Source organism: Gordionus sp. m RMFG-2023, chromosome 3 (assembly GCF_954871325.1).
Source record: "Gordionus sp. m RMFG-2023 chromosome 3, tfGorSpeb1-WG-v2, whole genome shotgun sequence".
In the NCBI taxonomy this organism is placed as follows: domain Eukaryota; kingdom Metazoa; phylum Nematomorpha; class Gordioida; order Chordodea; family Parachordodidae; genus Gordionus; species Gordionus sp. m RMFG-2023.
Genome location: NC_088777.1, coordinates 5,378,237 through 5,450,325, shown reverse-complemented (window position 1 = coordinate 5,450,325; position 72,089 = coordinate 5,378,237). Strand labels below are relative to the sequence as shown.

The 72,089-nt window shown below is 27.6% G+C and overlaps 4 protein-coding genes and 1 long non-coding RNA gene across 6 annotated transcripts; 3 read left to right on the top strand and 2 right to left on the bottom strand.

Moving 5' to 3' along the window:
• Positions 1-2,060: 2,060 nt before the first annotated feature.
• On the top strand, positions 2,061-15,874 carry LOC135927259 (phenylalanine-4-hydroxylase-like). 2 transcript variants are annotated; one of them, XM_065463213.1, is made up of 14 exons: positions 2,061-2,220; positions 6,595-6,700; positions 7,140-7,256; positions 7,398-7,680; positions 9,954-10,048; positions 10,452-10,519; positions 10,742-10,792; positions 11,132-11,277; positions 11,721-11,856; positions 12,343-12,469; positions 12,914-13,009; positions 14,397-14,530; positions 15,290-15,405; positions 15,643-15,874. In XM_065463213.1, the coding sequence occupies exons 2-14, from the start codon at positions 6,638-6,640 to the stop codon at positions 15,684-15,686; spliced, it is 1,476 nt and encodes a 491-aa protein (XP_065319285.1). In that variant the 5' UTR covers positions 2,061-2,220; positions 6,595-6,637; the 3' UTR covers positions 15,687-15,874. The 2 variants fall into 2 exon arrangements, with proteins under 2 accessions (XP_065319285.1, XP_065319286.1); XM_065463214.1 differs by lacking the exon at positions 2,061-2,220 and adding an exon at positions 3,963-4,092.
• Positions 15,875-24,080: 8,206 nt separating this feature from the next.
• Positions 24,081-38,882, bottom strand: LOC135926377 (exostosin-2-like). The gene is made up of 11 exons (XM_065462234.1): positions 38,673-38,882; positions 38,348-38,623; positions 32,080-32,269; positions 31,358-31,500; positions 29,511-29,886; positions 29,007-29,294; positions 28,465-28,641; positions 27,384-27,479; positions 26,382-26,510; positions 24,976-25,108; positions 24,081-24,164 (listed from the first exon to the last, which is right to left on the bottom strand). The coding sequence occupies exons 1-11, from the start codon at positions 38,846-38,848 to the stop codon at positions 24,118-24,120; spliced, it is 2,031 nt and encodes a 676-aa protein (XP_065318306.1). The 5' UTR covers positions 38,849-38,882; the 3' UTR covers positions 24,081-24,117.
• Positions 38,883-49,493: 10,611 nt separating this feature from the next.
• On the top strand, positions 49,494-55,008 carry LOC135926528 (uncharacterized). Its single transcript, XM_065462435.1, has 3 exons — positions 49,494-49,779; positions 50,387-50,865; positions 54,453-55,008. The coding sequence occupies exons 1-3, from the start codon at positions 49,560-49,562 to the stop codon at positions 54,792-54,794; spliced, it is 1,041 nt and encodes a 346-aa protein (XP_065318507.1). The 5' UTR covers positions 49,494-49,559; the 3' UTR covers positions 54,795-55,008.
• Positions 55,009-58,347: 3,339 nt separating this feature from the next.
• Positions 58,348-63,329, bottom strand: LOC135927271 (uncharacterized). Its single transcript, XM_065463226.1, has 6 exons — positions 63,085-63,329; positions 62,672-62,766; positions 59,162-59,301; positions 58,890-59,052; positions 58,668-58,820; positions 58,348-58,514 (listed from the first exon to the last, which is right to left on the bottom strand). The coding sequence occupies exons 1-6, from the start codon at positions 63,270-63,272 to the stop codon at positions 58,381-58,383; spliced, it is 873 nt and encodes a 290-aa protein (XP_065319298.1). The 5' UTR covers positions 63,273-63,329; the 3' UTR covers positions 58,348-58,380.
• Positions 60,697-61,638, top strand: LOC135927202 (uncharacterized). The gene is made up of 3 exons (XR_010571987.1): positions 60,697-60,747; positions 60,796-60,991; positions 61,195-61,638. It is a non-coding gene; the product is annotated as an uncharacterized LOC135927202 (long non-coding RNA).
• Positions 63,330-72,089: the final 8,760 nt, after the last annotated feature.

Genomic DNA, 72,089 nt, shown 5'->3' with positions numbered 1-72,089 from the left:
TTTTAACGGCGCTTAAGGAAGATCAGAGGGAAAGGAAGGGTTGTCTATGAACCACTTCTGAACTCCGAGTCTTTGCTAATTTAGTTTTTCCTCTTTTTCTTTTAGATCACCAATTCCCTTATAGATTTGTTCTAATTTAGTTAGAAGTCTGAGATGGCTGATTCATCTTCCCAGGAGTTACCTTGCATTATTATGTATATTGGTTTTAGATTCCTTGATTTCCCCTTATTGTGTTTCCTCAATTTTCAACTTTTTCAATTTTACCGTATTCGGGTTTAGTCCTCTGTTTTGAGCGATTTTGATGACTTTTTCTTTAAAATATTCACAAATCCATTATCATCATTTGATTTGATTTTTTTTCCTATCCTTTTAAAAATATTTTTCACCTTTATAAATTGATTATGACAATAGTTGAAAACTTGGTTGCTACATCCATAATCCATTTTGGAATAATTTTCTTTTAACACGATTTTTATTATAATCAGCTTTATAAATACTTGTCATTGTTCCTCTATACTCCAACAAAGGTACAATGTAAGAATCTACGGAATCATTATCATATGACAAGGCATAAAATCTGCTAATTTTTTTTGAGTGGAGATCTTGATCCCTGACTTTTTCCTCGATTCTTTTATCAATTTTATTAATATCGTTTTCTGCATTCGTGATCTTCTTCGCTTTTTAAAAACTAATTATATATCACTGGGCTGTAAAGATGGAATACCCATAATACCCATTCGCCGCAAAATGAGCTTTCTAGTCTTAGAAAATATAGGTTTTTTTCGGAAACATTTCATCAGAATTAGATAGTTCTCAACCGTCAAAATAGTATTTATAATGAGAAGAAAAAAAAAATGAATAGTGAAATTATATATTCATATTTGATATTCATTCTTTTGTGATTATAATAATTTTACCGAAATAAAATTTAAAAAAAATAGAGGGGAAATAATATTGAAATTTTTTATCGCGTCGAAAAGCTATATTTTTAAGAAAAATAAAAGGGTGAAAAAATTATCATATAAGTAAATGGATTGGCAAGAGTAAGGGGGGGGGGGTGGATATTAGGTAAATATACCATTAGAATACGTAAGACTTTATAGAGTTTTCAAAAAAAAATATTATTAAAGAATTTTGCTCCAAGGATGGAGACCCAACTTTAATATTGAATCATTTTTGAAACCGAAAATAACAACTCTTTTGGCATATGCCAACGAGTTTAATAACATATTCTTTATAGAAATTTGGATTTTACAAAGGGTATATACAGAAGCAGTTGTTTCAAAATTAGAGGAACCCCCTTTTTACTAAAATTTTTTATTGTTTCTATCATATGATATAGGTTAGAGGTGTGCAATGAGCGGGTTTTTAATCCGCTCTCCCATGTCCGCTCATGCTTTGGTCTGATGTGGTCAGGCGGGCTAAAATATTCTCAATAGGCGGGTGGCGGGCGGATTAAAATTTTTTCTTTAACTGCTATTAGCTTAAAGGGTACTTAAACTTGATTCAAGAAAACCAAATAGTAGAAATTCAGAAGCAAGTTAGTGGGGGGCGGAGGAGACGGGTAAACAAATCAGATGTTGCCGCTTTTTTGGAATAGAGGGATATAATTTCAAGAAAGGTATTTTACTTCAGAGGCTTAGTGGGGTATATAGGAATCTCTGACTTAAGTGCAGAAGGATAGTAACACTCTATTGCTGTTCTTTCCCTTATACATGGCCTAATTTTCGCACATTGGTGGTAATGTATAATATAAAATATTAATATTCGTTATAAGAAAGTAAATCAACTAATACGAAATGTTGGCAAGTAAAAACAAACATAATTGATATATATATAAAAAAATTGATATATTTTTTGTTAATTAATATATTCGGTGGTTACCTTCATTTTACAAAAAACAATTATACTTAAAAAAATATATTTTTTGAAAGATAAAAATCATACCACATCATATACATTTACATTTGGCAATGCAAATTAAATATGATGATGTAATAATAATATAACCATAATAATTCTAAAAAAATATATAAAAGAAAATATCATTAGTTTATCATTTTTTACTAAGAAATTAGCATAATATACCATTAAAAATTTTTTTATAATTTTAAAAATAAAAACAAATACATAAATTAATAAAGAAAGATATATCGAGTTAATACTTGATAAATTTAAAATAAAGATTATATCAATAATCATTCCGTCATCAATTTTCAGGTATTTAAAAAAGAATTTGTATATATAAATTTGTGTTTTATATCATTAAAAGTGAGTAGTTTTGTTAAGCTATCTCAATATTTTAGCCAGAAAAATATTGACTAAATCTAAGATTTCGAACATATATATCTAGACCTTTGTTCCTTCCTATGAGCAAAATCTTCAGGTTTGCTTCTTATATTTCTGGATGAAATACTGAGTTAGCCGTTTTTAAAAATCGGCTCAAAAACGAGCCATTTTACAAACACTAAAAGTGAGATTAGAAAATCTCAATTTTTGTCGTCAATGGAGAAATAACTATTTTATTTCTTAATATACGAAATTGTAATAGGATATTATAATGATTTTTTTTTATAAGCAATGTGTTTATACTATTCATTAAAATAAAATGTGAGGTTAATTTTAATAAATATTTTTTTTTGTAATAATTAAATTTATAATCTGTTAATTTAAGTTGTTTTTTAATTGTTCGTCTTGCGAGATTTTCATTGAATATGCTATAGCGTTCAAAGGGTTTTTTTCGGGTCAATATGTTCTTAAATCGATCGATTTGAGCCGATTTTTAGGCCTAACTCCAAATTTTAGCCAGAAAAAAATATGGTCTGTTCCTTGAGATTTCGCTAAATGTCCAAACCTTTGTGCCATCTGCGAGCAAAATATTCAGGCTTGCGTAATATTTTGCTGAATAATAAGCCGTTTAACAACACTAGTTATTTATAAGATTGATCTACTTTTTTTTAAGCAAGGTATTTTTTTTTTAAAAAAAAAAAATTATAAGTCTGATACCGCAAATTTATTCTAGTTGTTTAGAAATACCACCTACCTCTATGAACTTTCAACCCGTTAATTTTTTGAGAAATTTATAATTTAAAATTATTAAAAAATAAATGATGAAAATTTTATCAGGTTCAAAAGTTCATGGCAAAATTTTCCAAAAGATCAAAGAATAGGTTTCCCTAAACATATGTCGGAATACATTCTTGATAGAATGATATTTTTAAAATTATATATATATATAAAAAACGCACTTAAAAAATAAAATACATTGACCCTTAAATAATATATTGTTTTTTTTATAATTCTTTTTCGATTAAATTTTTTTGATGATATCGTAAACAACTATAAATGATGATATTTTATAAGCTTAAAAAAATTATTGGCCTGATTGGAGTACTCCACTAGATATTTTTCAAAATTTTTGAGTCAGAAGTGGAAACAAAAACTAGATTTTAAAAAAAATATTAATTTTTGCCAATCTGTCAAAATTGATCAAATAAGCTTTTCTTTCCTATATTTGATTTTAAACTTTAATTTTGACTTTCTCATTTTTAAACATTTGCGCAAGTGGAGCACTCCGATTCTGGCCCGACGATATATCTATCCAAGAACTGCAGAGGTACCATTTTCAGGGCCCAGCCTAGATGCTTTTAAAAATATTTAATTTTTATAGCTAATAATAATGACTATTTAAATTAGGTTTTATAATATCCGGCCCGGCCCGTGTATTTAAAAAAAATTTTTTTAGGCCCAGACCGACCCGGGTATATTTAAAAAAATAAAAATACGGACCGGTCCGGGTAAACGAGACGGGCTTAGGGCCTGGTCTGCAGGTCTTTGATATATTTATATATATATACATACATATTATTTCCTATATAACATTATTTAAAAATTTATATTATATACATCATAATTTTTTTTTTAAATTTAAAATCTATTTTTTATTCAAAAAAAAATAATAATATAAACAAAAATTTAATCATCTCCTCAAAATAATATCTTAACAAAAAAATGTTTTATTCCGAAATATAAAAGGAAGAATTAAATATATGAATCGTAAAAATTTCTTTCGATTTACATCCTTAAAAAATAGTAAAAAAAAAATTTTTTTCGATATATATCCTGATTGTAAATTTAAACTTTTTTTTATTCATAGAAATTATTTTTCTTTTATTAACGTTGGCACTAGCAGGACGTTAAACATGAAATTATTTCCCCTTTGTTGTTGCTTTTTTTTTTATTAGCACTCAGATTTTTCTAACATTTTGGTAAGGCTGTGTCCAAAATGCTTTGATAAAAAATTTCTTAAAATTTATAAATTTTTGCAAATTAATTACAAAACATTTTGGACACAACCTGAGAATTAATAAATTTTAGAAAAGAGGGATTGGCCTTCTTTAAAGTTAGGATATCTAAAATTTTTGGAGAACCTCCGAAAGGGTGGTGTTGTTGTTAAACAATTTTTAAAAATAGCTAGACCGACATTTTAGCCAAAAAAATATTACGCAAGCCCGGAGATTTTGCTTCTATCGAGTAATTTTCTTTTGTATTGAATCAGCTGATTTTAAAAAATCGAGCCGGTTTAACAACACTATTCCGAAAAATCTGATTTTATTTTTTAAAAAATAAATTAATTTTTAGATAGAATTTTACATTTATCACGTGTCGCCAAAACATATTTTAATTTTTTAAAATTGTTAAAAAATAAAAATATTGATCGAAAAACATTTGTTTAAAAAACTTTTCGTAACTGTTAAAACATCAGTTTTCGTTTGAGCGATTAAAAAGTTTTGAAACAGTTTGGGCACAACGACCCCCCCTCGCCACCTATAAAGGCTATTAGCCTTACGCCATTGAAGGTTGATTTTCGCTAAATTTTTATAAAACTTTTGACAAATCATTTTTTTATCTCCCCTCCACAAAATCTCGATAATTGATATTAATTTTAAAAATTAAAATATATATTGATTTTATAAAATATTGTTCCCTAATTATTTGATAAATAAATAAAATTATTATTTTTTTGACATATTTTTATATGGATTGACCAATCGTGAAATTTAAGACGAAACAGTTAAAATTAAAAATTAAAAATTTTGTTTCGATAAATATATAACATATGTTTTTAATTATAATTTTAAAAAATGATTTGAAATAATAAATTTTTATATTTAAAAATAAAAATAAAATTTGCAACGTAATTTAAATATTAATAAGTGATAATTTATAAAAGAAAAACTAAAAATAATTTTATCAAAAAGATGAAAAGCCGAAATTTAAAAACCATAAATTATATTAATATAATAAAATTAAAAGAATTAGTGTTAAAAAAAATTATATGGATAAATGGTAAAATAAGTGTAGAAACTTATAGTTGCCCTCGATAGGAACGGAAATATAACGCTTAAGCTTCATCAGTCTTAAGCTTCATCAGTAGGATACTTTTCAAGGTAGAAAAGATCTCCAAATCACTTTATTTTAGGGGACCTTTGTTCCTTCTACAAACAAAATCTTCAGGCTTGAGTAATATTATTCTAGATGAAATTTTGAGTTAGCCGTTTTTTTAAATCGGCTCAAAACGAGCCGTTTAACAACACTAAGTGTATAAAGGTCTCTAAGCTAATTTGTAGTTTATATAATATTATAGGTTAATTATGCTTGGTACCTTAAGGTACCATCTATCAAATTTGAATTTTGTTCATTTTTCATTTGGATAGGCACTACCAAATATATTTATAATATATATTTGAAAAATCGTGATTTTTGGAAAGCCTCTATGGCCTAGTAAGCAAGAGCTTGGCTTACTTATCCTATGCTCCCGGGTTCGAATCCCAGGAATGTTCATGTTTTTTTTCTTATTCTAACTTGGTGGTTCCATCCTTGGGGGGATGATATATAGAAGGCCGGACTCGACCACGTGATTCCGTATTAATATATTAAATAATAAGGGTCTTATTACATTTTAAAAAATTTTGGTCGGTATTTAGCAAATTAGATTGGTATTTAAAATATTTCCATACATTCACTTGGTAGTAAGCATCATTAACCAATATTATATTGTTTTTAAAAAAAGGGAAGAAATGATAATAAAACACTACACTCTACTTTTTATGGAAAGGTATATCAGGAGCGCAATCTATCTTATAAAAAATGAAACAAATATATATTCATAACTATTTTATATATATGATGAATGCTAAAGATACGTAAAAGCTGCCAAAACAAATATCCATAAAGAAAGAATAAATTTTTAACGTTTTTTATTATAATTGACTGTCAACAATGACAATAGTTTTCCCTTACAATTTAAAATATTTCTATCGATGTATTAGTCCAATTTATATAAAATAAAATTGCTTTTATATGTAAAAAAAAAAAAAAAAATTGGCAATGCTAGTGAGTGACACTAGAAAAAATAAAAAATTTTTATATCCTGGAGGAGCAAAATGTTTTGTAAAAAAATACCTGGTTGGAAAATCTATTCTTTAAAATGCAATTATACTTTTAAATTTAACTTTCGCGTTTATAATGTGCAATAAATAAATAAAATATTTATTTTATTTTTTTTAACCGTATCGATTATTTTTTTTTAAGTTAACCACCCCTCTGCTTGATTGAAAAATCCGTGGGAAATATTATGTCAGTGTCAACTCAAAAAAATTCGGTTGTCGAGGAACACGCCACAGAAAATGGGGACCACGTGAGTCAACTTATTGTAATATAATGAATCATATGTAGCCAGGGAGTACGCTATGGAGATGGAGGGGAATCACTCTTAGGCAGTTTACCGAGTTGTATGGTTTTTTAAATTAGTTTGCCTTCTTTCTTCCGAATTTTTTTTTTTACTATTTTTTATAGTGACATTTGAATGAGTGAAGGAGGAGAGGGTATGGGTGTTTTTTTTAGCTTAAAATTATTTTTACACGAAAAACAAGGGGAATTTAGGGAAGAGGGCGTTCTCACGTCCCCCTCCCCTTTTGGCTATGCCCTAAGGAATGAACGTTATATTTGAATCGAATTATTAAATTTTCGTTTAAAAAAAACGAAAGAAGATATCCTGATATCTATTTAATGATGATTCAAGAACAGGATACGATATTTATTTAACTAAAATAAAAATAAATCATTTTGTTTATTAGTGGGACAAAAATATGATACGAGAAGCTTTGGAGGTTAAGAAACTTCCAAGAATGCGGATCACTTTTTCGCTGATTGAATCCATAGGAGCTTTGGCAAAAATTTTGAAAATTTTTGAAGTAATATTTAACAACAATTTTAGTATTTAAGAAAGAAAGAGGAAATAAGGAAGGAAGGAAGGAAGGAAGGAAGGAAGGAAGGAAGGAAGCAAGGAAAGAAGAAAGAAAATTAAAGTAATTCTCTTTATTAAAAATCTATAGAAACACCACGTCAGCTTAAACCATATCGAATCGCGGCCTAGCAAAACGCTAAAAACTTATTACGATTTTTTGGTCGAATTTAACACTGAAAATAAACCAACAAGCAATAAATCTGATCAAGACGAAGAACAAAATAAAAACGTTATAAATTTATTTGAGGATTTGAAGAAAAAAACTGGCTCTATCAAGATCTTAGCCTCGGATGGTATTCACCTATCAGAAGAAAGTATTTTAAATGGTCACGTGAATGGAAGCGATAGCGAAGGGATCCCTCATTATAAAGGTTTGACGGTTTTCAAGATGTGTTTATATAAAATAAATTTAAAAAATTGGATTAGAGGTAAGTCATATCGTTTAGTTTTATTATCAAAATTTGAGCTGACAATTATAAAACCTATTTCAAAAAGAAAGGGATACTTGGTAGGATAAGTCGTATCCTCACATCCTTAAAACTATGTGGGCAAAGCAATCCCGACATAAAATACGATCTCGCAAAAAAAATAATATAATTTCTAATGTTTGATAGTTGAGAGTTACATAACCACAACCTATAGCACAAATATTCAGAGGGGATGGTAGGCACTGGGCAGATTAGTTATAAACTTTGATATATAAAAATATATTTAACAAAAATATATACAGTTGCCCGAGAGTATAGTTACTCAATCACTCCTTAAACTGAGATGGGTTGAGGAGTTTAAAGCTTTTACGCCTAATATAAGAAAAGACTAAATCATTCAGCAAAATTTAATAAAATTTCGTTACAATCCCTCCTATTTTGAAAAATTTAGTCACTTGTGGTTAAATTTTGTCAATAGTTTCTTATCGAATTCTAATGAACGAGAAAGCTCATGTTGTTTAAAAGATCCATTGTGAATTTTTTTTTTCAACGTTTTTTCTAGATATACAGTTTAAATTTATGATATGCAATGCTAGTAGAGGGGAAAAAATATGATACGATCAAAACTGGCCCAAATTTATATTTATTTCCACCCAGTTAATGCCCATTTCGATTACCCTCAAGCTTAATCAAAGCTATTTGAGATCGGGACTTTGATGCTGGTCTACAGGTCTCCGATATAAATATTTTACGCATTAATAAAACCGACTAGAATAATTCTATATTTTTATTAGAAATTTAGGAGATAAATACAAGATTCATGCATAAATTTAACCCCCTTTCGTCGCACAAGTGGGGCTATGAAGACTCCGATCATTAGAAAATACGTTACCTAAAATTGTTTCCGATATTTTTGTCTGGATCATTTTAGTAAATTAATATTTTTAGGTAAAATATATATACGCGCACATCAATTTTTGATTTTGTTGGGTGGTTCATGACATAAGTTATAGCGGTGTTTTGTAGTTTGGGGTCACGTAGACTCCACCTTGTCATACATGTATTTTTTTTCCCCCTTTATTTTTGCATTAATATATTAAACATAAATAAATACTTTTTTTAATACATTATTTTTAGTTAAAAATTATATTATATTATTAAAAAAACCTCCTATGAACATTCTACATCATGTTATGGCAATTTTAAGCTGATTGGCCATTCTTTGACTCTCTTTGCAAAAAGCTGGCATAAAATTTTAAATTAATTATAAAATATTAAAATAACAGTTTAAAGTCACTAAACAAGAATCAATTTAATATATATTTTTATTAATTTGATTCTAAGAAATAGCATTTTTAAAACTAGGTGTTGTAGCTGTTGAAAAAAAGAAGAAATAAATTTAAAATAATACATCAAATATCAGTTATTTTCTGACAGGAGAATGAGGTTTTCCTGGTGGATGGTGGAAAAACGAGATCATCACGTGGGTTGGTGAGGAACAATGGAGCTTTCTTTAGTGGGGGTGAAGAATATATGGAAGCTGGATAGTTTATGATAATCATTATTATATTTGATAACTGTCTTATATTACTTAATAGTTTATAATCTTTAGATATTTTTATGAATAAATATGACGTCTTCTTTACTAGGGGTCCACAAAGCCCGACCTAGTCTTTAGCTCGATTTATATCGGTCTCGATCACAAGGAAAATGCTAGTGACAAGCATATGTCGGATCTTTATTGAATGTCAGATAAGTTCCACCACCCATTAAAGTCAAAAACGAGTCGGGAATCGTGCATTACCCTTTTTTTAAGGAACTTGGCTCTCAGTAAACTTACTCTTGAACTTCGCGAAGGCTTTTTCTTAAGACAAAGATTCGCCATAGGTATTCACAGGGCTAATGGGCAGCCTCGTCAGAAGATGATTAGTTTTAACATCAATATTTTTTGCTTCTTTTATAACGTATATATATATATATTATGTATATTTGAAATTTGCATTATAAATATTAGTTATATATTTTTTTAAAAAAAAAAGAAAAGAACACAAATAATTATTTATAAACAAAATAAGTATGATTTTAAGATTCCCTTTAAAATTCGATCAAAAATTTTGTGGCGGATATCTGATTCGTCAGCTGTGGTATAGTACCAAAAAAAGAGGTTAAGCGTTTTTTACCCCTACATCTAAAAATTTTGTTTGACATCGTTATAGATTCCGTTCCGTGGTTTCCTATAAAAATAAAAGATTTGGACAAAATATCGAATCGAATTCTGTCATATGGTTCAGAATTGGAATCCGATCATCCGGTATATTACGAATATATATCTTTTTTTTTTATATTACCAAATAAAAAAAATTTTGGTACGCAAATTAGTGTTCCACGTCGGACCTAATTTTTCATGCCCTGCCCGAAATTTTTTTTATTTATCCCGAAAAGCCCGACCCGAAAATAAAAATTATTTGTCCGCCCAGCCAGAATTTATTTAAAAATATTGGGCCCGACCCAACCAGCATATTTATTTTAAAAAAATTAAACCCGACTCGGCCCGGTCCAAAAACCGTTCAGGCTGGGCTCAAGCCGGGTACTGCTCGGGCAGTAATTTGCATATCTCTAACGCGAACATATCTTTTAATAATGTTATAAACTATATTCATTTAGAATAAGTCCGCATTTATTATCCATTTATTTAATGAATATAATATCATTAGGGATTCAAAGATCAGATCTACAGGGAACGTAGGAAAGAAATCGCCCAAATTGCCATGGATTATAAACAGTAATAAATCATATAAAATAATAGAGTAATGTGATGAATATTTCATAATTTTACTAAATAATCTTGTTAAATAAATCTTTTTAGTTATAACTCTTTATCTCTTTAAATTCGCCTAGCGTGCTGGACATTGGAACTTTTAAAAAAAAAATTTCCATGTTACATGTTTAATTGATTTATAAATTATATGTTAATAAATAAATTGTAATATGATTTTTATTATAGTGGTCAACCGATTCCTAAAGTCGAGTACACTCCACAGGAAATAAAAACTTGGTAATTTTCATTTGATTTTAAATTTAACAATAAATCCGAGTATGAATATAAGATTCCTATATTAGATAGATAGAAAAAGAAATTATAATATATACTTTCTCACTAACTTTTATATTACCTCATTTATTATGGTTTAGTGGCTTTTGAGGTTCATATTATAAAACCTCTGTGTCTGGCCTCTCTGTAGTATCGTATGGGCTAACGTTGTAACTGTTTATGTATCTAATTAGGCTTAGGAAACCATTTAGAAAACCGTCTTTTGTTAATTAGTTTTATTTTATTTAAAACAACGCTTTAATAAATATAGATGCGATAACTTAAATTTCTCTTTTACCCCAGGTCTACCATATACAAGGAGCTCACCAAATTGTATCCAACCCACGCATGCAGAGAATTTAATCACGTGTTCCCTCTATTGACCGACAATTGCGGTTACACCGAAAACAATATACCACAATTGGAAGACGTGTCAAATTTTTTGAAAGGTTGGTACAAATTGACGGACATAAACATCATTTTTTTTTTAAATTATCCCTTTTTATTGAAAAGATGCTTTTTTATAATATAATTTGAACAAGTCATAAAAGTAATGAATAATCATTCAATCAATGTTACTACTTATAATATCTTTGACGTATTTGTTATACATGTCATAAGCTCAACCATAATTTTTATAGGTAGGAAAGGGAGAGGTTAATCTTTATTAATTTTTTTTCCTCATAGATTTTATTGAAGAGAGGTTGAGTGTATAGGAAGATGAGATTAAACGATATCTAAGAAAATTTGTCTAGGGAAAAATCCATCTCCCTTCCCACCTCTGTCTAAGGCCTATGGTACATGTTAAAATATTATAGAGTTAGTTAGATAAACATATATAAACTAGTTTGTGGTATAATATTTATTTTTTAAAAATCTTTATACTATATAGATTGTACAGGTTTTACATTGAGACCAGTAGCGGGTTTGCTATCAAGTAGAGACTTTTTAGCTGGATTAGCCTTCAGAGTCTTTAATTGCACGCAATACATACGTCACCATTCTGTTCCCATGTACACACCCGAACCGTAAGCTTTGTAGTCTCATATTTTGAAAAACTATAACTCATTTTTGCCCAAGTTCGTAAAAATAAGGAAAGAAAATGATTGTTATTTTATCGGAATGGGCAAAAATGGGCTAAAGTTTGTTTACATATTTTATTGAGTGGTCGGATTTTGTATTGCAATATTAATGACCATGCCTTTCAAACCTCTAAACAAATTATTGGAATTATTTAGATAGACATCCTCCTCAGTAAATATACATAGTCAGTATCAATTCTATATTTTAGTAAACGGAAGAGGGGGCCCATCTCAATAGCTTTCTAGAGTGGTTTGCGCATGTGCACAACTCTCGCCTAATTAATTTAAAGATATATGTTTTATATTATTTCTGCTATATTTAATGACTTTCATTTATCACTTTTAGTGATTGTATTACAGTAAATTGATATCTAAAAATTGTTATTTAATATGTCGGATCACAAACTGTTTATAATTTATTAAAACTAATAGTGATGTATGCCATGAACTACTTGGCCACGCACCTCTGTTCGCCAATCCCAGCTTCGCGCAGTTCTCTCAAGAAATTGGTCTCGCAAGCCTTGGAATCGCGGATGAATACATAGAAAAATTGTCAACAGTAATATAATCTGCAAATTTTTAGGGAGCTATCATGATTAGTGTTGTTAAACAACTCGTTTTGAGCCTATTTTTAAAAATGGCTAACTCAATATTTCCCAGAAAAATATTTCCTAAGCCATGAGATTTCGCCAATAGATGTCAAAACCTTAGTTCCTTCTACAAGCAAAATCTTCAGTCTTGCGTAATATTATTCTGGATGAAATATTGAGTTAGCCGTTTTTAAAAATAGGCTCAAAACGAGCCGTTTAACAACACTAATCATGATAACGTTATTAGTTTAAAGTTTCCCACCAAGTCTAACAGAATCACAGCATACATATTTAACTCTTTATAACTTGTTTTGAAGCTAAATATGACCAAAAAAAAATGAAATATTATATAGGCAAATTAAACGTTTAATAATATTTTATAATAAAAATTTATCAATTTATTTAATTTTAAGTGTTATTGGTTTACGGTTGAGTTCGGACTCTGTAAGCAAAAAGGCGAAATGAAAGCTTATGGCGCTGGAGTTCTATCTTCCTTTGGAGAGTTGCAAGTATCAATTTATTTTTAATACATATATAAATTATATATTTATTTAATATATAAAATGAGAAGTCCTCCTATGAACTACATAGGAAATAAGGTTGAGAGTTTGGAAGTGATGGGCAAACGTAAAAGAGGAAGGCCAAAGCTTCAAAAGGGCCATAAAGTTAGAGCCAATATAAAGAAGTATAAATTAGATGCAATAGATTGTATGAATAACATAAAGTGGAGAGAGATGTTGAAGGAGCTTACCACCAGAAAAGGTGAAAGCTAAAGAGAAAATAAAAATAGAAAATTTACAATTAGGTGAGACGGGTGAGATTATCAGGAATTTAAATAATATAAAATGGTAGCGTATGACTCCCTATTTTATTTTTGCGTGACCAAGAGTTGTTTTAGAAGTCTTTCGAGACTGGTGAGCTTAATTAGGGAGTTACGCCTTTTTTTCGAATTAAGAAGGTTGTTGAAAAGAAAGAAAAAAAGTACAATGCATATGAAAAAGAATTAGTACTTGTTTTAGAAGCACGAGCTCTCCAAAAGTCTCCTATCGTACAGCTGATTCATGCAAACTAGTTGTAGTTTTTTCCACCACTTTTGTTAAACTTAATTTAGGTCCTTGTAAAGCTTCTTGGAAGCTTTGGATAAGTTATATTTTGACTTATTTAAACGCAAAAATATTTGCAAAAAAATATTATATTTTAATTGACTTTTCACGAAATAACTTCTATATATATAATATAATTTGAATATTAAAAAAACAAGAAAAGTTATATCGAAATAAAAATAATAAGTAAGAAATGTTATAAGTTAAATCAGAAAGGTTATAACAAGAATAAAACGTATATTATTATGAATAATAATCTGTTAATTGTCCTTTCGATCTGCATCTGTCTACACATTGCTTATGGCCTCCCAATTCAGTCGATGCTAGAGTATAAGGTCAAAATATGTATATCCATATTCTTCTGCAAAGTAATCAGCCCTAGTTTTTGGTCTTTCAGGCCATTTATCATCCACCTAATTTTTTTTCAGTTTGATATATTTTAGTTATGATAGCTACTTTTGTGGGACACTCAGCACCATATTATAATGGTGCCGCAGCAACAAATATTGTTTATAGAAAGCGGGTTATCATTATTGTTCATACATCTCTGGAGTAAAATTAATACCTGCCAACAACTTTGCTTATCTCTGACTATTGATTATATTATAGAGGGTGAACGGTTTGGCTTAGCCCATAGTCTAGCGCGGTACTAGGGTGTGGTGTTTGAATCCAGGTCGCAAAGATCTCTATACGTTAATAATATTTTTTTAAATGATCCTAAAGTCTTTTCTCTTTTGGGCATGAAAAAATTTTGCATTATTTAATGTTGTAATTTTATCCTTTTTTACAAAAGTATGCCTTATCCGAAAAGCCAGAGATCAGGCCATTTGATCCGTTCAAAACCGCGATTCAACCCTATCCGATAACTAAATATCAACCATTATACTTCTACACCGATAGTTTTACCGATGCGAAGGATAAATTGATGTACAATTTTTTTTAAAATATATATTCATCCATACAGGGGATGGGGAAACCATTAAACAGCTGAATTATTAGCCTAAAGATTTAAAATGTATCTTATTTGAAGTTAGATTTTATCTCTGATTACCTTATTATTTGAAATGAATTAAACAATTATTAAAAATCCTTGGTAAAATTTTGGCTAAAATAAATGAATAATCAAAGATCATCTTTTTTATTTATTATTATTGTAATTGTATTGTAATGTTCAAAAATTCACAGGAATTTTTTTAGCGCATAATCCACCAAAAGATCACTAGCCCATACCGGGCCAGGATTTATTTTACTTAAATTTGATTATTTTAGAGTGTCATCTATACCTTTCCTTTTTCATAATACATTATATCAGTTATAATTACAAAAATTTATTATTTAAAAAAATAATAATAAGAAATTAATAAATTTTAAATAAAAATTTATTCAAAATTTATTTATTTGGGTAATTTTTATGAAAAAAACTAGTAGGTAATATAAAGTATGTCATTTTTCGTATTTTATTTTGGTGTTTTTGTTTTTTTCGTATTTTTTGTTTATTTGTTTTTTTAAAGCTGTGTTTTAAATGTTTTTTTTATTAATTTGCAAAAATTTATAAATTTTGACACAACCTAAATAAAAGAAACAAAAAAAAAATGTGGAAAAATAAATTCTCAAAAATAAATTAAATAATTATCTTTTAAAAGGAAATAAAATATTTATTTTTTTATTATTTTATGTTTACCTTAGGGCATACGCAGCTACAATACCACGTGACTTTTCGGTTCGTTATAACCCTTACACCCAAAATATCGAAATATTGGATAACAAGGAAAATATTAATTCGTTTTTCAACGATATCAAATGTAAAAGATAATCCTAATATGCTATTATACATAATTTTGAATAAGCTGCATTCTATACAAAACCACTGTTGCAAATTAGTAAAACAATCAAAAAAAATTTATTATTGATACCACTAGAAATGATAACTTGGATGGAGCCAATCCTTTTATTTAATTTAATCGAATCATCATTTTGATTATATTTTAATTTAAGTGTCGTGAATTAATTATACATAAAATATTTAATATATTTCAAAGGGGAACTGCAAACTCTTCAAAATGCTTTACCGAAAGTAATATGAGCCTCAAAGACGTCAATTCTAAATTGGATTAATAGGCCATGCCGCAAATACAATAACACTTATATACTTACACTTTAAATTATTTTATATAAATATATAATTTTTGTCTAATATATATCACAAATATGGTAATTTTATTTCCCAGTAATTTGATTTAATTAATTAATGGAAAAAAATTGATAATATTATTCGTACTCCGCAAAAAGATAGTTTTTTTTTCTATAATATCCATTAAAACTAATTGACCCCTACAAGAGCTCAGGGTCCATATAGGCCCCAAACATACGTTTTGTCTGTAGGTTATAATCTGCATTGGAGATTCTAAATTGTTATTACACAGTAAGTGTAGATACGGGGAGGGGAGTGAAACTCACTATGGAAAATATGATTAGGTATAAAAATAAATGTGTTTTCATAATACTTTTATATTTATATCTAGACGAAAATTTGCTTACCATTCTTTTAAATTGATAAATCAATCCCACTCCTTAATGTTTTATTTCTATACAATCATCCTAGAATTTTTGTTTGAAATAATATTATTAGGTTTACGGTTAATTTTTATCAAACCTTCATATAAAAAAAATTTGTTATAAATTCTTATATAATTTTTTTTTAAACGGAATGCTTCCTAAAGATGCTATTATTCACATGGGATTGACGTTTAAACCTTTTCTTTTTCTAAGTGTAAAGCGCATACTTATCATCTTACCAAATAACCAGTTTAACTTAGGGGATTGAGGGTAAAAAAATTATATGTTACAGTGTATTTCAATTTCTCCACCAATCCCTTTTATTCGAGTATGACATGCTCCGAAGATGTCATAAGTATTTTTTGATTTCTTTATTCGCTACCGCGGCTAAATTCGAAAATTGATCAAAGATACAATTAGAGACATCGAGTTTTGTATTTCAAAATAGTATAATAAGTTAATTTTTTATAATAATAATAATAATGGTAAAAAAAAATTTATACAATGCTTTTATCTTCTATAGTTTGCTATCTTTTCCGAAATCTTGATTCCAATCTTAGAAAATTTTTCTTATTTCGCCAGTATAACTATAGTAACTATTTTTACTTTTTTTTGCTGTTTCCCAATAGGATTGATTGAATCGTTTAAACAAAAATGTACTGGTTTACGCATTACATATTTGCCTAAGCTTTAGGATTAGTGACTTTCAAAAATACGGCAAACATCGATTGTGTCTTGATATGACATTCAGATTTTTTATATACAATTTTAACAAATTTAACTTGTTTCAAAATATGAGATTCAGGTTCGAGCAAACGGGAAAGGAGAGGAAGCAGAGACCTTGGAACCGCCAAAAATTGGTTAATTGTAGGTGTGCACAAATTGTTTCTCAATCATTTATAATAAGAAATTATTCATATTTGATTATAATATATTGTATAAATAATACTCATTTTATATTCTAAGTTGTGCATATTTCACGAATCTTATTTTAAAAATGGTAATTACTATATGATTTTTTTGATGGTTTTAAAGGGCAGCCAAATTTATCTTAGATCCGAGTCTCCAAAAATCTCAGCTAGGCTTTGATGAGATTTTAACTATTTTATTTCTATATCTATTGCGCTAACCTAAAAGAAGACAAACAATATCTTATAAAGATTGTGGATATATTGAAAAGAAGACCCTTAATGTATTTGAAATGTATTGATTTTCGATTGCTTTCCTAATTAATTCTTAAATTTTAAATTGATAAATCTCACTTCTTAGGAACTTCAAATTTTCTTCATTTACCCCCCTATAGGAAAGCGCAAAATAGATTCATATCGTCCTGACAATCGTCACCCATCAAACTAACAACCAATTTGATCTTTATCTAGATAAAACGAGGAGCAGCTATGGGACCAGTCAACTCTGTCTATCATGCATAATCTTTTCTTTACACCTCACCTCCCGTCAGGAGTTTATTCTATGCCATTAAATCTCGCCCTAAAGGTCTATAGATAGAGAATAGCTAAGTTATAGCCGCTTATCTAGAGTTTTAACGAAGTGTCTTTAATATAGGAATTATTACTCCCAAATTCTTAAAGTTGTCCAGAAGAGAGTTAATTGAGTCGTTTCTTTATGGTGTAGACTGCGGAAAAGATCAAAGGCATAAAATCTTTCCTCCAAATGTCACAGGAAGTTTCATATAGATTCCTTTAATGATCTCTTTTAAAATGAATACGGATAAGAAAGGCGGGTAATGGTATAGAAAGGGAGAAATTCTAAGCGACCTTGTTTGATCGAAAGCTGGGCTAACACCTAATTAGATTCGCAGAAATAAATTTTAAGAATAACTTCTATGAATATCAAGATGCAGAGGTGATAATTAATATCCTAATATCCATTATAAAAATATCGGAAAAAAAAAATAGTTATGGTAAATATCAGGCTCATTTAATCATTATTTATTTGCCTCAAGTTAATACAGAAAAAAACCTCATATTCATTTTGCGCTCAGTTAAGGACCTTATCAATTTTTTTTAAAGAAATACTAGGTATCCTCGCCTCTAATTTTAGGACTAGATCATTTAATAATGACATAATCTATAATCTAATATTAATTTTGCTTAGGTAATTTATAGATGAAATCGTATTAAATTTGAAGAAGAATACGAATGAATTTAACAATTGATTAAATCATTTTAAGATACGTTTCTAACAATTCTTAAATAATTTTTTTGGTATACGTAATTTAATTTACAAAACAGCTATTTAAAAATAAAAAAAATTTGCTATCGTCAAAAATTGATTTGATATTTGTGTTTTTATAAAACCATCAACGTTAACTTATATAAATCGCGTTCAATATTTTTCTAAATGGGTGGTCGTTACGTGAAATTTGTGTTTATTTTGATATGTATCAATATTTTGGGGCGAATGTGTGAGGAGTACGACTATACCCCGCCGAAAAATATGAGAACTCGTAAAGTATGGGTAGTGCCTGAACTTATTAGCCATTCTCATACGTATAATAAAGATGAAGTAATTTTATATAAAATCTTACCCTAAACACTTTAATATCATTAATGAATATTTGGACTTTTGGTTATGTTACTTACCTTTATTTACACTATTATTACAAATATACCAATTGGAGAGAGGGAGGCGGAGAAATTGTCCTGGAAAATTAGATAATGAAGAGAAATTCCCGAATCGAACCCACTGTTGTAATGCCAAAAGCCTCGAGCGATATAAAGGGGCATATTGGTTGATTCGAGAATCTGTTTTCAAAGCACAAAAGAATTAATTTTTTTTTCATCTCGTTTGTTTGGCGTTATTATAAAACCAATGATGGAAGTCAGAAGCATGCATTCAAGATGCCAATAATAAATTTTTATGCTAATTTCTCATTTTTAATGGCTTCTATGCTTTTAAAAATGGAGTAAAATTTTTAGTAAAATTTTTTTAAGTAATATAGAAATTAAAAATCATTTCAAAAATTATATTTTAGTTTAAAAATTTATAGGATAAAGAATTTTAAAATTAGATTCGCAATTAAAAACATATTGAGGGAAAAGAGGGCTAGATAAGTATTTTAAGAAAAATTTTGTTCATTTCAGTGGCAATCCATATTTTTAATTTTTTATGGGGGGTTTATGATATGCTGGGGAAGAACGTTTCCCCGAAATCTCACTCCTTTTGTTCGGACTTTAGAATGGTACCACTGTAAATCGTAATTTTATGGAATTTTTTGTATATAATATTTTGTGTTTTCTTCTTTGTAAATTTTATTTTGCCCAAGTTTTATAATATGTTAGGATGTGTTTCCCTAAAGTTAGACGAAACGTAGAGACATTTTCTTATTCTAAGATCTATACTAATATGAATAATTTAGTGCTTTATTAGTGTTTAGGAATGTTTTAATCAGTTTAGTAGCCTGTATTTAAAATGATAGAGGAAGAAAAAAAATTTTGGTCATACTAAATCTAACCTTGGGTTTTTAATTTTAAGTAGTTTCATTAACAATTTGCAAATCAAAAGTGTCAGGATCAAAGGCGAACTGGCTAGCAAAGAAATGTCCAAGGCCGATCAAAGAAATATATAAAATATATATATATTTTTTTTTAATCACAATTTATGGCTTTTCTTTTATCGCATTCACATATTTTATATATTTAAAAGTTATTTTTTTAATATATTTTCATTTTTTTAGCAATTATATAATCAACTCAAAGTTGAATTAATTTACATTTTTATACATTAATTTTATAGTTAAAAAAAAAGATAGAATTCAAGTTAGCTTTAAAATAATAGATGAAATAGAATCGACAGATACTCAATAATATTCATATAATAAAAGAAAAAATTTGAGATAATATAGTTATTAGTTGAACTAGAAAAGAATGGAGCTCTATCTTTTTAAAAAAATTATTTGGCCAAAAGTAACCAGCGAAGGCTCAAAAAAATAGGTGAAACTAAGTAGCGGGCACCTTAAAAATGCCCTTAGATATATGTGGATCGCTTGAGGAGGAAACTTTATCATCAGTAGATATTGATTGATTTAGAATCTGTTCAAGTTTAAAAAGTTAAAACTATAAAAAAATTTTTGGAAATTTTAAGCAGCTCTCATTATATCTTCAAACCAAACGTTTATATATTTTATCGGCTAGGAAAATGTTCTAAGCTGTTCTTCTGTACCTTTTATAACCTTCACATATTCAAAAGATATAAAAATGGCTTCAAATTTAAATTAGGGTAGATTCTTGATCTAAAGATGTTCTATAAAAATTGAATAAGTCTAACAAGGATCATATACAGTGATGAATGCAAAAATACGTGTAAGCAGATCCTATTGACCTCAATACTGTTTCACACTATGGATCAAATTATAAATAGCTTGACCGAACTTCGGTGAACAAAGAGTTATAATGAATGTGGAAATATTTGTATCTAAAGCATTTTGATAAAAATATTGATACAAATATTTGTATTTAAAGCATTTTGATAAAAATATTGATACTAATATTATCAAATATATTTTTGAAAAGTAACTGGAAAAAGTTTCTCTACTTAAAATATATTCAGGGTTCAGTGACAAATTACGACACGAATTTCCCAATATTTACATATATTTAATAGTCGGGTTAAATGAAAATACTGACAATAATTTGTGATAATGAATGTCCGATCAAATGCAATAACAAATATAATCAATGTTCAATATGTGTCTCTAACAGATAGGCATATCCAGGAGGATGCACGAATTGGCAGGTTGTTTCGCCTTAAATTTTATTGGAGGTCTCTAGGTTCACTAATTGTAGGCTTTTGGTTTTTCTAAAAAATTTTTATAGTCTTTTTTTGAAAGCTATTAATTTTTTTTAATTTTTCTATTCAACTTCTTCTTTATAGTAATATATTCTAGACGTTTTTGGGGGAAAGGTAGATAAGGGCGGGGGGAGTGTAGGGTGAGGGGGGGGTTATTATTCGCTTAAAACAATAATTACGAGAAAAGACAAATTTACTATGGGCGGGGATTGGGATTCCCCCTTTGTTACGCGTCTATTATGAGATTCTTTGACCCTATATCATGAGGTTTGGATACTTTATTTGTAAAACTGTTACTGTTATCAAAAGAAGAAATATAACGGTTGAGGTACGCCATTTACATTTTTAACAAAAACGAATATTTTATATTTTTTATGCGCAATTCTCAATAAAATGTAATAACTGCAATAGTTGACCCATCGTTTTATACATGCTTAACCATATGTAGTAGGAATAAGCCATTAAAGGGGGTCCGGTCGAAGGTCTGGTAAAAGCTCATATCATATATATGGGCGGTATTAGGGAGAGTCCTTCCCCATAAAAATGAGACCGCTAATAAAAAATTGCCCACGCTGCCGCAGCATCGCCAGTCCACCTTTGATCGGGACCTGATGTTCTTACACAGATCTATTTATAACAAAAAATCATTAATAGGGTGTATAATAAGGGCTAGATGTTTATCGCCACGTTACCTTTATTACCCGGATATGCAAGTATACGAGAGCTGCCTTTTATATAAGTAAAATTTGTGTTCCATTGACAATTTAAATGGAAATAGGAAACTATGATATAGAGACCTGAAAGAGACAGAAATAGGTTTTACCCAAACCCCTATTTATATAAAAAAAAATATATAAATATAACGTTGTAATTCGCACAATAAATATAAGGAAAGAATAATAAACTTTTCCAATTTGGGGAAAAGTTGCAATTTAATATTTATATGTAGAAAATATTGATAGGGTTGAGAGTTGAAAAACTTTATTCAATATTTGTAAAAATGTATATATTGCTAAATAATTTCAAATTAGATTTATGATCTCATATAAGCTTAAATCTATGTTTATAGAAAAAAAATAATATTTACAGAGCCTATGAATTGAAGTGGTTTTGATTGTAAACAAACCCTATATAAAATTTTATTTTCTTTTATTAAAATATAGACCATGTTCACGATAATTAATACAAAAGCGGGTCAAACTGCTCCGAAGTTTATACCAGATTATAGAAAACGCAAAGATGTATTTGCCACTCTCCCCGAAGATTACAATGAAGAAAAGTAGAATATTGATAACGTTGGAACATAATGCTATATATTATATCCCCCTTTTTATTAATTATATTATGTTTTCGATGAAGAGCTATATATTTTGCATAGTTTTTTGTTTTTTTTAAAGTTATAAAGGTTTTGCTTTTATAAATATTTATAATAGAATGTTTTGTTTAAAAATGTGATTTCATTTATTTCGAATATTATAACGTATAATTATTTAATATAATAAATTGGTAACGCGTTTAATATTTAGTTTCAAATTTGTTGCAAGTTGGAGAAAATTTATTTTAAAACGCATTTTAAACTATAGGAATTCTTACCAGCTTCCACATGTATTTCTTTTAAATGCCCAACCCCTTGATCACCTTTCCCATATTTGTGTATTTTTTGGGCCCTTTTTTTTTTTTAGTTTATGCATATAAAATTTTTCAAAATCATTTTTAAACTCCCTTTTTTCAACTATTCTTCCCTACCAAAGTCTCCTACATTTTATTATCCAATCTACGCTGATCACCACTAGGCCTACCGAGCGAATGGTGATCCCTATGCGATACGCCCACGGTACCAGAAGAGTAATTCCGGGCAGAATTTGTATGCAAAATTAAATAAAAAGCTATTTTCTTTTTATAATTATTCCGTTTGTTTAAAAAAAAAATTATTAAATGATATGGATTAAATTATTTTTTTTAATTTAAATATTATATTTGAAACGCTTTGTTTAAACGTGATTTCGAGTTAATTTATCTAATAGAGACATATATTTTTAAACGGTAAAGAAATTGGTTTATCATTTATATTTAATTTGCCAATATTTTCTTGAAAGCAAAACGCCCATTTTGAATTTCTAGTTTTTGTTAAAGTAGCAAGTAATTAGTTAAAATCTCAAAAAATTTATTAAAAAGTTTATAAAGTAAGTTTCAATGTAATTAAAATAAGCAGGCATGGCAGACCCCCAAACTTAGGAATAATGTCTTGAATTTTCACTTTTTGTGGATGCCAAAACACCAGTTAATTTGCTATTTTTCCCGATTTTATATACAATTTTTTTAGAAATTTTTTAAAATAGAAAATAATTTTAGACAGCTTAACCAGAAACTCACGATACCATTTTTTATTTTAGTTCAATAATACATTGAATAGGTATTATTTTAACAAATAAAAACGCCTCTCTGAAGTCTTAAAGGTGAAAGTTTACATAAGCTATGTGAAGAGTGATTAGTTTATGGCGGCGAAACATGGGCAATGAAAGCGGCTCAGGAAGCCAAATTGGAATGAATAGAGATGAGGATGGTTAGATGGATGTGTGGGGTGTCTATGAGAGAGAGAAAAACTAGCAAGGAATTGCGAGCAAGAATGGGTATAGAAGTGATTGGAGTGGTAATGTAAAGAAATAGACTAAGATGGTTTGTGCACGTGGAGCGTAAGACAAAAGATGACTGGGTAAAGAGGTGCACCTTGATGGAAGTAGAAGGATCAAGACCTAGAGGTAAGCCCAAGATGACATGGATAAAGGTGATAGCGGAGGATATGGAAAAAATGAATCTTACATATATTGATGCTCAGGACGTTCAAAAATGCAAGAGCCTGGGCATCCTAGAAATCGCCATTAAACGGAGAATACGTAATATGCGGTTACCGATTGGATCACATAATTCAGAATAAAATAAAGATTATATATAATTATAAATTATTATGTATTATATTATAATAATATCACAGTTTCATTTTAATAATTATCAGCAACAACAAAATGTTATTTTAAAAAAAATAATAAATTTGATTTCTATAAAAAGGTTTATGTAAATTTTCTTAATATATAAAATAAAATAATAATATAATTTGTTATAAAAAAATATTTGAGATTCGTTGAAACATATTAGATTTCTAGTGGAGAGAATTGGAATTTGGAGATTATCGATTTGCCTATATTATTTTATTTGTAGTTTAAAAAAAAATTATTTGGTTGATCCGAGAAAAATTATAAAAAAAAATTATACCCAAACCACATTCGAAATTTTAATAAAAATAGGTCCAGTTCAATTATTTATTTTTTTATTAAACTGTTTTAAAACAACCCCACCCCACCCTGCCCCGATATTTCAACGAAATATCCAAAATTATAAGCGTATACGAATCCAGAGTTTAGAAATAAATCTACAAAAAAAATCTTTTGAGATCAAATTTTACCTAAAAATGGCCATAATCTTTTATAATTTTCATGCATAAAAGATAAAAAAAATAATAATTAGGAAAACAAAATAATTTTAAATTTTTTCATATCGAGATCTGAGTTCAATCATCCCCTTAGAAAATTTTTATAATCAAGGTTCTAATTTTGGCCCTGAGAAAATCTATGCCCAGGAATTGAAATTAGTGGAAGTAAGTAAAAAAAACTTTCCTAAGGATCTTTCAAAATTAATGGCATTTTTAGTTTCCCCAGGTCTAGGTTTGAACCATTTCCGGGCGCGGCCCGACATTTTATAAAATACAAATTTTTAAAAAAATTGTACTCCCCCCCCCCTCCTCCATTTATTTCTCTCTTAAATTCATTTTATAATTCCGATAGTCAGTCAAGTCAAAAAAAAAGGAGTAATAGGAATGAAATGCAGCATTAAATTTTTTTATGGCCATGACCAGGGTCTAGATTTTTATTGATGATTGATAGCCCGCCCCTCTAATTTTGGGATTATATTTGTAAAAAAAAACATGAAATAAATATTCTTTTAAAATATACTTTTTTCAAGATTTCCAAAAAAGTAACCATAAAATATTTTCAAGCAGCGCTCTCTCAATTCCCTTTGATCGTTGTTGTCGATTATGAGATTCTTGCATCTTTTGTTGCATCTTAGTTTCGAAGAGAATCGCACCTAGAAGAGTTAAATGGATTTTGTAAAAATTAATCTAAATGTCCATGTTAAAGTAAATATTTGTTTGTTACAGATCAATATCAATTATATATTTTAAAAAAAGAATTATTTTTGTTGAATAATTCAGATTTAATTTTCCATCTTAAAACAAAAAATAATAATTTTTATTTTCCTTGCCGATGATTTTGTCTAACTATGATCGGAAAGTCATTTGATAGTAAATTGGTCCACTTTTCTGATTGGCTTATTTAATAGGATTATATCTTAAATATTGTTAAAAACTTGGAATTATCTGATATATTAAATAAATACATAAATCGGATAATTACCTGCATTATAAATTCATACGAATAATAATATCGTCCATTTTGACCGAAAATGAACCAAAATACCATAAATATTTTAAAATCAAAGGCCCTCCCCTATAATTCACTTGGTTAAAAAAAATAATTTTTGGGTATATTAAAGAAAAAACTCCTAGCTAATGATCCGTTTGACCTTGAATTCAGAGTGGCGCAATTGCGATTTAACAGCTGACAGTTTTTAAAATCTGTTTATGAGATCAATTGATCTTTATTAAAATCATTATTTCTTAGATTATTATTAAAATTTGAATTAAAGATAAAATCAATATAAAAATTGATCTCATAAACAGATTTAAAAAAACAATCAGCTGTTAAATCGCGATCGCAATCGCGCCACTATGAATTCAAGGTGAAGGATGTAGAGAGTTCAAGTGGGTGTCAAATAGAAAACCTAAAAATTGCGCGTTACAAGAAATATCGTTTCTATGAATTTGGATATTTCGAATGTAAAAATTTATCGTCTGCTTTATATACTTAGTTATATTATATTATACAATCAATGACATATAATAAACCTAGACTGACGATTCATTCATTAAAAGTGTACATCAATGCAAATCAGCTGGGGACGACATCTTGTTTACAGTAATCATTATTAAAATTTTAAACGAGAGCCTAATTTATTCCTATATCTGATGCAAACTTTATTAAAGAATTGTCTGATTCGAGATAATTAAAGAAGCAAGTTACCAATTTAATAGTAGTTTTTAACATGCGAATAATTATCATGAGGGTTACCAAAATGGCGGGTCCAGCTGATTTGCTTTTAACGACCCTTAAAAACGCATTTTAATGAATGAATCGTCAGTTATGGTATTATATATGTCATTGTATACAATATAATTTTTTTTTTAAAAACATCCGAAACTTAAAAAAAACATGTGATTATCAAAATATTGTACTCTTACATTCAGGAGAGTGTTACCCGTCACGCGAAGCGCCAATAAGTTCATGGCGATATCTTCACAATTTCCAACCTTATCTATGTAACGTTTGATCTCGGGATCCATTCGATAGGTGTACAAATGAAAGAAATGCTTTAGGTTATTTTTAAACAAAATAAACATTTCATCATGTGACTTTAACCTGCCAAAAGTAAACAAAATAATTTAGCGATCCCCATAAAATGATGTGACGGATAAATTTATGTTAATAGTTTTTGAATACATGGACTCTTAATTATTGGAGTACTGTTAATGCTAACCATAGACATATGGTTATCTTGACTGATAAAAATATAAATAAATTTACACAGACAAACCAAAATGCCGTGAAACCAGCTGATTTGCATTGATAACATATTTAAATGAATAAATCATTAGTCTAGAATTATATGTGATTGCTGAGGTACTACGTTTACTACTTAACATTTTAAAAAAAATTAGGAAGTTTTTGAGTTAGCTTTGAAAAAAAAAATGGATAGATATTAAGATCACGTGCAAAATTAAGTAATTGGCAGGTGATCTGGATCTGACCTGATTTTTCAAACCTGGCCCGAAATAATTTTTTTTTAAAAATTGTTAGACCCCAGCCATTTTTTTTATTAGTCCTAATTTAGCCCGAATCGGCCCCGTTCCGAATTTATTTTTAAAAAATAGGAAGCCGCCCAAGTTCGGGCTGGGCCTAATTTTGCAAATCTCTAATTGGCACGTAGCGATTTTTGTTTTATTTTAGCCTTTCTTTCTTCCTTTTCTTTATTTTCTTTCTTTCTTTCTTTATTAAAAAATTTATTATATATTTTATTTATTATCAAAATTTCAAAGTCGGATTTTCTCATTTTTTTTTATATTTAAATTTTAAAAAAGAAGTTTAAATAGAAAACATCAAAATTTAGTTAGTTTGTTTTTCCCCCATTTTTTTTTTAGCTGACAAAATATATTTACAAATTCAAAAATAAAAACAAATTTAACTTTATGAATAAAAATGGCGTCGTTCGATATATCTAAAAGTCCTTCGTAACTTTTATTGTACGTTTGGATTGGGTAAGTAGACCTTGGATTTATAATCTTAAAAAATAATATAATCGATAACATTCTTTTAAAAATTAAAACAGGATAGTAAGAAATTTACAAACTAGACATGTTTTTTGAATAAATATTTAAAATTTATTTTAAAATATATAAATAATCAATTAAAAATCTTCATTTTAAAATTTATATTATATTTATATTAATTTTGAAAATATAAGTTATTCTGACTATAAATGATCATAAATCTATATAAAAATATATAATTAAAAGAAGGGAAATAAAAAAAAATAATTTAAGATCGAGGCTTATGGATATGCAGTTAGAACGACAGATTTAAATTGATATTCTCTGTCGAAGGTAGAAGCCTTCTTTTGGATCACCTGTGAATATTAAAAGTTCGTCTCGCCTTTAAATTTCCAAGAAGAAGAACATTATAAAATCGCTTAAACCGTTTCTGAATAAGAACTGGGGTTGAAATTTAAAAAAGAACGCTCAAGCGAGGACTGAATAAGCCTCCCTAAATGCGCTAAAACTGGGATGGAACGTTATAAAGAACGCTTAAACGAAGACTAAATACCTCAAATACGCTAAAACTGGGATGGTACATTACAAAGAACGCTTAAACGAAGACTAAATAACCCTCCCCCTCCCCACAAATACGCTAAAACTGGTAGGAGAGCGTCTGGAATTGGACTCGTACCAAGATGCTCACTTATAAGGCTAACAATTTTAAAGGTAACTATCTAGTCTAGAATGTTTAAAAAAAACTTCTAAGGCTGTTAGTTATGGGAGATATAAAGTTCAAGTTATAAAAAATTAACAAATAAACAAATAATCATGGTAAAATAAAACTAAAAATTTGATCAACAAAATAATATCAAATGTAAAAGTTATTCTCCCTTTTTTTTTGTTATAAAAGTAAATTACAAATTTGTTTATTAGTAAATTACAAAATTTTCTTAGTAAATTTTAGTTAAAAAAAAATAAGGAAAAATAATAGTAAACTAATATAAAATAAAACCCTGTCTGGAAATTGTTTCCAAACTTGAAACGCGATCTCTATCTCCCGATTTGTCAACAATAAGTTAGAAGTTGCTTGATTCAACGATAATATAGCTTGGGTCGGGTCACTGAGATTAAGATTTGAGAAAAATGAGTTGAAACGGTTATTGCGGGATCTTTGGAGGGGGTTCAAAATCTAGTTGTGAATAAAAGTAATTTTAAACGCCTATTTTAGAATAAAAGCTTCTGAAATGAAATCTGTCTTATAAGTTTATTTCCATTATCGATGGAACGAGAAGGTGAGAACATAATCCTAAATAAATATATTATCAATAGATGGCGTATATTTTTTTAAATTTTTTTTATCCCATATAATTATTATGACGTATTCTTATTCCTCAGGATATCAGAATAGGAAATATGAAACAGAATTTGGTAAAAATATGGAACGAACATGACCCGGGAGGAGGCCGGGAAAATAAGGGTTTGGAGAACTCCCTCCTTGGATAAATCATTGTTACGCCTATGTGTGTATATATATGCAAGCTATATTTGAACTACTTTAATCAGTTTAGCGGAAGAAAGAGTGCGATTAAGCCACATAAATATATCATCCGATGGTCCGTTCCCGTTATATCCAGCAATATTCAATACTAAGTAAATATGAGATAAACTGGGAACTTCTTTTAAGGTTTCGATGATCCTGTTCAAGGACGTTAAAAAATGTCTATCATATACGATTATCACGGCGGAAAATTTGTCCCCGCCACCGCGGAATGATTTATTTTGAAGGTGATTATTGTATTCCGGAGCGAATTTAATGATTGGATTTATATCGTAGTCAAACGTCTAAAAGGGTGAGAATATTCAAATAATAAAATGCATATAGTATAAATTTTTCATTTTGATAGGAATTCCTAGTGACGATAACATTTGAGTTAATAAAACCAAATTTATACACTGACATGAAACCAACCAAGAAGTGTTTTTGCCACATCAAAGAGGTGGTCAATTATCTATGGAAGGTTTCAATAACGTTTAAAAATATATAATACAAAATAAAACCTTTTTAAAACTATTGTGATACGTTCCATCTTTAGTATACCTAATATCATCTCCACAGAACTCGTGTAAGGTTCCTTTAGCATCACTATTTGTATAAGGAGTAGAAACAGCTGTAGGTTCTTCGAAAAAACTTTTATCCTCCCAGTATTTATCGCTATTCCAATCCTTGTATTTCCTCCCGCCGTAAGGGAACAGCCGCTGTTTCAGGATATGAGCGCAGGTTCTAGCGATGGCCGTAGGGCGGCTAAAATATTTTGCCCAAGTAAGGCGACCTCTTCTCACCAATTTATCGTAAAATATTGGTTTGTGCTTGTAGGAATCCATCAAATTTAGGAAAAATTCGACGCTAGGTGGTTGGTGAGACATTACGGTGAATCTTTTATATACATTAAATATTATACTTCCATATAGTGGAATGTTCATTACGAATTTTTAAATATCAGCGCCAGATCGGGTCATATATTTTAAAAACGAATATTTTAAATCGCCATTATTAGTTATAAAAATTAAAAATAAATGTAATATTCTTTAAAAAAAAATCCGGGCCATGGCGGGTTTAAAAATATAAAACCCGGGCCGGACCGAAAAAAATTTTAAAAAATTCGGATCGGGCTGTGCAAATGGTATCTTTGGCAGGTCTCTGATATATTGGTAGATATTTATTTTTAAAAAAAAACGAGTACCCTGGCTTTTATTAGATGGAATAGTTTTAAAAACTAGGTGAGGATTAGACCTGGCTTTCCAGCAGCAATCAATATAAGATTAAGATAAAAATGATCTTAAAGGTAATAGTCAGAAATCTGGATAAAATTGAAATTTTGGACGGTTGCGACTAGCCCCAGAGAAATCGACGTAAATTTATGGCTAAAGTGAACTTGAACTTCGTTACTAGGGGCACTGTAACTTAGAGAACAACTTTAAACGAATGAATTTAAAACTTTCTAGCTTTATACAAATAGATTTTATAAGTAACTTAAATTGCAAACTTGAATATGTAGGGTGATAGTCATTTAGCCCCTGAAAATTTTCTATCGGAATTTGGGGCCTACCACATGACATATAATAATACATAGACTGACGATTCATTCATAATAATGCATATTAAAAATCGTTGAATGCGAATCAGCTGGAGACTATGTGACCCGTCATTTTGGTAACCTATATAGGATCCGGAATACTTTAAATTATTTAAATTTGGTTTGCTAAATTCATATTTCCTTGTGAGAATAGCTTTAAAATAATTGTGAGGGATGATATTATTTTACTTTGCTTAGGTTAAAATTTAAAAATTTTTTTATATATTATCTATAGGTAACCAAAATGGCGTCATAATGTCATTCCTCAGCTGTTTTCCATTGTTGCACATTTTTTGAATGCATCATCAGTCTAGGTATTATTATATGTCGTTGCCTAACCCGTAATAATTTTTTACCTGGCCTTGCGCGGAAAATATATTTTGTACAAATTGTCCGACCCGGCCAGTAATTATTTTTTATGTAGAAAAAAGACACAAATTCGCCTAATTTATCCGCTATAAAATCGTTATCAATTCAGTCCGAACAGAAAATTTGGCCCGATCCACAGGTCCGAGGATTGGGGCAGGGCGGCACCGAGAAAGATTTAATTATTTGGTATTTATATAACACCTAAATTTATCATTTATGTAAGTCAATATATATAATAAGTAAAGTGAACTTGACAATGATAAACTATCGATTCTTAAAAAAGTATCGAATACAAAAGTATTTTTTAAAAAAAATATTTTAGAAAGGACAGAGAATTAAAAAATAAATTTCTATTGAAGAAAAAATAATTTGAAAATTTATGCTGTGCATTGCATACCATACTTAGAGTAATCCAAAACATCATGGTAAGGTAGTATTATGTCGCCTATGTTCATTATAACGGGTATACATCCTTGCATGATAGCTTCCGATAAGTCCAACGATGTTAGGTATTGATTTGGAAGGATGAGACAAAATATGGATTGCTTATTTACAGTGATATTCATGGTTTATTAAAATTTTTAGCCAGTTATTTTATAACGCATAATAATGGTCAGCGCGGGCCGGTTTGACCCGACCGAACCGGTCTATAATAATTTTTTTACGAGCTATCCGATACGACCCGTGACTTTTTTTTGAAAACTTAAGATAAATATTTTGCACGCGTTGTTCAGCCCAAAAATCTTTTGGGCGGACACGTCTAGTTGGGCGAACTTCGGGCTGACCTACACATAGATCCCACAATAAGACTTATTCTTCTTTTTTTTAAAAAAGCAGATGAGAAAATGAACTTATTCGGAGAGACTGAGACAAATTTTTTTGGCCCAATCTGCCCCATAGAACGAAATAAACATTTTTCCGACCCGCACCGAACGTACATTATATTCCCAATTATAAACTCTTTCTATGACATATGGGGAAAAGGGAAGCGCACCCCCCCCCTTTTCTAAAGCCAAAATGCAGATTATTAAAATATCTTAAAGATGCTTCACCATCACCATCATAATCTCGCTCATTTTATGGAGTTAGATTTCAAATAATTAAATAGGCTTTTAAAATTATACTTGCAAAATTTCCACATATTTTACCACTTTGAAGACATCTTGCTGAAGTGAACGGTACATGTCAGTATCGTACTCTGGTGGAGCCGATTCAAAGAGTGTTAAGGTCCCTGGAATGGTTGAATGGATTCGACTCAATAATAATTGATCTGTGGATGATAGTTTGAGTTGAGAACTTATTATATTCCAATTTCTTTTATATATTATATATTAGTTTTTTTTAAAAAATAATTTTATTTAAATGTAAATGTTCAAAAAAAAATAATAGCTTGCTTTTAAATTAGATATCACACATAAAAAAATTTATTTGGGACGGGCCGAGCAAAAAAAAAAATTAAGCGTAATTTTGTTAATAATATATTTTATTTTGCTTATGATTTTAATAGGGTTGTGCCGAATCACAAATTTTTCACCGATCCAATCCGATCCGATATTTCCTGAAACTACTAAAAACCCGATCTTATGTTTATATTTGATTTTTATTTATCATCTATCTTTTGAGTAAATGCCATAAAAATATCACCCATTAACTTTCACGAACGATTAAGTATATTTTGTTCTATTCTCCAAAAGTTAATTAATCTTGCAATGTTTATGGGGTGAATCAAGATTTTAGCCAAAGTATTATTATCCGAGCCTCGAAATTTCACGAAAAGAACTTCTAATCGAATTTATGCAGAGGAAGTTTTAAAATTAGACCAAAGCGTTCAGTCACACATGTTATCGGAAGATTCAATAAAAAAAACTCCAGGGAATCATAAGGCAAAGCACAACCCTACAAATCATTAGAATTTGGAAGACCTAATTATTGAAGGTATTATTTAAATTAAAATATATTTTCATAAAAATTTAAATATTATAGGTGATTGGGCAAATTGTGGTTCCCAGAACTCAAAATTTTTATTATTTGATAATGATCCACATGCTGAAGAACGTATAATCATATTTGCAACGGGTGAATCCTTAAATTTAATAGCAAATGTGACGGTATATGGAAATTTTGTCATGCCTCCAAAAAATTTTCTACATTATATGTCACTAGAGTATCAATAAACACTATTTTTATCACCGTTGTTTATTGTGTACTCCAAAAAAAAACGCAAAAATACTTACGAAAAAATATTCGAAGTAATAATGTTTAAATGTCAGGAAAGGGATTTATTTGTTTATTCCCAACCAGATTAGAAAAACGATGATTACAACCTTCGCATTGATTATTTGTGCGTTCTTCGTCGGATAGAATGCTCTGATTCACGTTCCAAGTTTCTGGAGGAATCGAGACTCAATTCTTCGACCTGTCTAAGAGTGAGAATTGCTTCTTGTGACCTCTCTTGATACTCCATTGATATAATATTTATCGAACAAGCTATCCTTACCATTGCACGGAGTAACCGATCTAATGTCATTGCATTGCCCGTATCACATAAGGAACAAATGCTAAGCCGTCCCTCATACCACAAAAGAAGCTTAGAGTTTCATCGGTCCTCTATTGGCTTTCCAGATTGATAAATATTATATCAATGGAGTATCAAGGGAGGTCACAAGAAGCAATTCTCAATCTCAGACACGTCGAATTGAGCCTCGATTACTCCAGAAACTTGGAATGTGAATCAGAGCACTCTATTCGACGAAGAACGCACAAATAATCAATGCGAAGGTTGGAATCATCGTTTTTCTAATCTGGTTGGAAATAAACAAATAAATCCCTTTCCTGACATTTAGACATTATTATTTCGAATATTTTTTCGTACTTTGCGTTTTTTTTTTAGATTAAATAAACAGCGGTGATAAAAATTGTGTTTATTGATACTCTAATAACATATATGTAGAAAGATTTTTGGAGACATGGCAAAATTTCCATCCATAAACCATGCTGTCGCATTTGTTATTAAATTTAAGGATTCATCCCTTGCAAACATGATTATACGTTCTTCAGCATATGGGCCATTATCAAATAATAAAAATCTTTTTGAGTTCTGGGAACCACAAATTGCCTAATCACCTATAATATTTAAATTTTTATGAAAATATAATTATATTTAAATTAATACCTTCAATAATTAGGCTTTCCAAATTCTCAAGATTTGAAGGTTTGTGCTTTGCCTCATGATTACTTAGAGTTCTTTATATTGAATCTTCCGATAACATGTGTGACTGAATACTTTGGTCTAATTTCAATACTTCCTCTGCATAAATTTGAAAAGTTTTGCTAAAGAGTCTGCGCATCGCTTCTTCATGTTAGAAATGAATTTCATTGCTAATATCGCATCAATATTTGATGGATGAGTATGAGTTGTTTCAAATACCGGGTTTTGATTTTCGAGTGTTGATGATAATATTGCTCGGCATTTAAAAGATACTTTGGGCAGCGCCATCTTATATTGTTTAAAAAAATTTTATGGATGGTATATGAGTAACCTTCAAATACTACTTTTCCAGGATGAATTAGCTCCATTAATTTTTTTTTAATAAAATATAAATTTTACGACTTAAATATTATATTTGTAAATTATCAAATTAAAATACTATAAAAAAATTTTTTTTTTGTCTTTATATACCGTATATTTGTAATACAAATCATTAATGTTTAATTTTATAAAATACCAAGAATTATAGCGTTATTTGAACAGATAAACAATTTTTAATCTTTTGATTAAAAATAAATTTTAAACCTTAATGTTCAATCTTAATAGCTGTTCATGATTTAGGTACTTGCTGAACAATTATATTTTTTAACAAAGTATTATTAAATTTCAATTATCTAAATACGGGGGATAGCTTTCAATTCTGATAAACAATTTCAAATATATTTTAGCAAAAAAAAGTAAAAATCAAAACCCCATTATTTATCTTGCTTTACCCAACCTCCATATATTAATTATGATAAAGCATCCCTAAAAATTCCATAACCGCTCTTCTAATTTTGAGTCGAAGAAGATCTCGTAGAAGATCTCGTAGAAGAAATCCTATGTTACATGTGAGAATTTCAAAAAGTGTAATTTATAAAGCGTCAAATTAGATCTTTTAAAACAAAAAACTATTTTAATTTGAAATTTTTAAGGTTTTATTCCAAGGGGTTTTTTTTCTTCCTATTTACCGTTATAGCAAATAAATTTTGCGAAAATAAGAAATGCATGAGTTATTTTTTCCCCAGAACTAATTTGAACATCAGCATTTTATTAGGTTTTTAAAATAAATTCTATAAATATGAAGAAAAAAAAAATGTGGCTTTTTTTCCGGGGTTCGTTTAACAACACTACCTGAATGTGACTTATAGTGCGCACAAATTGAACATTTCAAAGCTGCGTTTCTGCAAATAATGCATTTTAATTGCATTCGTTTAATTTGAGTACGTTTGCGTTTTGTATTTTAAATTATTGATATGCGTTTTAAAACGCTGCGTTGAAACGGTCAATTTGTACGCACTATAAGCCTCGAGATTTCGATAACATATATCTAGATCTTTGTTCCTTCTATGAGCAAAATCTTCGGGCTTGCGTAATATTTTTGTGGATGAAATCTTGAGTTAGCCATTTTTAAAAATCGGCTCAAAACGAGCAGTTTAACATCACTAATGTGACTCGTTAAATATTTTAAAATCCTTTTCTTGTTGCAGAAAATATAACAAAAAATAGTGTAAAATTTTTTATCTTTCTTTATGATTTAAAAAATAAAGTAAATTATCTAATTATCAGAGACCCGCAAGCCCAGGGATTTTAATTTTTTTTTTGAATGGGCTGGGCCTAAAAAAAAATATTTTTTTTAAAATACTTGGCCCAGGCTGGGCCAGGCTTAAAATTGTTTTAAAAATTGAGCCAGGCCATATGTTTTAAAACAGAATATTTTAAATATCCATTACCTACAAAAATAGAGAATAAATGCAATGTTTAAAAAAATCTGGGCAGGGTCAGGCCTCTGGAAATATAAGACCGAGGTGTGTTGGGCAGAAAATTTTTTATTAAAAAAAAATCCAGACTGGTCCGGGCTATGTGATCTGCATCGGGCCTAATTTTTCAAGCCCGGCTCGGCCCAAACCCAAAATTTTTTTAAAAAGTTATACCGGCCTGGCTTGAACCCGAAATTTATTTTTAAAAAATTTACCGGCCAGGCCCGAATTTATTTAAATATAGAAATTAATTTTTATAATTACCTAAAATAAAAGACATATGTTATATAGCGTTTAGTTTCAATAAATTAAATCAAAAATTTTTATTTTACATAAAAAATTGAATATAAAATTGACCTCGCTTCCAGGGAATTTGAGAGATCCCGTCAGGGCGTTTCCCATCAGATCTGAAACAGAGGGTTCGAGAATAGAAGGAATTTGAGCGGATCTCAGAGCTCTAAGAATTATAGAATTGCAAATGTTATGTCTAACGATGCGGCCTTTACATGAACGACAATGTAGACTATGCCTTCCATTACTCAAAACAGCAGAACTGCAGCCGGCACAGATGTGGGGTTGGGTTACTAAGCAATTTAAACGGATGCCTATAGCATGAGTTAGCTCATTTTGGGTCAATTGTAATTGTAAGTTCGCGGATGGAATGGCTTCGAGAAACTCATGTCCAGAACCATTAAGCAGAGAGGAGAATAAGGGACGGTCCAATGATTGCATACTGGAAAGGAGAGATTCGACGCAGCTTGCAATAATGGGCTTATCCCAGTCCTTCTGCTTGTTCGTTTCTGGAATTAGGTGGTCGGCAATGAATCGAGATTTCCATTCAATGATGGCACTATCAAAGGAAGGGTCAGGATTTAAGGAATTAGGATAGACTAAATTTTTGGTTAAAAGACAGCTCGATATAAAGGCAGTTAAGGCAAGATCGGAAGGGGATCTGATGCCTAGTCCTCCCATCTTGGTAGGAAGGGTGGCTTGTGTCCATGCTAATTCATGAATTTTAGATTAAGGATACTTTCAATTAGGACTTATCCCATTTTCATAAATGCCTAAGGAAGTGGGAAATTTAAAAATAGGGGTAGAGCGAAGCGCGTAAAGAATTTTTGGGATATTGATTTTTTTAGGAGAAAAAGGCTTTATGAGAGGGGAGAAGGGAAAATATGTCAGCCAACTCATTAAGGGTTTCGAGTAACTTACAATTACAATTGACCCAAAATGAGCTAACTCATGCTATAGGCATCCGTTTAAATTGCTTAGTAACCCAACCCCACATCTGTGCCGGCTGCAGTTCTGCTGTTTTGAGTAATGGAAGACATAGTCTACATTGTCGTTCATGTAAAGGTCGCATCATTAGACATAACATTTGCAATTCTATAATTCTTAGAGCTCTGAGATCTGCTCAAATTCCTTCTATTCTCGAACCCTCTGGTCTTTTCAGATCTGATGGGAAATGCCCTGACGGGATCTCTCAAATTCCCTGGAAGCGAGGTCAATCCTTGGTCTGGGATTACTCTTGTATTGATCCATTGGCTCTTTCCAATCAATCCCTTAACATTCTGGAGAACAAGGAGCTTCTAAAAATTGCAAAATATTCAGAGATATCCCAAGATCACTTATTCATTCCCATCATTTCCAATACCTTGAATACCTTTGGGAATCGTGCTCTTTCTTTCTTCAAGGAACTTGGATCACATCTCACATGATGATTAGAATATATTTTATATAATTTTAATAGCGTAAGAATAATTTATTTATATAATAACTTTTCAATGTTCATTTTTATATTATTAAACATTAATATAATTTTTTATAAATTTCAATAGAAATAAATATAGATTATTTAATATAAAACTGATAAATTTAGATATATTTAATAAAATTTCCAAGGTCCAACCCGATCCGGCCTGAAATTTTTTTAAAAATATTAGGCCTGGCCCGAACCCAATTATTTTAAATAGAATTAGGCCCAAGTCTGGCCCGGCCCATATTGGGCGGGCCTAACTTTGCAGATCTCTAATGCATATGGTAAAACCAATCCGATAAATATAAGCACAGCTCAATATTTTAATGATTAAATGATTTTATGATCATTCATTTATAAATACGATTTTTCTTCCTACATTTATGATTAAATTCTCATCATTATTGGTTATTTTCATATAGGACACGTATCTGGATTTTTAAAGATTGGGCCAGGCAAGTTTAGTAAAAAAAAAATTGGAACCGAGCTGGGTGGGCTATAAATTTGGAAGGGCCAGGAAATTAAATTCCAGCTGGGCTGTGAAAATTTTACCATTTGCTGATCACTAATTTAAATAAGTACTTTATGCTCACCCAGTCAATTTATGCTAGCAAATAACTAAATTATACCTATATTTATTGTATTCTTGCCTCACATAGCTATTTAGACATGTATTATCCATTAATTTTGGATTATATATAGGAATTGCTATATCAAAATTTTGCCTGTAAGTTGATGGAATAAAATAGGATAACATTAATATAGCTTTGCCAGAAAAAGTATAAATATATTTCATATATTTCTGCAATGAATGATGATACTGTGAGATGTATTTAATATTGTTTGGTAAAAAATCAAGGTTTGGGATCATTGAAAATATAAGATGATTGCTACCATTATTCCACCTATATTATTTAAATATTATCTAAATAAAAAAAGAAATAAGAATATTACCATTTAAGTGATCTAAAAATGTTATATGTATCCAAGTGTGAAAACCCATTCTTCCCTGGTATATCATTCATATTTAAAATATCAAAAGGTGCTAAATAAAAGTTTGCATGATAAGGATTATTTGTCTTAAGATAGAGATCAAAGTAATCTAATATTTCAGAATAATGTTTAGTCATTTTAAATTTTTTAGAAAATTTTATTTCATTTATGTCATAAATGTATAGCTTTATAGTAATTAAATTCTGTTCATATTTAGTATGATGAAAGCATGTATATAAATTGCAAACAGATATATCGTTGATATCGTCATATTTGATATACTGTTCTATATTTAAGGATTGATTATTAGCAGAATTAAAAAATATTGGCGTTATTTTAAAAAGACTGATAAGCAAGACTGAAAGATTTTTTAATAAATATTTTGCATATAATAAAAAATGTAGCTGCATATGATATAAATAATTCTTGCAATCTAATATGCATAGCATAATCAACTTAATAAAGGAACAAGTTATAGACAGCATTTATTTAAAAATTGAATTGAAAACATATGATACCGAACGATTAAGAGCAAAATAAAATTTTATTTTAACGATCTTGCCAAATCTTTAATAACATCATCTTCACCTTCCAAAATTCTAAGAAGTATTGCTCAATATAATAATCTTTAAAAAATCCTAATGGGAGAAACCCTACCAGAAGATATTCTTATATTTGGGGTTAAATAAATTTAATAAAAATCAAAGTTAATCTAATCATTTTTGCAATCCTGCCGATTAATTAGAGTAGTATACAACATTATAAATGGATAACTTTTATCTGGTATATTTAATATAAAAACAAAAAAATTGCAATACTAATACTAAAAAATACAAAAAGATATTTTAGATAATATACACATGTATTCCTCAAGTCATTTGAATAAAAAAACAATGTCAAACAAATTATACAATAAAATATTAATTAAAATAATAAATAATATCATAAAGAATTAAATTTTTATTTTGTATTATATCATCATTGTGATCATTACAATTATTTTTAATTTGCTAGTAAATTTCATTATGTGTCTTCGTAAACTTCATGCTCGATAGAACTTCATGGTAACTTTGTAGTGCTTCTTTATCCTAAATATTATTGTGCATATTGACAAGCTCGATAAAATTTATGGTGGCAGAATATCGCTACGATAAAATATCCAACAGAGATCGGGAATAAATTTGATGACAATATTGGTAAACTAGTAAATAACATTTTCAGAATGAAATTGAAGATCCACTTCTATTAAGAAAACCAAGAAGATTTGAATATGGCTTATGATTTAGTATAAAATTTAGAATTCTGTAATACTGATGGGAAAATCCTTTTCATCAAGGCTTGTAGACAGGGTTGCCATGTCTCCCCCCATCAGCGGGAGACTCCCGCAATTTTTTAGTTTACACGCAGACCTCTCTCTCCCACAAAACTACCGCAATTGGAAATCTCTCGCAAAAATCTACCGCAATTTTTTAATTTCGCCCGCAATTTTTTTTAGTATTTTAACGTTTTTTTATAAATAATAATTTTGAGAGGCATTAATTGATTATTTTAATATTTTTTTATTAAATTTTATATATTTATTCGAAAAACATGTCTAGTTTGTAAATTTCTTTCTATCCTGTTTTATTTTTATCCAATAATAATTAATCATCATTTCATTCATATAAGTCCGTACAGGAGAGTATATCAACATCGATTGCAATACAAAAATATTCTCAAAAATAATAAATAATAAAGATGCAACTACTTTTGCGGAAATTGTATACAATCATGTAGTTCAACATTCACATAGCTATATCTCACAATGTGGGTCGAATCTCTTTCTCATGATATTTAACGACTCCAATATAAATGAAAACCTTACTTGTGGCAGAATAAAAATGAGCAAGGCTATCACAAATGTTTTAGTAACTGAATCCTAGAGGTCATTTCTATATGATTTAAAAGATAGACATCTATGCAATTCTAACAAACGCATCTAATAAGGGAAATATTAAAACATTTCCCTATATCCTTCGCCATTTCAACAAGAATAAGAACATTCCAATAAAACTGTCAAAATTTTTTCCTCGGATAGTGAAAAATCCAACAATAGCTAGCCACAGTGGCGTAGACAAGGGGGAACCCCCCCCCCCCATGGAAAAAAAAATTTTTTTTTTTAATTTTTTTTTTTTTTTTATAAAATAAAAAATTATTATTTTTTTATTGCGAATAATTATATTTAAAAAACGGTTTCAATTTAGAGAAATAAGATAATATATTATATATAATACTATATGAATATGAATATCACAATGAAATATATTTATAAAAAAAAGGAGTTTTAATTTTAAATGATCACATCGTTTAAAAATATATATAAATTATATGAACTAAAATATTAAACAACAATAAGAATAAAGATATATTGTATTTGTAAATAATTTCTGGCATAGTTAAATTAGAATATTAAATAACAATAAAGATATTTTGTAAATATTTTCTGGCTTGGCATAGTTAAATTAGATATTTATAAATTTAATTATTAAATATATATTTTTAAATTTAAACTATTTAGATAGTTTGTTTTGTTTGTAAATTTTAAGTTTTTATAATTTTTAAATATGGATATCCGTAAATTTTTTTGTCAACAACAAAAAGAAAAAGGTATATATTAATTTATTTATAAAATTTAAGTTATGTAATTTGAATTAGAAATATATATGGATGTTGCTAGTGAAAATCAGCCATCAGTTGAGTTCGAAGGTAATGGTATTATTAATATGTTTTATTTAAATCTTGCAATTAGAAATACCAGACATACCATTACCACTCCATCTCCATGGGAAAACCAATGATGAGTTAGCTACAAAATCATCAAATGATGGTATATATTCTAAATTATTTATAATTTATAATATTTTTTAATTAAAAATAGAAACATTATGTGTTACAAAAGCATGTGAGCTATCAGTTGATTTGGCTGGAAAATCATCAAATGATGGTATAGTATTTATTTTAATTCCATTTTTTTTATTTGTAAATTGTACTATTTTCATTTTGAGTTATTAAAATTTTGCAATGTACGATATTTAGTTATAATTTTAAAGTTAGTCATTTTTTTGTGATATTTTGCAAAAGGTAGTACATTATAAGTCAAACAGAGTTCAGCAGTATTGAAAACTTGTATCTACAATACAAACAGAGTTGGGCAGGCCCTCCAGAAAAATAATCTAGATACAGATTTGTTGTGAAAAAATGAATCTTAGATACAGATGATTTATCATTACCAATTAAACTAGAATAGTTTATAATAAACAGTTTTTATTATTTATTTGTGAAGAACATAATTATTTTTTTAAATCTTTTGTATATACAATCTTGGGCAGCTTATAATATTTAGGAACTTATTTTCATAATTTAAATATTACTACCTTCTTCACTTCCATGAGTGTAAATCATCCCACAAATATAAAAATATTAATTAAAATTGATAATAATATTCTATAGTAATTTCCTTCTACTTGTATCTGTCTTTAAATTTTTATTAAGAAACTTTGATATCTATCTGAGATACATTTTTATAATCCAGATTTTTTTCTTGTGCTGCTCAGCTCTTAACATTGAAATTCATATTGAAATATATCATTTAAAATCTAAAAAAAAATATAGAAACACCACACCGTTCTCAAAAAGATGTTTCACTTTACTTAAATTTTCATTTTAAAAATGATAATGAAAAATTGTTAGCTGTTGAAAATATTTGGATACCTGACAAATGTTATAAATTTCCATTGCCCTTGGGCAAAAGAAATTTAACCTTTCAAGCATCCTGGCTTAACAAATATAAGTGGCTTGCTTACTCAGCCGATGAAAAGGGAGCATTTTGTAAAGTTTGCGTCATATTTTCCCCAAGATATGCTGGAAATGGGTTACAAAAACTCAAAACAATGGTAAGTCAGGTGTACACAAGATGGAAAGATGCGCTCGAAAATTTAATTATCATCAAAAAAATAAATATCATCTTAATTCCTATGAGATAATGGATTCTTTAAAAGAAATCTCAATGAATCCAAAGATATCAATATCCAATGTATTGAATAAAAAAAATTTTGATATTGTTACAAAAAATCGATCAAGAATAATTATAATTATTGATGCTGTCATTTGGTTAGGGAGGCAGGGCTTGGCGTTAAGAGCTCATAGGATATCTCCTGGCCCCCTAACACTTACATCCCCTTCTCACAATGAAGGAAATTTCAAGGAATTATTGAAATTTTTATGTAATAATAATGACAACTACCTAAAGCTTTTTGAAAGCTCCTCTAAAAATGCTACTTACCTAAGTCCCACTATTCAAAATGAAATAATATCAATATGCAATCAGTTTATATTAAAGGAAGTTTCTTCAAAAGTCAAAGCATCACCATTTTTTAGTTTTGGCGGATGAAACTTCCGATATTGGTAATATTGAACAACTATCCATAGCAATAAGGTTTATTGATATGGAATCAGGTAATTATAAAATGAAGGAACTATTTGTTCAATTTATTGAATTACCTGACACTAAGTCAGAAATGATTGCTAATCAAATTATTAAATCACTTCAAAACCTGGATTTAAATTTAAATCTACTGAGAGGCCAAGGGTACGATGGAGCTCCCTCGATGAGTGGCCATGTTAAAGGGGTCCAGTCAAGAATTAGAGAGCTTTATAGCACAGCTCATTATGTTCACTGCAGTTCACATTGCCTGAATTTGATGATAACTGAGGCATGTGAAATTAGAGACATCCGGAACAGTAAGATTTTGATTTAATTGAAATTTATTAGATTTTATTATGTATTATAGATATCTTTATATAATTTTTATATATTTTTCAAAATTTAGAAACAATATCGTCGGTTTGTGACTTCTTTACCCCACCCAAGAAGAGGGAGATTTTTACCCAAACGTTCGATGAAATTGATTCAAAAAATTCAAAAAAAAAATTCAAAAGATTTTGTCCCACAATATTCATTGAAAGACAACAATCGGTGAAGGTTTTCATCGAGTTATATGAGGTTATTTTTGCGGCACTGGAATCATACATATTAAGCAAAGTTTTTAATTTCAATTCAATGTGTTTATTTTTTATAAAATATGTAATTCTTGCTAAAAAAATACAATTTAACAATTTTATTTAGTATAAACCCTTTATTTAACTATGTGTTTATTTTATATACAAAAAAATAAATTTCAAAATTAGAAATTTTATACAGATTACTATTTTAAAAATTGATTGTAAATATCTATATTTTAAAAAAATAAAATTACAATAAAATATAAGTAATTCTTGTATGCAATTTAAAAAAATATAATTTAACAGTTATATTTAATACAAATGAGTATATTATATAAATAATTCTTATTGTAGGTGCAATACTATTATTAAATATAGTATAAAAATATCATGACTAAAAATTCATTATAATTAAGTTTTACATATAAAAATTTTATGACTAAGAAAATATTACAATTATATGATTTGAATTTATAAAGAGAGGTCTACTTTTCTCTGAGATTTGACTTATTCATCTAGAATCAAATTTTTATCTAGAATAATCTCCTTATAAATATTTAATAGGGCTAATCCATTTAAACGGTTTTCACCGGTGCTATTTCTTAAATAGGTTTTTAACCTTTTCAAAGTTGAAAAAGACCTTTCATTAGTACAGGTACTAATCGGTAAAGTAGCTAAAATAAATCTAAATGTTTTGATATTGGGCAGGGAATCTAAAGTGCAATTACACATGGAAAGGGCCTGCAAAGCATTTTTTGGTCTCAAAGAGTACTCTATTCTGCCAAGACAATTTTTAATTTCAATTCAATGTGTTTATTTTTTATTTAATTATACATATGATTTTAGCAAAATGTTACAAAAAATTGATTTGGATTTAAGGGAGGTTATATATAAGGCAAAGGATATTGTTGAAATATTAACAAATATCAGAGATAATGTGGATGAAAAATTTCAAGAAATATATGAAAAAGTAAAGGAGATCGCTAATATGTTTGGGATTGAAATTTTTAAACCTAGAGTAGTTTCTAGACAATCCAATCGCTCAAATATTGATGCATCTACGATTGAGGATTTTTATAAAATTAACATTTTTATTCCACTTATTGATACATTTTTATTTCAAAGGAAAGATTTATAAGTCACAATTTTATTTTAAAAAGCTTTTATTTTCTTTTGCCGGTTGAGTCTGAATTGTTGATTACACTTGAAACGCGAGAGGATATTAAGAACATCTCAGAGTTTTATTCTGATGATTTATTAGGGTCGTATGATAAGTTACTTTGTGATGTCGAATTTTGGTATAAAAATCTTGGCAGAATAGAGTACTCTTTGAGACCAAAAAATGCTTTGCAGGCCCTTTCCATGTGTAATTGCACTTTAGATTCCCTGCCCAATATCAAAACATTGTTTTTTATTTTAGCTACTTTACCGATTAGTACCTGTACTAATGAAAGGTCTTTTTCAACTTTGAAAAGGTTAAAAACCTATTTAAGAAATAGCACCGGTGAAAACCGTTTAAATGGATTAGCCCTATTAAATATTTATAAGGAGATTATTCTAGATAAAAATTTGATTCTAGATGAATTAGCCAAATCTCAGAGAAAAGTAGACCTCTCTTTATAAATTCAAATCATATAATTGTAATATTTTCTTAGTCATAAAATTTTTATATGTAAAACTTAATTATAATGAATTTTTAGTCATGATATTTTTATACTATATTTAATAATAGTATTGCACCTACAATAAGAATTATTTATATAATATACTCATTTGTATTAAATATAACTGTTAAATTATATTTTTTTAAATTGCATACAAGAATTACTTATATTTTATTGTAATTTTATTTTTTTAAAATATAGATATTTACAATCAATTTTTAAAATAGTAATCTGTATAAAATTTCTAATTTTGAAATTTATTTTTTTGTATATAAAATAAACACATAGTTAAATAAAGGGTTTATACTAAATAAAATTGTTAAATTGTATTTTTTTAGCAAGAATTACATATTTTATTGCAATTTTATTTTTTTAAAATATAGTTTATTTACATTCAATTTTTAATATAATAATCTGTATAAAATTTATATATTTTGAAATATATTTTTTTATATATTATTAAAATAAAAACATAGTTAAATAAATAAAGTTAATAATAAATAAAATCTCTGCAAAATATTGTTATATGCAAAAATTTAATTAAAATAATTATTTTTAACATAGAATAAGATATATTGAGTTGATCATAAAATTGGAAGGTTTGGGGGAGGCAAATTTTTTTTACATCGAATAGATTGAATTAATATACAATTTACTAAACATTGATAACATTTTCAAAATAATGCTTTCAGTCGCTTATTAATTATAAATTTGGCAAAAATTTTAATTCTAAAAAGGGGGTTTGGGAGCGAAGCCCCCAAAAAATTTTTCAACCCCCCCCCCCCCCCCATGGATCAATCCTGGCTACTCCACTGGCTAGCCACATAATGATGAATATAGCTGATTCAGGGTTATCAATGATTTGCATGTCAGCTTTCTGCGCTGATAATGCCTCTGTAAATTTTGGCAAAACCAAAGTTACCGAATTGAGGCAGCACAATAATGAATTAATACCAATTGGCTGTATATGCCATATACTACATAATTCTTGCAAGAAGGCAATGAATGTGCTATCTGTGGATGTCAAAATAATTGTGATGAAATGTTTTAACGAATTAAGTTCATCAACTAAAAGAGTTAATGAATTAAAAGAGTTGGTGAAGTGGACTGACTTGTAATGGTGTGAGTTGTTGCGATATATATCTATCAGGTGGTTGTCATTAATACATGCCATCGATAGAATTTTAAAATTAACCCTTAAAAAAAATATTTTTTAAATAGAGATAAAAGCTGTCCTAAAATTTTGAAAAATTTTTTCAAGTATGAAATGGCAGAAGCATATTTGGGATTCGTTTCACATGTAAAATCTACTTCATCCAGTTAATATTTAGTTGCAATCAGAATATTCTTTATTAAAAAATATTCACAAAATCATGCTACACATCTCTATAGTTAAAAATTGATAATAAATTTTATGGGGCTATTGCTAAAAATATTATATTAAAATGTTCAAATAATACTCTAATGAATACATTTTTAAATGAAGCAGATATTTTTATTTAGACAATTTTAGAATATTTACAATCAAAATTTGATTTTAATAACCTATTTACAAATATATAAATATTATGACCTCGGAACAGAAACCATCAATTGTTGGTTTTTATAATTTAATAAATATATTAAAATTACCGAAAGACTAATGTCTTGTTTGAGGAGAATGTAATTCTCTCTATTTTTTATCATTCGCCAAAATACTTAAAGTTAGAAGGTGAGCAGAGGAGAAATGGGTAGAAATTTTTCGTAATAACGTTAAATCCTCATGCTTGAAAAAAATATGCGAGTATGTCTTCTCCTTACCACATTCTAATGCCTCATCCGAGCTCATTTTTATCCTGATGAGGACTGCCTGCAAAAAGGAGAGAAATCAGGTTACTTTAACAACATTAGAGGCCCAACTAATGGTTAAACAAATATATAATATGTCATGCCAGGAATTTTATAAATAACTCAATAACGACAAACATTTAGTTCTATTATTTAAATCTCAAATAAAATATAACTAAGTTTTAGCAATCACGATCTTGAATTAGTGCGGTAAAATTAGGATTTAGGTTTATGAAATGTCTAGAAAATTTTACAAGAAATTAAATTTATTTTCCAAAATCCTAATGCAACTTTTAAACAACGAATAAAAAAAATTATTAAAAAGTAGAAAAGTATATTTATAATTATTTTTAACCTATCACCTTTATAAATAATATAATAAAAAATATTTTTAGTTATTGTTAGATATAAACATTCTTTGCGGAGTCCTGCCTAGATAGGATATTATAAATTCTCTAATAGCAGTTACATAGGCGTAGGTGAGAGGGGGTTTTAAAATCACCAAAGCCTTGGTCTTTGGATTTATGAATAAAATTTTAGTGTATCATATTTATATGCTATTATTGATAAAATTCTTACCTCTCCTCGTGAATTTACCAGTTCTCGTAAATATCATATTAAGCTAACAAAAATTTGCACCCAATACCCCCCTTTTCTTCTTCTCTGTGTATGATATATCGCTTTAAACAATTTCTGAAATGTTTTTAGTAAAAGTTAATTATCTTTTAAATTTTTTAGTAAAAAGCATTTTTATAAAATAAATAAAATAATGAAATTATTTTTATAAAAAATCTACTTTATTCAAAGGCTTACAACGGCGTTGTTAAAGAGTGGCGCTCCTGGAGCGCCGCTACATTTTTTTCAAAAACACCTCTTTTGAAAATTGGGGAGCGGGAGCTGGAGCTAGCTCCTTTTAGGGCTGGAGTGGAGGAGCGCCGCTCCAAATTAAATTATTTTTTAAATATTAGTAATATTTATTAATTAAAATTCAATAAAAATGAAATTTTATTTAATTTAAATTTATCCATTATTAAATGTTTAGGAGTTTTATATTGGTTTTACATCTAATCATTTTGTTCCTTTATATATTGAAAATTTTTTGGAAAAATTTGGAGGTCATATTAATATTCATTTTATAGTAATAAAAAATATTTTTAGATATTATGGATTTAGAGATCATAGATGAAGAAATTGAATTTCCATTTCATCATACAAAAAATATTTTAAACTTTTAAAAGATGTTGATCCAAAGATTAAACAAATTTAAAGTCAAAATGTGCTTTTGTGTTTAAATAAAACTATTTAATTTTCAAAAGTGAGCAGCTTCAATCTAAAAATACATCTAAAAGTAAAAAATCTTTCTTTTAAATACAAATTTATTTGAAAGATTTTTTGGATTCCATGAAATTGATCGTCAGGAAGATAATATATTGGACAAATAGTTTTTAATTAATGATACCAAAATTACTAACTTTGATATCCCTGAATTAAATATCTTCATAAAATACAATAACCTGCTTCCCTCTAGTGCTCTTGTGGAGTACCTATTTAGTATTGCAAGGTCTTAGGGGAGAGGCGTGGATGTTTGTTAGATTCTAATTTAGAAAATTTATTACTTTTAAAAGCTAATAGAAGGTTATAAATATTTTGATAGATCATTTAATATAAATAAAGTTTTTTGATAAAAAATATGATTTTGTTTTATATACCTTCTAAAAAAATGAAAATCAAAGGAGCGGTTATGGAGTGGTATTCATTTATTTGAAGCAGGAGTTAGCTCCTTTTAAAAATGTAGTAACGGGAGCATGAGATAGTTCCATTTGAGAAGGTAGGAGCAGGAGCTAGCTTCTTTTAAAAAGGAGCGTTAACAACTCTGGCTACAATAAACATCTCCAATAAATACGGCGAAATTGGCTACTATGAGTGATAATATAAAATTGGATTCACGTTTTTCTACCTAAATTAGTTAGTTCACAGAATAATCTCTCAATTATGCAATAATGTATTTTTTCAATGTTTGATGATCGAAAGATAAACCTTATTTTTCCTATTTCTATATTCTTCGTTTATATTGTAAATATGATTTATTTAAGGTTATTTAATGATCCTTTTTTAAATATTGATATTTGTATTTTGTTAAAATATTTATGCATTAGATTATTAAATATACTCCATAATATGAAAAAATTATAATAAAAGTGCCCCCTAATTACTTTAATTTCTTTACATTGCACATTATGTTTAAATTTTTTTAAATTTTCAATCAATGTGCATGTAGTCTGAACTAAAACAGCTTTAGGATGTCTGTATTGTATATATGGAAGATAACAGGATACATAATATATATGATAATTCAAATATAAATATAATTCAAAATAACCGTAAAAACAATTATTTGTATACATCCACACAAATACCTGAGCAAAACCAAAACCTTAGATATAGCTCGGCTAATTATGTACAACATTCGCAAAATATTTCTTCGTTAGATGCATATATAAATTCTAATCAAGTTAAAGCAAATATTCTTAATGAAAGTTATTTTAAAAAAAATATTTATTCTGACATTAATTTTACTTCTTAATTATGATTATATAAGCAATATAAAGATTAAATTATGTTATTTTCTATATACCTTTTTATTAACAATTTTAATAGATAAGATTTAAACTAGGTCTCAGACCAAAGTTTAAAACAATGGTTTTTAAAACATTATTTTAAGAAAAAAGTAAAGCAAAAAATTGTTAAAACTAAAAAAATATTTTCTAGTTCTGTTTCATAAATAATTGATCTATAAAGAACTTCTAAAGCAAAGCAATAGTGAAATTATTTTGTTTCATTTCTATAAATTTTAGATGAGAATGTTGGGCAACAAATTTTCATCAGATCATTTGTATTAATTTTTTGTAATTTATATTACATTTCACCCAGAGCCTATTTCAAAAGTTCTAAGACTATAAGGAAACCTATAAAATTTTGAAAATTTCACAAATATAACATTTTTTTATTAAAAAAAGGCTTATTTTATGGTTTTCGATAATCTTTTCAAATTAAATTTTTTGATGTAAGAGTCAAGAAAATATAAGAGATTTTTAGTTTAATAATATACAATAAATTCTAATGTAATTAATTTTTAATAAAAAGGTAATAAAGTGATGCTTAAAAGAGAATTAGATCAGCGTTTTTTGAATATGATGAGATATTCTATTCCTGAGAATAATTTTCCTTCATATTACAATCTACAACCAAATTACAATTTTCCCACATACATCCCATATATGTGTCAAATTCCTAATAATTATAAATTTCTGAATTCTGATGTGACCAATGGTTGGCAAAATGGGTTTGATATAGGAAACATTGCCTATGATAATAAATATAATTCCTGTGTTACCTCTGTAATCAATGAATCCTCCCTTGATCATTATAGCTATGAATCAATATCAACTCCTTTTGATCCAAATCAAATTAGCACACCTAAAATTTCATTGCCTAGTCAGAAACTTTTAAAAACTAATCAATCATTACATTTGCCCAATCATTCAACATGTGCAATAGCAACCAACAATTCCATCTGTAATGATAATTGCAAAGGACTCAGAAAGAAAAAGAAAAGATCTCTTGTAAGTTTTTTTTTAAAACTAATCAATATGTGTAAAGGTCTTACAATTAATAAATTATCCTTGTTCTTTTAACATTTTCATATGGTAAATATTGTCTTTTATTAATTAGAGTGCTTAATTTGGCAAAAAATGAGCCAGTTTTTAAAATAGATAGATATTATGATTATATTTATTATTTATTTATTCATATTAATTAGAATACTTCAAAGGATCTATTTTTTTTAGGTATGACCTATCCAATCCAATTTTTTTTTTCAATAATCTGAGTTTGATCTTTTGGAATTTTTATCAGGTTTAGGAACCAATTGTTTTGATGGCTCAGCTCCATTCCAGTTCTTAGTTTGATATTTTAATGTGATTTAGTTTCATTCAAGTTATTTTTAAACACATTTATATTAGTTCTTTTCAGTTTATTCCAGCTTTTATAAGTTTTGTACAGTTTAAATATATGCTATTTTTTAAATTTAATACATAGTTCTATGTATTAGAGATTTTGGGCCAGGTTGGGCTTAATATTTTTAATAAAAATTTGGGCAGATTAGGACATGCCTAGTAAATTTTTTTAAATATATCGAAATTTATCAATTTTATATTGAATTTTTTATGCAAAATAAAAATATTTTATTTATAGAAATTAGATGCCATATAATATATGCCTTTAATTTTGAGTAATTATAAAAATTAATATCTATATTTAAATAAATTCGGGCCGGGTCAGGCCGGTAAATTTTTTTTAAAAAAAATTTCGGGTTCGGGCCAGGCCGGCAAAACTTTTTTAAAAAAAATTTCGGGCCTACCCGGAAAAATTAGGCTCGATGCACTTCACTACTATGTATTAATAGCATGAAAGATTTTATTTTTGTGGACATATTTAAATACAATTGAAAGCAATTATCGAAACTTAAATATTGTGTTCAAATATTAAAAAAAATGCTGAAAATATAATTTATTATTATGATAAAAACTAGTTTATTTAAAATTACTTTTTATATTACCAATGTTTAAATATTAATTTTTTTTAAAAAAAATAGTCCAGCTTAAATCATTTTAAGATTAATAGCTCTGGGGAAAATGGGATGCCGATTATCTTGTGAATATATCTTGGAATTTGTCTTGTTCTTTCTAATATATTGTTATCAAGAAGAAATAAAATAAGAAGCATATCTTATTCTTAGCATTTGTATTATTTTTTTCAGTTACATTTTTTTTTATAAGAAGGAATACAATATTATAATCATGCTATTTTCAGTTTTATCTGATCATTAAGAAATAATTTCGTACATTCAGACTTTTTTTTTATATTCTTAGCATATTTTTTACTGATGTATAATTTTTTTAATGGTAAAATCAGTAAGCCTGCGGTTCAAAGCTCCCTAGGTACGCGTGGTAGTGTTGTTAAAAAGTTTGATTTGGGTCAATTCTTCGAAGCAGCCCTATAAGATTTTTTCCGAAATATTATTATGTAAGCATCAAGATTTTGGCAAATAGATGTCGAAGCATTTCTGCCAGCTACGAGCAAAATCTTTTGGCTAACGTTATTTTGGTTATAATCTTAATCCGACCGTTTTTTTTAAATCAACCCGAACAGGACTTTTTAACAACACTAGTGCAAATAAATTCTGACAGGACCTGATAATTTCTTTCTTTCGACGGGGTAAAGAAATTTGGGCCTAGCCGAAAATTTTAAATCGCGATTATTATTATTTATATATATAATAAATAGATGAAATAAAAGACATTTACTAGGCAGCGCCGAGAAATTATTTTTCTTTACTAATCTGGGCCGGGCCACGCAATTGATACCTCTGTAAGTCTCTGGGTAAAATAAAAATTTATGTTATCTGCTTCTTTTTTTTGCATTCAAATTTGAAAATGACATATTTTAAAAATAAAGTTGAATTTCTATGCACAATAGCATATAGTAAACAACAAATTTGGTAACATTAAAATTATCGAAAATTTAAATTTGTGCTAATTTTTTTTTTAATGTTAAATATTTTAAATCATCCAATTCAAATTTAAAATAAATAAATAAGATTTCAAAAACTGTTGTCAATGAACTGGTTTAAATCCGTTCGAATGTTATAACGGTTGGGTTAGGGTACAGGATATGATAAAGATTTATATTCGGTTTGTTTTGCCTGTTTGAAATTAGTGTTGTTAAACGGCTCGTTTTGAGCCGATTTTTAAAAACGGCTAACTTACTATTTCACCTAGAATAATATAACTTAAGCCTGAGGATTTTGCTTGTAGAAGGAACCAAGGTTAGGACATCTATTAGAGAAATCTCAAGGCTTAGGCTATATTTTTCTGGCCAAAATATCGAGTTAGCCGTTCTTAAAAATCGGCTCAAAATGAGCCGTTTAACAACACTATTCGAAATAAGTTTAAATCGATCCGGTTCAAATTTATTGGACCGACGAATTTTGAAGAAAGCACAAAAATTGTTAGCACTGAAATAGAATAATAGATTTTGATATAGGTGTTTAATAATATATTTTTTTAAAAAAAAACATTAGGAAAACAAAAAAAAAATCGAAATTTATCGAGTTTTCGGCTAGAATTAAAAATTTGAGAGAATAAATCTATTTCTCCGAGTTTGATTGACTTAAGTTTCGGTCGATCCTCGGAGTTTAATGTCAATCAAATTCTACGTGAAGATATTAAGTTTCAAACAACAATATTTATGGCCATTTCAATTTGTTTATCTTCATAAATTGTAGGTTTTTGAAATAGTGCTCTTAAAACGGCTCGATATTAGCCAATTTTTAAAAATAGCTAACTCAATATTTTACAGAAAATAAAAAAATATTGACTAAACCTCAAGATTTCTCTAATAGATGTCCAAATCTTTTTGCCATCTATGACCGAATTCTTCAGACTTGCCCAATATTTTTCTGGATAAAATATCGAGTTATAGTGCGCACAAATTGAGCGTTTACGTTTAGCTGTAATTTTTAAATATAAAAAATCGTAACGCGTCCCTTGTTTAAATTGAGGTTATCTTTTTATTCGTATCCGTCTATTCAAAATTTTAAATAAGTTCTAAAAAAAAAGGATTTGTCTTTGAAAATTATATTATCGTCTGCCGTTCTTATTTCTTTAATTTCCAAATATTCCTTATTAGGATTATAAGTAAAGTTATTAATATTACATTTTATTTAATATTACAAAACAAAGATTAAAAAAAGTATTGAAAAAGCAAACTTGTTTGCGTATTTTTTTTGCTAACGCCAAACGGTAATTTTACCAATTTACACGAGACCATTTGAAAGGCATTATGTTCACACTATTAGCCTTTTTGGACCATAAGCCCACCCACCCAATGTATTAAAAAAATTTAACCCTCCAGCCTGACCATTCTTAATAAATTTTTGCCCCCCCCCCCGCCCAATGCAGACCTTTAGCTAGTAGATTTTATCATTTTTAATTGATAAAAAAAATATACCAAATAGAGAGTTCCAATAATCAAACTTAAACAGTATATTTAAATTTTATCATTTATAATTAAACAATTGATACTTAACTATTATTTTATTCATTTATTCGATAAATTATCATTTTATAAAAATAAAATTAAAAAAAAGGAACCCGAAAAGAGCGCAGAAAGTGATCGACGTTTGCCAATCATGAACCAAAAGAAAGCCAGTGGTTGGGCCCTTCATATTCATTTAGCGTGGCTCATACATTACCACCAAGAATATAGCAAAATAAACCACCTGAACCCGAATCTATCGCAGTCCAATAGTCACGACAATTGCACCTTCAAAAAACTTCAAAAAATGGTCAACGAATCGTATAACGTTAGCGGTTTATTCGGTCAGCCGCTGCCTAAAACAATATTTAAGGAGAATATGAACGAATCCAACTTAACGATAGGCACAGTTAAGAAATCCAGTTTTACTCCCATTTCTCGTAACATTGTTTAAAAAAAATTTTCATTTTTGCAAAAAATTCAAATTGTGAAAAACGAAACGACGACACTGCTAGTAAAATAATATTAAAAACAGGGTAAAATATTTTTTATTTATAAAAAAACAAAATTATCACATTACAACAGGGTATTTTAGTCATCATAACATTAAAAATAGAACATTTATATTTTTTTTCGATATTTAATTTCATTTTTAATAACTAATTTTAGAAGATTATTTACAATTGTATACATAAAACCTAAATATTATTACGCAAACGGAATTTTACAGGGTATATTTTATGCAGTCTAAATATTGTAGTTTTTTTAAAAAAATTTTTATAGTTATATATATTCCTAATTTTATTATTAAGATATTTGAAATTGTATAATAATTATTATATATGCATGATTATTGTTACGATTGTAAGATTTTTTTTTTATTTCTTGGTGTCCTTGTGGTAATATATATATTTTTTAATATATTTAATCTATTTCCTTTTTTAAATATTTCTTTAATGAATATGTGTGTATAATATTTTTGAGTATACTTTGATCTTCTTTAGGAACGTGATAATTCTGCTATTTCCAAAATGATACATAACAAATTTTTTTATATTTATAAAAAGGAATATTAAAAAGTTTTTATCACTTTTTTTCTCTTTCTCTCTCTCATGATTTAAGAAGTCATTTTTTAAAAATTAAATTAGATTTGAAACACAAAAAATATCAAAATTTTATATTCGTTATATATATAATGTATTTTTATTATTTATCATTATTATATCTATAGTTTAATTATCGACAAGTCCTTTGATGTGATATTTATCGTCAAATTTTTTGATGAATAATTAATTTTCGTATTTTTTATTTGTATACCAATTTCCATGCTTCCTTAATTGATAACTAATTACACAAAAGAAAATTTTTAATGTCACGTTTTTTTTAAAAAGAAATGTCAATTTAGATAAATTTATCATTTCATATATTTTTTTTGAAGATTCTTATGTATTCCATTAATCATTATTATATTTTCTAATAATTATTATTATTACTATTCAACAGGGTAATTGAAAGCTGCAAGATTTTTTAGGGTATGAAAAATGTGCCTATATAGATAGATATGATTTTATTTCTTGTTATATTAACTTTACCATCGAGTTTTGATTCACGCGAAAATCATTTAATATTTTTTAAAATAAATAAGATCTTAAAATTCGGCTTTTTTTTTATATAAAAGTAATATTTGTTTGAGGTGTAAAAATTAATAAATAACAATTTTTAAGATTTTTTAATAATATTTATATAAGAAAATTTTTTTTAAAAAAATAAATGATAATCTTAAAAAAATATGAAAGGTTGGTTAAACCGCGTATTAAATCTAAATTTTCATAAATTTAAGAGTGTGTTCAAAGATCTTTGTACTGGATATAACTAAACCTCCATAGCATATAAAATTTTGGGTAGGTTAAAATAATTTTTAAGCAAATAGAACGCCTGATTAGTTAATATATTCATTTATTTTATTTATAGATTAGAACAATTCTGGTTTAAAAAGTTTTATATTGAACTGCCACCACAGATTGGAGAACTATTATGAGTGTAAATATTTAAATAGCAGATTTGGGAATATTGGTAGGAGAAAATTTCTAATTTTATGTGTTAAGAGATGGTCTGTAGTGAGCGTAGGATTCTTAATGTCCTGATCATTATTTGTGAAGCCATCATCTAAATATCAACTATTTAATAGAGGTGGTGTTACTAAACAACTCTAGTTAGCTTTTAAAACGGCTAATTGACGATTTTAGCCAAAAGAATATTTTACATAAACCTCTAGATTTTCCTGTTAGATGTCCAAACATTTGTGCCGTCTGTGAATAAAATCTTCAGGTTTGCGTAATATTTTTTTTTACCTAAAATATTTACTTAGCTGTTTTTTTAAAATCGAGCCGTTTCAATAACAATTAATATAGTGGTTAAAACTTGGATAAATCTATTATTGCTTGAATTAATAAGCAAGATAATGATAGATTCGAAGGGTCACTTTGTTGTATACATTTACAAGAAAATATGCTGTAGATTATATAAGTCATATTAAACGCCTAACCTTGATTTTATTAGATATAATATGTATTATATTATTCACTTTAAAATCAAAACATGGGGAAAAATAAATATCTACATATATATAATGGATAATTATTGAACCAGGAACGTAACGTGAAGTTTACTACTTAAGGAACCAATCAACTTTTTATTTTTATTAACATACAAAATATCAATTTATAAATGAGCAATAAATTTTTTTTCAATTAGGATTGATTGGATAATGGATAAAATTTTTAATTCTCTTTAAATATTAAAATCTTGGCTCTCAATTTTCGGTTGTTTGAAGCCAAAGTTAGGTTGAAAAGTTTTGATTTCCTTTTTTTGAGTTTAGAAAAGATAATTTTTATAAATATTTAACAACACGATCATTTTAACAATTAGTTATTTGTTTTAATATCATATATAAACTTGTTTTCCATTCTAACCACCTTTGGATCACGTGGGGTGGGGGGTTTCGTACCCTAATCCTGGCCATGGAAAATTGTTTTGACCCCCAGAAATAGCTTCCAATTTTTCCTCCCCCAAAATTAAAAAAGAAATAGTTATATTAGATCTAAATGAAATCACCTTCGGTAGCAAAGTTCAACGCCTTTTTTAAAAAATTGGGCTAACGGATTAGTGAAAAAGGTGATCAGCCATCAATCCCTCTTCTTGCTGCAAAGACTTACTACCGCCATTATTCGCTCCAACTATCTAAGTTTTATCTCATTCATTGAATAATCTTCCATGTGCTGCTCATCATGCTTTCTTTCTCCTATTTTCTTTTTTTAGACATCCTCTTTTTTATAAAATTCCTTATCCATTCTCCTAAATTCTATTTTTATATTTTTCACCCTCATTAATTTTACAATCATACGTCAATTTACCTATTGATAACATATTTATTTTTTTTAACGAAATTTAATATGTATAATTATTCATATACTAACATAAAATCTTTCCACGGACAACTCAATATTGTGAAACATTTTTCTACAGAATATTTATAACAATTTCTATAGAAAAATAATAGATAAAAAAAAGAGTTAGATTCAAATTTTAGATGAATAAATATAAATGTAAAAATTAAATAATTTCGCACTTTGAAAATGTTTAGAAAAAAATATAATTCATTCAAATTTAAAAATAGACCCTAAATCTTTCAGGGATCAAAATTTGTCCTTTCATATGAATTATACAAAATTAAGCATAAGGCGTTTATAAGTGTGAACTTTTTTAAATGACATAGTTAGTGGCTGATAAAAATTTATTTTTTGGAACCAGAGGTAAGGGTTTTCGTGTAGTTATATCTTCAAATACATTTTATAATAAAGTTAAAGGAGAAAAAAAAAATTTCAAAATATCAAGAATATATATTCGTTCATAAAAACAAAATTTGGTAAATTAAATGTAATATTCATAAATTTTTTTAAAAAAAAATAATCATAATATATAAATTTATATATAAATATGAACTAATTAAAAAAATTATCCAAAAATAGAAATAACAAAATTTATAATCCATAAATGGCTTTCGAAGCGCTGCAGTAATCAGGAAACCAAAACACGTGTTCAGGCGAAGATGCTATAGAATATACTTGTTCGAGATCCACATTTTTTGTATAAGCAAATACGTATATTTCGATATCTAAAAATAAATGAAACAGTTTTAAATCATTGAAAGAAAGAAAGAAAGAAAGAAAGAAAGAAAGAAAGAAAGAAAGAAAGAAAGAAAGAAAGAGAGAAAGAAAGAAAGAAAGAAAGAAAAGTATACTTCAATATATATTAAATATATTTTTACCGTATTGTTTTAAGAGCTTGGCAATTTTTTCGGGGTTACCCCGAGATTTACCCGAAATAAAAACCAATATTTGTTTTAGCGGATATGGCCTGTTAGAAGTCTCAAAAAGCTTTTTAGCCAATTGTAAAGCTTTACCCACATCTAAATCGTCAGCTGGTAGAAAGAAAAAATAAATAAATATAATAATTGAAACGATTTAACAAAATTATCGATTAAGTATACCCGCCGCGTTGAAAATAGGTGTAGGCAAATTTAATATCCCAGTAAATGCTTTTGCACAATTTAAAGACAAATGAACATTGGCATCTTTGTTATAAGTAATGATTCCCGTATCCGATCCCGCAATTCCTATCGGATTGTTTCCAATTCCGAAAAATATCGAGCCCTAAAAATCAAAAAATTTAATAAGCAACTATTCATTTCGTGCGTAATAAATTTGGTTGAATTTTATATTTATATAATATATACGGTTAGCATATAAATGAATGTTTTACAAATGTAGACGAAAGTGAACAATCATATTCTCTAGAAGATGAGTAAGCCAATTCCATAAGAACGATAACATCGATGGGTCTGTTTTTAGCTCCAATAGCTTTCTTGAACAAATCGAGATCAAACTTAGGAACTTTTAATACTATAAATGGGTAAATTTTTACACATTCAAAGTGATTATGATAAAGTAGCGAAGTAGGCAAAAGAGCAGTTATAAACATTTTTCTCAACATTTTGGAATAGAAAAATAAATAAATTATTTTAAGTGAAAAATATATAAACGAAAAGTTGTATAAATATTTTGTTTTAATTTACAATGTATATATTCAAATTAATCTAAATTTAATTTACATTTAGAAAAAATAAAATACTTGAGTTGATCATCTAATATTCATCAACAAACAATTATTACTGAACTATCGTATTAAAATAATTAGATATGATAGATATAAATAAAAGTATACTGATCTTGCCAAAATATAATTAATTTTTTTATTTGCTATTGCTATACAAAAATTTATATTTCAAGTAAAGCAACTAATAATGACCCATCCGCAATTTTAAGAAGTATCGTAGATTGAAATTTAAAAATATAGCGTTACATGACTCGGACAATAAGAGTGATTTCTAGACAAACCTAAAAGAAACGGTATTTTGTAAACAATTTTTTGATATATATATATAAATTAACCAACAGAAGTTATAGGGAAATACCTCAAACGAGCTGAAATATAAATTTTAAATAAATGACAATTTAATGATTTATTCCTGAGAAATTGGCCCGAAATTTTTTAAAATCATTTAGAAATATTTCTATAACATTATATAAACCCACTAACATACACATGATATTTCGAAGACTATAATAAAATATTTATATTTCTAACGATATCATTCATAATAAATATAATTCAAAAACAAAAAGGACATCATTAATATCGAGAAAAAAAAAGTTTCAATCAAATATGATTATCAAATTGTAGTTACCAGAAAAATATTATTATTACTTTAACCCAATACATATTGTGATTAAATATCTAAAATGTTGGAACAATGTAATATAAATAATATATTTTATTCTAACATATAAAATAAGTCATTAATTTACAATGATTTATTATAAATATAGAAAATACATCATAAAAAAAATTGATCTAAATTACTTATTAACAGAGTTGTTAAAGTATCTAGATACAAGTATCTAGATACTGTATCTAGATATAAAAATGTAGTATCTGTATCTGTATCAAGATAGATTTTTTAGAAAGGTATCTGTATCTAGATATTTTTTTAGAGGTATCTGTATCTGTTTTTAGATACTTTTTAAGATACATTTTATATACCCCTTTTTTTATTATAAATAAAAATATTTGACTGTAAAATTTATTTTATTTCATATGAGCTTATGAAATAAATAAATATATATATATTATATATTAATATTTATTAATACTATAATAAAGAATAATATATACATAAAATATTAAAACTTATATATAAAAAATATATATAAATATTCATTAATTTAAATATTATGTCCGAGTTTATCAATAAACCATACAAATTTTAATATTACAATATGGAAATGGTAAATTTTATTTTATAACTAAATTTTTAAGTTTATATATTTATTTAGATCTATATCGATGAAGAAGAGGAAGCAACAAGTTCTATTGCTTTACCATGGCCAAATTGAGCATATTTTAAAATAATATCTCAAAACAAAGAAAACAATTAATTCTCTGATGGTAAAAGGTTTGCCGTGTCTACCTAAAAATACAAAAATATCCGTCAGTATGACTTCAACGTGCAATATCGTGAAGCACATAAGGGTATAGATATTATATATTTAAAATTCTAATTAAAATTTTAAGAGAAAATATCCAACCTTGTTAACAAAAATAAAAAAGGGGAAGGAAAATAAAATACTAAAGAAAATATTGGCAAGGCTCATCCTCCAATAATAATTTTGCTAAAAGACCTTTGACTTTAACTCAAGGCACTTTAGATGATTTAATTATTGCTTTTATTATAGATGGCATGCAGCCATTATAAAAGAAAACAATTGATACAAAGATTAGCTGGTGAATTATCAAAGTCATCAACTGACTGCAAGCAAATAACCTGCCAAAAAAAACAAATAATTTAATTTCAGATTTTTTCAGTACCCTACAGCAGATATAATTTCTAATAATGATTTAAATTTTGATAATCAACAAATTTTAAATAACTTTTTCAAAAATAAATGTAGAGATTTTAGCATTTTTAAAGAACTGATATAAAATTGTTATTTATTAAATATAACACTACAATTCCTTCAAGCGCCCCTGTGGAAAGACTATTTAGTGTTGCTAAAAATGTCTTCACAGATAAACGAGGATGCCTAAATGATCAAAATTTTGAAAATATTTTATTACTGAAATCTAATAATTATCTAATCATATATTTTCATATATTATATTAAAATTATAATTTTAGTTATATTCTGATAAATGTTATATCGCGTCAATAAATTTTTAGCTCATTTCATGAATTTTCACAATATAATATTAATTTAGGTTTATGCAAACCTATATATAAGAGCATTAAAAAATGTATCTGTATCTTGATAACTTTTTAGACGCTGTATCTGTATCTGTATCTAGATAACTTTTGAGACTATGTATCTGTATCGGTATCTAGATCCATTTAAAAAGTATCTTATAACAACTCTGCTTATTAATGGTAAAATTGGTAGATCAAAATAGAGGTCTGCAATGAGTAGGTCTAAGTCAAAAAGCCTGCCTGGCCATTTTTAAAATATTTTTTAGTTCGTCCAGTCATCCATTACCCCTCCCACTCGTTCATTTAGCTATAAATTTTGTTTAGCCCGCCCGCCTAATGTTAAAAATATTTTAGAAAAACCGACCACGCCCGTCCGAAGTATAAGCGGACGGGCTAAAAACCCACCCATTGCAGAACCACTAGGTCAAGATATAATAAGGAATATTAATTTAAAAACATTAAAAAAGGGAAATAAGAAGGACAAAAAATTATGAATGCAAGAATTCCAAATTTTAAAAGATGAATATTAAATATTATTTTTTTTTAAGGAAATGTAAGGAAAAGTATCTGTAACTTTTTTTTTGTTATGAAAATATTAATAAAATCTCCAGGCTTGCCTCAAATTATTTTCACTAAACCCTTAATTTTAAAATCGACTAAATTGAGTCGTTTAAAACAACCTGAACTGCATCAACTCTGGTTTTTTTAAATAAATATATTAATTTTCCAAATAATTTTTTGACGTTTACTTTTCTTGCTTATTTTTATTTTTTTGTAATGGGCTCCAGATTAGAATTTGCTTCTTTCTTTTTTTGCTAAGCGGAGTGGAGCAGATATACATAAACAAATTTGTCTCATATTAGTATAGTTAAAACGAGGATTTAGCCTAAGATAATATATGACTGAACAAGGATATTTCCAACAATTAGAAAATAAAAAATAAAATAATGTTAATTTAAATAAAATACCCTTAAGGGACCGCTTGTATTTAGATTTGCCGGTTTCAGGACCGCTACCCCGCGTGGATTGAGGGTTTGTCGCGACTTTAACTATTCCACCATCACTTTCAGCAGCAAAAAAATATAATGTAAATGAAAATGAATAAAATGGCTATTTTTTGAGAGATAAAAATAATCCTCTTTTTTCTACCTTATTAATTATAATTACATATTTAACATCAAAGTTTGATCCGCTGGATAAAAGAAAGAAAGAAAGAAAGAAAAAAGAAAGAAAGAAAGAAAGAAAGAAAGAAAGAAAGAAAGAAAGAAAGAAAGAAAGAAAGAAAGAAAGAAAGAAAGAGAAGAAAGAAAAAACATAGTGATTTAGAAAATAAATGCTTTAAAAAATATAAATATAATATTTATAATAAAAAAAAATATACCTTTTCGACAATATTTTAGTATTGTCGACAGGAGTATTTGCACACATACCGGAACAGCAATCAAAGTTCACGGAACAAAAGAAAATTATCAGGGCGAGAAAAAGAGGTAGGGAATGTTTCAGATTAAAAACAAATACATTTCCTAATGGTAAAATCATTTTCGTGGAAGGAATGGCGTAATGATTCATCTCGTTGAAATATGGGACTTGAAAAAGGGTTATATTAAATAAATTTTTTAAAATTTGAAATTTATTTTATATATGGAGAAAATTTGTTAACAAAAATTAAGATATATTTTTTTTATATATAATTAAATTATTTCTTAAAAGAATATTTTTGTCGGAAAAAAGATTAAATAGATGTCCTTGGAGTGGATAGCTTAGCATAGTACAATAGCATACAAGTGAATGTTATATTATGTTTTGATGGGAAAATAAGGAGATATATCATGAATCAAATATTTCATAATTTTTAAATTTGGGTCAAATGTCCAAATTTATGAACGTTTTGAAACATTTGAAGTTATTTTTCTCCTTTTTCTTTTTTTAAAAAAAATTACAAAACTTGAGTTATACTTTATTTGTATAATAATACATAAATTTTGGTTTTTTACCAGAGTGAATTAATTAATTTTTATTTAAGGCTAATTATTTTTTTATTATTATTATACAAGATATCCTTCAAAATGAATATTTGTTATGTCAGGCTAAGTCCATTGATTTCGATAATCGACCTGTTTAAACCTGTTTATATTTTGGAAGAATTTAAAAAAAACCATTTTAGATATGATTTGTTATAATTGTTTCAACCTTTTGGATAAATGATAATTTACAATTAAAATTCCTTTATTAATATTTTTACCATAAGCGAATTAAAGTGAATAACATTTGCGAGGTGTTGATATTATTTTGTCAAAAATTATATCCGCATAAGAAATAGCCATTAGGAGAAAAACGGCTTTATTTTGCAGGGAAATATATGCAGGTCTAATATATGGAATATTTTTATAGGCCACCTTGGAAAAGTTCAAGGGTGGAAAAGATGTGAACCTCTTTTTTAAAGGCCGATAAAAACTTAGAATAAATTTATGGAGCAAAATTTATAGTGCAGTTAAAAATTCGGAGTATTCAGATTCCTCACAAATTTCTAATTTTTTTTTTAACTACCAAATCTCGCTTAGAAAACCTTACTTTTATCTTCCAACTTTAAAGAATCAATTTTCGTTTATTTTGACATTGAGTGTAGATGTCGGGGAGGGCTATCTAGAACTAACCGAATCCTGTCATAGTTTGGCAGTTATAAAAGGGGGAAGTATAATGCCAGCAAAAAACCCTTAATAAATTTTAATAAATTTAGAATATATATATTTTTTTAAAATTTACTTTATTATGAAAAAAAAAGTGACCTTTCAAAACTAAACACCTTTTACTTATATATTTTATAAACAAATTTTCTTTTTCTCCAAAAAAAGAAAAGGTCATTATAGGTATGTTCAAAATAATTTAACGGTTTTGATGTGTTTTATTTCTTTTTATTTCATTGGTTATAATCGAATTCTGATCCCAACGAACTAATATTTTCTATAGCCTAAGATCTTACTACAAGGAAAAATAAACGCAATTATAATAAAAATAATATATGCCGAAATTTTTCATTTTTTATTTATTTATTTATTTATTCAATTTAATACGCTAAATCATTAAAATAAAATATAGATAATAAAATTATCTAAATCACGTGTTATTAAAAAATAATTTCGGGCCGGGCCGGGTAGGGTTTAAATTTTTAAATATGATATCATAACTTATTGTTAAATAAATTTGATATATTTCAAAATTCTTGCATTAAACAAGGCTCTAAAAAGACATTAAATTTTTCAATATTTAAATAAATTCTTTGCTGACAAATTTTTTTTAAATTTTGGGGCTGGGCGGATCTGGCCGGGATTTAAAAATTATGTCCGATACAGATCACTTTCTACATATTAAAAAATATGACATAGGCAGGGATGTGAACCATAATTCGTTCAGGAATTTTAAACTAACTAGAAGAAATTTTGATAATAAGAAGTTAACCGAAACCGATTTTCTGAAAGAGATCCGAACCCGCCCCGGGTCTATATTACCCTGTTTATGATGGGTTGCCAATAAATCGGTCTCTATTTTATCGGGGGTCTCAAAATGCCCAACCAAACTATTTCAAATTTCTGAACCAGAATTAGGTTGCACCTTCTTTCAACCCCAAAAATCTTCAACCGAAGAAATTTGTTAATTGGAAATATAGACTTTAAATAAGGAGTAGGATAAAAAATAAGAGAGATATGGGTTTAGAATTGGTTTGAGATAGTTAGGGTTATGATTGGCTTATTAATAAAATTGAATCTTCTATTGAATTAAAAACTTGATGAGTAAAATAACGTAAAATAAAATATATTTAAAAAAAAAGTGTAAAGATTAAATAATCATACCTTGAAATTTTTGGAAAAAAAAAATTAATTCTAAAATGGATAAATTTTCCGGTCAAAATACGTGGGGGCAAATTTTACCTCTCATGGGTTTGTAGATCAGCTCCTTATATAATGAACAAAGCTAGTCAATCGAAGTAAATTGTTTTTAACGCCAGCGTAATTAATAACGCCGCATTTATAGTAAAAGCTATTTGTTCAAGCGGTGCGGCATTTCATAAGTGCGTTATTTACAAAATCAAGCAATAAATAGGCATAATTTATATAAGGAGTATAACAATGAAAATGCTATGATAAAATTTTAAAAACATATGTTGTGACGTATATTTCAAAAATTCTCATCGCTGTTAAGAATCAGCTGAGATTTCGATAGCGTTAAATAGCGCATAGCTTGAACCTGTTTACTAAAAATGAGGGGTAATGTAAGTTATAAAATTTATTTTAATATCTTAGACTTGATGTTATAAAATACATATAATTTAGGAGAACAGTTTTTTTTCTACGAGAGTTTATGAAGCTTAATTTGAGATACTAAAAATTGTTTGGCTTGATATTTTGAAAGCACAGACCAAACAGAGAGCTTATTGACAACCCATCTATCCCTTGGTAATATGGACGGGACAGGTTTGGACCTCTTTTAGAAAATCGGATTAGATATTCGTATACCAAAACTTATTGTAAAATATAGTTTAAAATTCCAGGATTCAAATATTCGAGTTCACAACTCTAAATTTTACGTTAAGGTTTCTTATTGGCTAAGTACCTGGAGATAAACTTAATGAGTCAATATACAGTAAATTTTTATTTATAAAGTTAGTAAATTCATATATAAAATGTAATATATAATAATTTAAGCATATTAAAACTAAAAAATAACAAAATTTATAATCTGTAAATGGATTTTGAGGCACTGCAATAGTCCGGAAACCAAAATACGTGATCAGGAGAAGTAGCTATAGAATTTACTTGTTCGAGATTCACTTTTTTTGTCAAAGCAAACACAAATATTTCGACATCTAATATTATCAATCGGTTAATAATTTAAACGTGCAAATACAAATTTTTTTACCATATTCTTTTAATAGCTTGGCAGTTTTTTCAGGGTAACCCACAGAAGCATCCGAAATGAAAACTAATAATTGTTTTAGCGGATGTGGTCTTTTAGAAGTTTCAAAAAGTTCTTGAGCCAATTGCAAAGCTTTATCCACATTTAGATAGTAACCTGTAACAAATTTTTTATATAATAATTTAATTATAAGTTATCGATTTAGTACCTGATGCATTGAAAATGGGTGTAGGCAAATTACTTAATATCGTAGTAAATGCTTTTGCGCTATTAAAGGGTAAATGAAGATTGGCATCTTTGTAATAGGTAATAGTTGCCGCATCAGATCCATTAATTCCAATAGGATTGTTTCCAGTTTCAAAAAATAATGTACCCTATACATTAAAAAATATATTTGAATATATTTGGTGTTTAATAATCGTGGCATTATATATTATATAATACATAAGGTTAGTATAAATTATGTTTTACAAATGTGACTGAAAGTGAGCAATCATATTCCCTAGGAGATGAGTATGCCAATTCTATCAGAGCGATGATATCAATAGGCTTATTTTTAACTCCAACAGCTTTCTTGTACAAATCCAAGTCAAACTTAGGAACTTTAAAAAAAATATGTATATTATTCTAAATGGATAAATTATTTACATTCAAGTGGTTTAATATAAGGCTTGTTGATACCATATCCGCCATATAATGTATCCAAGTAGCAAAGTGCAAGAAGACCTATAAACGTGTTTCTCAACATTTCGGAATGGTAAAGTTATATTAAGTTCAAAAAATATGGATGAAAATGATTGGTACACTATATTTATATTAAAATATTTTATTTTACTTTATGACTAATATTCAAAATTAACTTAAATTTAGAAAACTTTGAAAAAAAAAATAAAATAATACTTAATTTGAATATTTGGGTTTTTCATTATTCATCAACTTGAGCTTAAATTTTTTAATTTGTGAAAATTAAACGATTTCATTAAAACCATATTCATTAAGTTATTGAATTTTTTTAAAAATAATTATAGTAAACTAATTAAATTAGTGTATATTCAAATTTATGTAAATTGTTTTTTTTAATATTTAATTTAAGTGAACAACTAATGATGGCATGTTCGCTGAGAGGTCTCGATTGAACTTGTATTTATAAAAAAATTATAGCAATACAGGGAATATAACAATAAATTTAGCTCTTGACAAACCAAAAGAACTAAGAGTATATTTTGTAAAACGCATTTCTTTGAGCCTGTTTTTAAACCCAGCAAGGGAGACTAGGGTGCATGCGAGCCCTTAAGGCAAACTTCAATAATATTGAAGCTACTTGATGATATTTAATTAAATAATATCTCATATTACTTCCGCTCATTTATTATTTTGCTATACATAAAAAAAATTATACTTTTGTAACAATAATTCATTTCTTCGAAAAAAATATATGGGAAAGGATGAGCTACACCCGGGGATGATTTTTTCCATGAGGAGTTTTTGAGCTGAAAATGATATACTATATATTATTTAAACTAACTTTATTGATAAAAAATAAGCCATATAATCGAAAATAATTATAAAAAAAATTGGTGAAATTTATTGTCAATTTAAAACATATAAAAAAAATAATGGATTAATATTGCAATAGGATCTGTTCCCAAAAAGAGAATTTAAGTGGGACAAAGACCCATCACTTTTGATAAATTTATTCTTGCTAATAAAATACGACTTTTCACAAATGAACCAAGATAATTCCTTTTTATTCGACAAAAAATTCAATTAGAAATTTTTAGACACAATTATTGTTCCTTTTTGGGGACTTAATTATAAAATTTTATTTTTAATTATATAATTATAATTTATAAATTATAATATTTTTAATTAGGTGTTATGTGATATAAATAAATATAATTAGATAATTGTATAATATAGTATCTTTCACTCGAATATTAACATTGTATTGATGTAGACAATTTAAAATCGTTGTTTCATTAATCTTGATTTATGTCTATATTTACTGTTGCATAAACTAAACTTTTTTTTCTTTTCTACATATCGTCAGCAAGGACCGATTTAATTTATTTATATCATGCATGATTTACTAGTTATTTCTAATAAGAATTCCTACCATATTTAAATTTCAATAATAAAAATTAAGCTCATATCAACTTCTGAAAAGTATACCCCACAGACCCTCAATATAAATAAAATTTAATTTTATGGTAGTTTATGTTTTTCAAATAAAAAATAATTTTATATAGAATTGGATTTAATATTTTATATAAGATAGTTATTATTGGAATATATAAAACCTTATTAATTTTTATTTTTGATAAATTGCAGGATTTTAAAAAATTACTTTTGAGGGTATAAATCATATATTATGTTATAAAAATTTGGTAAGGCGATACTTTAACAGGTTTTCCCCACATGCGCACTAAATTTTAAGAATTTTATTGGTCGAATTTTATATGCTTTAAAATAAATTTAAAAAAAATTCTCTTATGAATTACAATATATTTAGGATTAATATATGAAAACATTGAAATAAAGATCCATTAATTAATTAGACTAATGATACAATATTTAACTAGGAAAACAAGAGTAGAAAGCATATCTAGCCTGGGCTTATCTCAAACTACTATAACAAAATGTTATATTAAAAATTATTTAATCATCCTTTAAATTAAATATCGGTTTAATATTTTTTTTGAAAAACTATAAAAACTTTTGAAGACAACATGGTATATCAGCTTGGTAGACCAGGAAAAATTATAGAAAATTATGCAGAAGAACAAAAAATGGTTACTTTGAAGCAGTTGTCTCTCGGGATTAGTTGTTATTTTTTTTACGGCACTCTATATTTTATCCAGAATAATATTTCGCAAGCCTGAAAATTTTGCTCGTAGACGGCCACAATGATCTAGAATCAATTAGCGGAATCTCAAGGCTTATGCAATATTTTTCTCGCTAAAATATTAAGTTAAACGTTTTTAAAAATCGGCTCAAAACGAGCCGTTTAACAACACTACTCGGGATAGAAATATATTTAGGGATAATCAAAAAACATTTCCATAAAGATTCTACAATCATGGCAGGTAGCTGAAAAGGCTATTAAAACTTTAATTTCACTATATTTTATATTATGTAGCTTCGATTTTGAATATGTGTAATTATGATCATTACATGGTCATTCATTCAGAAATATTTGTGACAAGATCTTGACCCCTCGATACATACTCATACCAGTGAAAGGTAATGGAGAAGCTTAAAAAATAGCATTCCAAGAAAAGGGGATGGACAAAATTTATATTTAAAAATACATATTTTTTTAGAAAACTTGTTAATTTTAATGTACAGGAAATATTATCATTATTTATATATGTCGTATGGGGATTCGGAATCTCTTGATGGATCTAAAGTACATTTTAGTAATAGGAATATAGCTTATACATTAATTATAAACAGTAGGTTTGTCGTCATCTATTAACTAATCCTAGAGAGTAATTTAAAATGCGATAAATCGAGCAGATTAACTACACAAATTTCTAATTATCATTTTATCATGTATATTTTTTTAAATTAGCCAATTCGAGTTAAAAATATTTTTTTAGACCCAGAGCCTTTGGCTAACTTGCAATCTCTAAGCGTCAAATCTAAGAACAAGAATCTAGAATATATTAAGAAATATTTCCACCTTTTCGCTGTTTCTTACCTAAACTCTCTACATCTACAACTATGTTAGGGAACTTAGAGGATTACAAGATAAAAATCAAAGCATTAAGAAGAAAATGGTATACTGTGCTAACTAAATTATATATATATATGTTAGTGTTAATGTGTTTTTCCCGGCAATGTGTTATTTTTACAACTTTAAATCATTTTTGAGCGCTTTTTTTAAATCTAAAAATCTCATTTTACCTGAAATATGTTCTATCATGTTTGGCATTCTATCTTATGAATTGTAGACCATTTTTGCTGCTAACCTTTGAATCATTCATAATTTATATAAAAAAATATAAGGAAAATCTCTAATATAAATTACATTAAGTTTAAAAATTTATAGAAAAATTCTCTGAAATTCATAGGGTAGATATTCCAAACATGACGGTATACATTTTCGAGTGAAATCAGTTAAAAATCTTTAACAACGGGCTCAAAGAATGATTTAAAGTTGAAAATAACACATTGTCGGAAAAACACATTGACGCAAACATATTCACTATAATATACCTAATAACGAAATCATACTTTTGGCACTATTTAAGTTAGATTTTTCTTAACCTTTTTATTGATATCAACAAACTACGAATTTTTTTAATCACAAAATAAAAGTAAAACATTTTTTAGTAATGCAATTTTAAATTGTATAGATACTAAAGATTTGAATAAAAAACTGACAGTTAAAATAGTTCGATATGCAACATCAGGCTTAGGATAACGATGATTGTTCCCTTTAAACCTTAAAGAACCTTTGCACTACATCCTTTCTTTTCTTATTTAAATTGTAAATGGTTTTCTAAAGATAATTTTCATAAATTGAATGCAATATTCAAAATTTAGGATGAAAAATTAAGAGGAATATTCAATTTTTGATCTTTTTTGGGGGGAATACTCAAAATATTGATCAAATTTTCTTATTTTTTTAGTTTTGTTCAAATCCTGTGCTTCTACAATTTAAAAAAAAAATTTAATCTACGAGAACTTATAAATATTTTGAGTATATGAGCCAACATTTTTTATATCTACACTATGCAATTGTAATTACAAAAAAACGATATTTTGATAGAATCTGTTTACATAAATTTGAATATATATCAAATCTAATTAGTTTATTTTTAAAAATTTCAATGATAATATTTAATAACATATTTTAAAGGAATCAAATATTCAAATTTAATATTTTATTTATCATTTTTTTTTTAAATGTGTACACTAAATTTAAATTTAATTTGAATAATTATTTTATAAAATATAAAATTGAATATTTTTATATAAACACAAATCATTTTTCATATTATATTTCATTTTAAATAAAAAAATTTCTAAAATGTTGAGAAACATCTTTATCGGTCTTTTAGCACTTTCCTATTTGGATATATCATGCGGAGAAGATGATATCGTCAAACCAAATCCTAAACCACTTGAATGTATATAATTTACCCAAATTTAAATTAGTACAATTTTTTTTAAAGTTCCCAAGTTTGATCTCGATTTGTACAAGAAATCTGTCGAAGCTAAAAATAAGCCTATCGATATCATCGCTTTAGTTGAATTGGCGTACGCGACTCCTAGAGAATATGATTGTTCAATTGCACTTCCATTTGTAAAACACAATCGTATATATTATTTAATATAAATTACCGAAATTATTTACTTAAACCAAAAAAAAATGGCACATTAAATTTTATTATTTCTTAGGGTACAATATTTTTCGAAATTGGAAACAATCCTATAGGAATTAATGGATCAGATACGGCGATTATT

Coding starts and splice junctions, on each gene's coding strand:
- LOC135926377 (XM_065462234.1), bottom strand. CDS start 38,848: ATGACTAAACATTATTCTGAAATATTAGATTACTTTGATCTCTATCTT. Junction 27,480..28,464: donor GGAAACAATTTCCAGACAGG/GTTTTATTTTAT, acceptor TTATTTTTTAAG/ATTATAAATCCAAGGTCTAC. Junction 26,511..27,383: donor ACGCCATTTTTATTCATAAA/GTTAAATTTGTT, acceptor AATAACCTAAAG/CATTTCTTTCATTTGTACAC.
- LOC135927259 (XM_065463213.1), top strand. CDS start 6,638: ATGTCAGTGTCAACTCAAAAAAATTCGGTTGTCGAGGAACACGCCACA. Junction 7,681..9,953: donor AGGGATCCCTCATTATAAAG/GTTTGACGGTTT, acceptor ACATCGTTATAG/ATTCCGTTCCGTGGTTTCCT. Junction 14,531..15,289: donor GATGCGAAGGATAAATTGAT/GTACAATTTTTT, acceptor TGTTTACCTTAG/GGCATACGCAGCTACAATAC.
- LOC135927271 (XM_065463226.1), bottom strand. CDS start 63,272: ATGAATCATTACGCCATTCCTTCCACGAAAATGATTTTACCATTAGGA. Junction 59,302..62,671: donor ATACAAGCGGTCCCTTAAGG/GTATTTTATTTA, acceptor ACCCATTTATAG/TATTAAAAGTTCCTAAGTTT. Junction 59,053..59,161: donor GTTCACTTTCGTCTACATTT/GTAAAACATTCA, acceptor TTTGATTTTTAG/GGCTCGATATTTTTCGGAAT.
- LOC135926528 (XM_065462435.1), top strand. CDS start 49,560: ATGGAAGATAACAGGATACATAATATATATGATAATTCAAATATAAAT. Junction 49,780..50,386: donor AGCAAATATTCTTAATGAAA/GTTATTTTAAAA, acceptor TTTAATAAAAAG/GTAATAAAGTGATGCTTAAA. Junction 50,866..54,452: donor AGAAAAAGAAAAGATCTCTT/GTAAGTTTTTTT, acceptor ATTAAAAAAAAG/GAACCCGAAAAGAGCGCAGA.